Here is a 72,089-nt window from a genome sequence, read left to right as displayed (position 1 = left end):
ACACTGCGTTTAAATGATTGCAAAATACATGAGGATTGTGTTTGCTCTCAAGGGTGGGTGGTGAAGCTGGAGAGCTTTTGATGCTGGAAAGAATTGAATTGCTTTACATAAGCTATAAGACTCATTTACACGACATGAGCAATTGTGTTAGACATATTGTATAAGAATATTGGATTAATGTGTATTCATCTAAAGCTAATCAGAAGCCAGTACAAACCAGAATCTATCCTGCTAAGGTACTGTAACACAAACATCACCAGAGATACAGCTGAATTTGTGACTAAAATGCTCATAAATGCATCAAAAATTAAAAAAATTGGTGACAATAATTTAATATTTAACACCATTTTGTCAGATATCAAGTTGTTATACAGTCAATGTTTTTTGCACACAACATGAACACGGCACAGGCTACAGCATCAGATTCACACAATTATTTTCTTAAAGATTCACGGAACAGATTTGAACTTGTTTGAGTAAGCATTTTGAATCACTGACTCACTTGGTCCATGAACTGTTTATAAAGAGCTGAGGGAGTTTCCAATTGACTCCCTCACTGAACCATGAATCATTTGATTCTACATTAACTGGAAACTGTGTAATTTAGGTTCATGAGACTTACATCGGTCTAGAGTTTTGTTGTAAGAATTAATAATGGCATTCTAAATAAATAACACTATATTAATAAAACATTCAAGAATTTTACAAAAAAATATCACTGGTTGTTGTTTAGTATATAAGGTTCAGTTATAAAGTTGAATCGACTTTAGTTTTGTGGGTGACCATAATCAAAACTTTTGTTTACCAACCAAACAGACGTAAATATTCTTATAAAACGTGCATATTTATATGACACAAGTACAAGTAAAGGCATCAGACTGGAAGACTGCAAATTAATACTAAATAAAACTACATTTAAAATTTAATTTATTTGTTGGCAAAGCTGGATTTTCGGCAGCCATTGCTTAGAAATCATTCTAATATGCTGAGTTGGTGCTCAAGAAACAATTCTTATTATTGTCGTCGATGTTGAAAACAGTTGTGCTGCTTAACATTTTTGTTGAAACCATGATAATTTATTTTCAGGATTCTTTGATAGAAAAAAAGAGGAAAAAAAGAAATGAGAGAAAATCTTTTGTAACATTATAAATGTCTTCATAATGTTGATATATATCTTTTTAATTTACTAATACTGACACCAAACTTTTGAACAGCAGTGTATATATTAAAATATCCTTTCATCATGACAAGCAGCAGAAATATGCACTTAAACAACTAAAACACTTCAGAACAAACTTTATCAACCAAACAAATCGTTTGGTTCCAAACTGTATCATTTTAGGAGCCAATGGCACCCTCATAATGTTTTGCCTTGAGCCCTGTATAACTATAAAAGCATCACACCAAGTGATGTCATCTCAAGGCAGTTCAGTTACAATCAGATAAATAGTTTATTTTGTTATTATACAAAATTTTGAACACCAATGTGTGTGAGCAGTGTCTGTGTCAGCCTATAATGGTAAAAATCCACTATTTTTTTTAAATAATTCCCATAAATTCCCTTCAAACAAGCTGATTCAGATTTCTGATTCAGGAGAAGCCCCGCCCACAGCCAGTGACAATCTGCCCTATTAGCATAGACACAACCCTGAGCGAGAAGCAGAGAGTCCGCCATTTCTGTATCTTCGCTGTAACAGCTGGAGTTGTACAATGTCTTTTCACCTTTATTGCAATACAGTATGAAAAACAAATTCAATAGCATGTCATAAAAATAAGATGAAAACATAAGTTATAACCATAATTAAACTAAACTATACCTGTTCTTTCTCCATGCAGAATATATTCTCTGGCTCTGTAGGCATCTTACAACAGTTCCCACACGAGCACCTGTACAGTGATTTATAGATTATCATGACGGAACATGTTAATCAATTACTTGAAGATCGTTAACTCCACATCAACTACATAAATTCATCAAGTAATCATTCAGAAATTCTTCTTGAGTCTCTCCATCATTGTCCAACTCCAGTTCGAACAATGCTACTGAAAGTTTCTGACATTTTCAGTGCGTGAGATTGTCCTGTTTTGTTGTTGTCGGTATGCCAGAAAATTAGCTCTTGAAGCTCCGCCCTCTCCTTGAAAGGGGGCTGGGAGCACCAGCTCATTTGCATTTAAAGGGACACACAAAAACTGCATGTTTTTGCTCACCCCCAAAAAGTGGCAATTTTAAAGGGTTAGTTCACCCAAAAATGAAAATTCATTGTCATTAATTGTCATTAATGTCATTTATTATTCACCCTCATGCCGTTCCAAACCCGTAAGACCTTCATTCATCTTCGGAACACAAATTAAGATATTTTAGTTGAAATCCGATAGCTCAGTGAGGCCTGCTTAGGGAGCAATGACACTTCCTCTCTCAAGATCCATAAAGGTACTAAAAACATATTTAAATCGGTTCAGGTGAGTACAGTGGTTCAATATTAATATTATAAAGCGAATATTTTTGGTGCGCCAAAAACCCCCAAAATAACTTATTTAGTGATGGCCGATTTCAAAACAATGCTTCATGAAGCATCAGATCATAAATTAATCAGTGTATCGAATCTGCTGTTCGGAGCGCCAAAGTCACATGATTTCAGCCGTTGGCAGTTTGACACGCGACCTGAATCATGATTCGATACACTGATTCATTTGTGCTCCGATGTTTTGAAATCGGATATCACTAAATAAGTCATTATTTCATTTTTTTTGGCGCACCAAAAATATTCTCGTCGCTTTATAATATTAATATTGAACAACTGTGCTCACATGAACCGATTTAAATATGTTTTTAGTACCTTTATGGATCTTGAGAGAGGAAGTGTCATTGCTTCCTATGCAGGCCTCACGGAGCCATTGGATTTCAACTAAAATATCTTAATTTGTGTTCCGAAGATGAACGAAGGTCTTACGGGTGTGGAACGGCATGAGGGTGAGTAATAAATGACAGAATTATCATTTTTGGGTGAACTAACCCTTTAACATGCTATAAAAAAGATCTGTGGGTGATTTGAACTAAAACTTCACATACACACTCTGGGGACATCAGAGACTTATTTTACATCTTGTAAGAAGGGGTATAATAGGTCCCCTTTAATAGTGCTGCAAAGCACAGAACTGATTCTGAACAGCTCCAGTCTTTGTGAGCAGAGTGGATTTTACCAGGGCTGCAAAATCTCACGCATTCAGTCACACAATTGACACTGTTCTCATGCCACACGTCTACATTCTCATGCTGTGAAAAAACTTCAAGGAGCAAAGAGGACACGGACAATGCACTGACAGACAAGACAGAGCAGATTACGTCTGATATGAAACAAAGTCTCCGCTTTCAAATTTTGTAAGTTTTATTAAGAAATTCCAACAATAAATACCATTTGAGCGCTCATAACGTGGCGTGGCCTGCACCTCAGTTCAAGCAAAGCAGGAGTGCATGTGAACTGATCTTCACTTATCTTTATTCCTAGTTAGTTATCTATCAATGTATCTATCTAAATTAATTGATAGTGATCTCAAGATCGAAATCGAACCGCAAGCTTGTGAATCAAATCATGAAATCTGTGTCAATACACCCCCCTCCCTAATTCTCACTCCAAGCTGAACTCTAAGGTTGGCAACCCTGATTTTACTCACAGAAACAGTTGGACTGAAGGTCATTTGGCTTATAGTGTGTCTTAGTGTGGTGATCCTGAATACTTGAAAGCAAACCATCATGGAGAGCTCATATTTAGTCTGTGATTTCAGTCCCTGTGTTCCTGAGAGGACTGTATTAAATGAATGTGAATTGTGTAGACAGCCTACGTCTGCCTCCCAAATCTCTCTCACTGTGTAAGCTGTATCATTTAATCCGTATGTCTGTGTGTGACTGCACAGCTGTGACAGCTGGCTTTATGAGGTCATATGACAGAGCCATCTGTACTCAAATGTAGCAGCTCTTTCACTCACACACACACTTGACCTCATACGCTTGATCTGCCAGAAAGATGCTCTAAATGCACTCAAAGTGGACCACAAGTTGAAAAACATTCAACAAGACATGGTCTATATGGTCTCCATGGTGACTTTATGATAGTGGCGCTCAAATGGTAGGATGGAAAGAAATAGGCAGAGAAAGAGAGAAGTGCTCTGAAACCTGATAGCCAAAGGGAGAGGAACTCTAGGGTTCTTGAAATATGATAGGCCAAGGCAGAGAAGGACTTTCTGTAATGTGATGTGGTTGCTGCTGTCCGTCTCTAGCCACTGACAGGTGCACTGGGAGTGTTTCCTCATACAATTTCCGTACAGTGTCACGTGGCCCATCCAGGACACACCGATGAGCCCTATGAGAGGGCTCAAAACTCAAAACAAAGACTGCAGGACATACAATACTCTGACCGAAAACAATTCTAACATACACATAAGTGTCAGACCGATATATGGGCAGGTCAATTAATCTGTCGATTTTTTGCAAATTACTATAAATTACTTAAAAATAATAATAATAAACTATTATGGAAAACATTTAGCCACCAAATCAAAGTCATGTGGTGCAACCAACATACGGGGGAGGAGGAAATTATATCATTAAGAGGAACACACTGAAAACCCTCTTGACTGCTTGTCATTATTTTTTTTTATATATATAAATCTGATCTTTTGACCATTTTATGGCATGGCCAGATTAGCAGGTTGTGAACCATTTGAATTAATGGTCCCAATTTATATTAAGTGGCCTTAACCACTATGTACTTACATCAAAAAATAAGTACAATGTACTTATTGGGTTCATATTGATTTGCAAAACACTTTTGCTGCTATTGAGGTGGGATATGGGTAAGGTTAGGGAAAGCTTTGGTGGTATGGGTAGGTTTAAGGGTAGGGGTAAGGTGTAAGGGATGGGTCAACAGTGTAATTATAAATGTAATTACATATGTAATTACATGCAGGTGTATTTAAAATATAAGTACAAAGTAAAAACATGTATGTACACAATAAGTGCATTGTATCAAACTATTAATTTAAATGCAAGTACATAGTAGTTAAGTCCACTTAATATAAAGTGGGACCGAATTAATCATTCATGAATTGAAAAAATAATAATATTAATAAAACTTTCAGTTTGAAAAATATAATAATTTAATTCACTTTAATTAACATTTGAAATAAATAAATAATACTTTCAAAAAATATAATAATTCAATCCATTTTTATTACTTGTTATACCGGTTACACCGCATGACATTAGAGTTAAATTTAAAATTTTGGGGGTATAAAAGTTAAACAAAACCAAATGAAACCCACATGAATATAAAGATTACATTTTTCTAAGAACTTGGAAAATGCATTTTAAGCTTAAATGTTTAAATATTTGATTTATCTTGTTTCTTACTGATCATCAATGTTTTTGTGAATTTTGAGCAAATATTGTGCTTATAAAGTGTTTGCTTGATTTCAGCGAGTTTTGTATAATTATAATATTATATAATTATATATATATGTATATATTATATAATTATATTATGTAGCCTATAGGTCAATATTATATTGTCCATCAGCCAACATGCTTTCTAAATATTGACAGACCATCAAGAACCCAATCTCAGTTGACCAATAAATAGAGGCTCAATCTATGAATGTGCCTCAAGAGAGCTCCATGTCTGTATCTTTGTACTGCAGTCTGCTGTTCATGCTTCAGTCTGCCATATGCTTTGGTCTGTAATGTTCTAGCTCTTTCAATGACTCACTAAGGAAAAAGCATTTTTAGCAGGAGACAGAAGAAGCATGTCTCTCTCTGTGCCAATTCAGTTAAAACTATTTGCGAGCAGCAGGGTGCTAGGCTATTTCAGCCTGTCTATTTATACTGATCGTCCTAAAACCTGTGACTGACATAGGCCTACCAGTGAAACACATGAACAGAAAGACATACAGATAAATAGACACGTAGCAAAGCAAAGCAGAGAAAGTGTGAATGGATTATGGCATGACCACTTTTGGTGGGATTTCTGAAATGTAATCACATACACACCACACAAAAAACACGTAAATTCCATTATAATAATGAAATACTGATGGTCCCAATTTTTTAGCAAAAAAAAGGGGGGGGGGCAAGGAAGTGCAGAGAAAAAATGTAAAAATAAATATCTGATAAAAATAAGATTTCAATAAATAATAATAATAAATAAAATTAAGATTAAAATAAACAAATAATTTGAGTAAAAATGCAATAATGTAACTCAAAAGAAACTAAATATTTCCAAAATAATATATAAATATTAAAGTCAGTCTTTTTCCACAAATTTTGTATGCATGCAAATTGTATAATACCGAAGGTACACATTTCTAGTAATTGTGCAGTTAATTCTCAAATTGTACTTTCAGAAAGTTTTGGAATATTTTTCGTCTCCTCAAATTTGTCACTACTGAAAAACACAATAATAAATAATTTAATAAGAAGGGTTACATTGACATATTAAGATTTTGTTTAGATCTACCGTGTAAATATATTTTTTGCTATTTTTAAAAAAAAGTTCTCACAGGTAAATCTACTACACTTTTACAATTTTAACAATATTTCAAGTGTAATTTGAGATTTGTTGTATTTTGAATCCAATCTTTTTTTGTAAAAGGCATAAAGCTTATCATACTGATTTCAAAGTTAATGATTCATTAGTCTGAATATACATTGAACCAAACACTATAATAACATTTTAGTTGATAATTCAATAAACTTTATTTTTGAGAAAACATCCCATGTTTCGGTCGTGACAACACATTTTCAGTAGTGACAGTAATGTGTTGGTAGCGACAGAATTTTAGCTCATATACTAAAATACTAAAACATATTAAAATAGTAATGATTTGCATAACTGTAAACTGTAAAATTTTGTTTATTTCCCTTTTGTCACTACCAAAACAATGATGACATGTTTCGGTCATGACTGTTTCGGTAGTGACAATTTTAGATACTTTTGAGTCTAGCTCAAAGATGCTAATCAGTTAGTTAGCAAGTCCTGATCAAAAATGTAGGGGTGTGGTTAAAATCAGTCTCAGCCAATGGACTAAAACATACACTGTTTCGGTAGTGACATGAAAATGCGGGACAATTTTTCTGTTTCAAAGTTTCATGATTTAAAGATAAAATATAAATATTTTTATGTCACTTTTTAAAAAAAAAAAAAAATCTAAAATATATATTTTTAAAAACAACAATGGAAAAAATTGCAAAAATTATTTTAATATAATTTTCACAAGTTAGGGTTCGGGACAGCCACCTCCCAATTGAAAGTATGCAATAAATGATGATTTATATATATTAAAGGATTAGTTCACTTTCAAATTAAATTTTCCTGATAATTTACTCACCCCCATGTCATTCAAGATGTTCATGTCTTTCTTTCTTCAGTCGAAAAGAAATGAAGGTTTTTGATGAAAACATTCCAGGATTATTCTCCATATAGTGGACTTCAATGGAGCCTAAACGGTTGAAGGTCAAAATGACAGTGTCAGTGCAGCTTTTCTACGCGATCCCAGATGAGAAACAAGGGTCTTTTCTAGAGAAACCTTCGCTCATTTTCTAAAAAAAAAAAATTTTTTTAATTGTATACGTTTTAACCATAAATGCTCATCTTGAACTAGCTCTCTTCCTCTTCTCTATTTGGATTCCAGCAGTGTAGATGCTGCTAAGTGTATTACTGCCCTCCACAGGTCAAATTTTTAACTAAATTGTCATATACAATATGCTAGTGCAAGTATATAACAATTAGTTCAAATTTTGACCTGTTGAGGGCAGTAATACACTTAGCAGTGGCTACACTGCCGGAATTCTAATAGAGAAGAAGAAGAGAGCTAGTTCAAGATGTGCATTTCTGGTTAAAACGTATATAATTTTTCTCTTTTTATTCCTCGCCTGGGATCACGTAGAATGCTTTGAAGCTGCAATGAAACTGTCATTTTGACCTTCAACCGTTTGGGGTCCATTAAAGTCCACTATATGGAGAAAAATCCTGGAATGTTTTCATCAAAAACCTTAATTTCTTTTCGACTGAAGAAAGAAGGACATGGACATCTTGGATGACATGGGGGTGAGTAAATTATCAGGAAATTTTAATTTGAAACTAAACTAATCCTTTAAGCTTACTTATATTTTAAATATTATTGTGGGATCCAATTGATAAAATAAGGATCTTAGTAAACATCTAAAATTTGAATACTTGAATGCTTTTTAAATGTGTTTTTTGTTGTTGTTGTTGTGGGACAGCAGTTTGCACAAAGACGGACTTTGGTTTGCACCAGTTCTGTAGAATGGCCCATATATTTCACAGTATAAACAGGGTCTTTATACAAGAAATTGTGAAGATTCCTTTTAAATTTCAGGATGATCATATTTGGGAGTCAATAGCATCTAAGAAGATTGAAAACCCCTGATCTAATGCACACGACTCAAACTCAAATCTAGATCAGTGACGCGAGGATGCTCCCTATCCAATCCACGACCCCTAAAATAGGTCATAATATTAATACCAAGACCTACATCTAAAACCTTTAACATCTCTGGGGATGAAGTGGTTCTGCATTCACATGTTTCACTTGACAGTGAATCAGGTCAAATAAAACGAAGGCCACATACATACTGTATGCCACAAATGCTCTGTAAACAAACCGATTGCGCCTGTGTGCTGCCTTGACGACTGCCCTCGCTTAGAAAAGGGGCGTGGTCGACAGAGGGCAAGGGGGCGTGTCTTTTGGCTTCCAAACAACTGGAATCGCTTAGCGAAAGGGGGCGTGTCCGCTCGCAGAATATGAGTGCATCCTTCTGTTTCTGCACATCTTTATGATGAATCTGTTTTGTTTGGAAAAGAGTCCACTGGATAGGCGACCTGCAGTGTAAAATCTGGCAACAAATTTAAACAGGCTGATGGCTGTCATGTGAGTGAAAAATTCGGTGAGCCATCAAAGCCTCGCTAGTCCGATTACAGCACCCGAATCCCGTGCACATGATCCCCGCGCTCTTGGGCTCCATTGCCCGCTGTTGTAACCAAACACGATACACACGCTCGCGCACTCACAACAGGTGACGGTGCAATATTTATAAGCTGTTCAGAGCGTAATGTAACCTCTTTATGTGAGTGTCGAAGCAAATATTAAAATAATGCTAAAGAAATGTTTACTTTTACTTCTGTGAGCATATATGTGCAGCAGACTCACCTCGATCCATTTCTGAGCTTCTTGAAACGCTGGTTCAGGGGTAGCATCTGCAGATTCACCCTGATCCAGCTGGGCATTTGAAGCCGAATCGTTTCCAGGACTGGCCATTTCCAAAAAAGCGTCTTAGCAAGAGGGCCACTGAAAGCCTAGATGAGATATCCAGCGCTCCGCAAACAGACCTGTGTGTTTACTTCAGATCATTCGCAGTATTAGCGGACACGTTCAATATGCTGAGCTCGAGCGTTCACAGCGCAACACACTGCGGTTCTCCAGCGCTCAGCAGCACTGCAGATGAACTGCACTTTTTACCACGCGCGATGCAATACGAGTCCGACCTCCGATGCTAAAAATATAAACTAAAAAAACACCAGAGGTCTACGTTCAACCAATGCGTAAGGGGCAGCAAGGCGAACGCATCAGCCTCCCTGTCTCTTCTCCTACAGAACGGGAGACTGGCATGCGCGAGAGCGCGGGGGAAAGGAATTTAACGAGAACAATAGAGCAGTTCCGTTACCGCTCCAGTTACGGCCAGATATCTCTCTCGCGCTCTCTCTAAATGTATAATATAATATAATATAATATAATATAATATATTTTAAACATAACTCTCTCTCTTGTCTGCCTGTCTCCCTCACAGTTTAGTATATTATAATAATTTATTAATATTGGGACATACAGTACTCTGACTGAAAACAATCCTAACATACACATAAGAAGTGTCAGACCGATAGGTCAATAAATCTGTCGATTTTTTGCAAAAGTAAATCTAGAGTTGCATTTCCTGTAGAAAATATCAGGGCATGGCTGCACAAGTTTTAGGTAAATTCATAATTGGAAAAGTTTCAAAATCAATGGATAGAGGGAGAGAGACAGAGACTGATAACGAATATGCAATTGTTATATGTGAACCTGGACCACAAAACCAGTCATAATGGTCAGGTTTTTTTTTAAATTAAGATTTATACAACATATGAACGCTGAGTAAATAAGCTTTCCATTGATGTATGGTTTGTTAGTGTTATGGTTATGGTTATGTGGCCGAGGTACAACTATTTGAAAATCTAAAATCTGAGGGTACAAAAAAATATTGAGAAAATCGCCTTTAAAGTTGTCCAAATGAAGTCCTTAGCAATGCATATCCACTCACAATTTTTTTTTTATATATATTTATGGTAGGAAATTTACTAAATATCTTCACGGAACATGATCTTTACTTAATATCCTAATGATTTTTGGCATAAAAGAAAAATAATTTATAATTTTGACCCATAGAATTGGCTATTGCTACAAATATATCCGTGCAACTTATGACTGGTTTTGTGGTCCAGGGTCACATTTGTCCCCTGGAATTGACTTTCAGAGTAATTTTTATCTTAAAGAGGATGTATATAACCACATAAATCTGTCAAATACTCGACCCTTAATCATGTGACGGAAATAAATACTCAATTATGGCCTACCTAAATGGTTACCTAAAAAAATCAAATCATCACACACCACAGTAGCCATAAATAATGTATGATGTATCATAAGACAATAAACAGTCTAGAATATGTAATACCTGCTATGTAATTAAGTATATTTCATAATACTTATAGGCCTAATTACATATACTAATGTATTAAATGTAGGCATACAAAATATTATGAAATATACTTAATTACATAGCAGGTTTAAAAAGAAAAAAAAAATCTACAAAATGCAGTGCACCAGCTAAATTTGGCATTTTTCCTCCCCCAAATTATGTCTGATGAATTTTTAGTCCCAGGCCTTGGTTCATTTCTGACCCTGCTCCAGTGTGCCACTTTTGGAAGGCAAAAAACGTCCATGTCTATTGTCAACAGTGTAGCGATGTAGAAGCACAGCTCACACTGAAGCCACTTTCAAACCAAGCAGCTTTCTGTTAGTTAACATGTCAAATCCACGTGACCACCCTGAACCCCGCTGCAATTCAGATGTTTAATACTTTACATTAGGGGTTTGTTCAGAATCAGTTGCAGCCTGATGACCAAATAAACTTATTCGAAAATTTAATGATTTTATTTTAGGCCAAGAAGTTCAAAGGTCAACTCATTTTCTTCAGCTTACGACCAGTCGTGGTGCTGTTCAGTCAACTCAGGATGGGGAAGCAGAAGAAATAATGCTAGACCACTGGGTTCAAGAGTTTTTATGCAGGATAAAAGTGGCCATTGGTGAATGAATGAAGAGTCTGGTAAGGTACTACATATAAATCCACCCCTAACTCTAACCATGCTGAGCTTGAATAGTAGATGAGCTTGTCAGGCACAAATCAGGGAAGAACAGTCAGTTTTTGTGCTAACGTTGGTCAAGAGGGATTTAAACCCTCTGCCATCAATTCTTATGATAAAAGAATTAGGCCTCTTGTTGAAAATCAGTTGGCCAGCACAGTTTTCTATCTAATGTTGACATAATTCTTGAATAAATCAGGACAAAAGATTTTTGAAAGTGCATCCTCTTTCAGCTAATGTTGCCCACAACCACTTCTGCAATAAAAGAGGAGTTTGTGGTGGTTTTCTTTCCACTTTTTCAAGAGTTTAAAATACCAACAAATGTGAGGTATTCTAAATATAAATGAGCCTAAATTGTATAGCTAATACAACTTAATAAGGTAAAGAAATAAGCTAGATGCTAAGTGTTACAATGGTACATTTAGCCTATATAAACAGTTTATTTAGCCTTTTCTAGTTAATTTTTGTTGCTGTTTTTTTTATTAGCATGAAACAAATTAAGCAACTGCCATTGAGCTGAATAAAACTGCTGACGGGTAGCTTACTTCAGGTATTAATAGATAGTCTAAGTGCTTTTCAGCTGTCTACCCACAGCGCACATTTTGTATGTCTCCCTTTTTTAACAACACACCTGATTCAGATAATGCTTCTCCATGAACTGAACTGAGTGTGTCAGATAGTAGAAGCATACAAAATGTGCATTGCTTTGTGTCCCCAGGACCAGGACTGAAATATGATGTTCTTATATTGCATGAGCAATAGGTGTTATTACACTCCAGCTTTATTGCCTGGTCTGAGTTTCTTTTTCTTTTCTTTTAGTAGCCATACGCCCCCTGCAGGAAGGACAATTTACTGTAGGCTATGTTATTCACAAAGTAGGCCGGATGAATGAATGAGTGATTGATTGTATGTTACCCTGATGTTACCCAGTTTTACAAATTAATTTGATTCAATATTTTATACGAACAAGCACAGTCACAGATGTTTTATGATAGAATTAATTGTATGAAACATATTTTAATGATAAGCAATCGTGTTTCTATCAAGCAGGTGTGTTATTCTTCCGGAGAAACCTGGTTAAGGTAGGTTTTGGAGCTGGTATGCTGGTTTGAGGTAGTTTATGCTGGTCCTATGCTGGTCCAGGACAGCTCAAAACAGCATACCAGCTCCAAAACCAGCATATGCTGTTTTTTCAGCTGTAAGCTACCCAGGCCAGCTAACGTTCTCAGAACTTTGGTTAACATTCTTGCAACGTTCTCTCAGATGAACAAACGTTCTTCCAGTAATGTTGACAGAATGTTTGTTCACAGTTCTCTGGTCTTTAATAAACTGTATCAAAATGTTAGCATAAAATGTTAATACATACTTAACGGAACGTTTTTCTGAAAAAAAATTTGTTCGACGTTCGTATGTTTCGGATTCAAAGAACATTCAAAAATAACGTTCCAATAATGTTATAAAAAGGATAAAGTTGAACTTTCCCTTAATGTTTTCCCTAATGTTCACACAACCAAGAAAAATGTTTTTACGTTAAATGTTTGAAGGTTCTGAGAGAACATTCAGAAATAAATTCGTTATCCAAACACGTAATTAGCTTGGTATAGTTATAGTATACGCAAACATTTCTTTATAAAATATTTTATATTATATTCCTATATATGTCATACATTTAAAGCCAAAGTTTACCTGCTAGTGCCTCAAAATTCCTTCCTTCCTTGCTCAGCATCCTGATGATAATATGATTCCAGGCTCAATGGGGTGTAATGAATGTAAAGATGAGATGCACAGGAGAGAACAAGGACAACACTTACATACAGAGACAAGCCCTGAGCACATTGCAAAAAGAAGAAACAATGTGGTAGGCTATTATAAACAGATGTTGGCTTCAGAACTGTTTCTCATTTTTTCTGCTGCCTGTAATTGTGCTGTAGAGCCTTCCTTACCTAACTGGACTTAAAATAGACTTCGACTCGGGGGCTTTGTTTTGGCATCACAAATTGCTACCACAGAGAATCAATCAATTGTTGCAAATCTCAAATTGTGGAGCAACTTCGTACATCCTTTTAGATGCACTCTTCCAAGCATAGAGCTTCATATCAATGAGATTATAAAACTTGTTTTACAATTTAGAGCATATTCAGTATGATTAAGTCATTCAGGTAACATACAATGCATGTGTGGATGACATGTTCTGTATTTATTTATATCTTTAGCTAAAGGCTAATACATGCAGAGAAGATGCAGTGGATTGGATTGCTGTCTAGACCTTGACCTGTCAAAGTTTGACCAACTGTTGAGACTTCTCTTGAAGTTTCAAGTAGCAACGTTGCAGACAAAACCCCAGATACTTTGGTTTGGTGTAAATGAAATGATTCTTTAACAAGAATCAATAAACTTTTTTCAATAGTCGCTTCTGCATAAATATATGTATGCAGGATTAAAATGTCTGTATAAAGCACAGTTTCAGCTTTTGTTGTCCAATCAAGCTAGTAAATTTTATCTACTATTGAGTGTGATATTTTAAAATATTATGGATGCATTTTGCATGTAAACATTACATCCCCTATGACAAGTTAAAGGGATAATTCACCCAAAATGCAATTCCTGTTATCATTTGCGCTCTACTTTTCTCTTCTGCGGAACATCAAAATTAGAATGTCTGCGCTGCTCTCTTTCATACAGGGAAAGTGGTCTGTAATCAGAAGGATAAAGAAAACAAAAAAGTCCTGTACCATATTCCAAGTCTTTAAATCCTGCTTTCATTCTTACTGTATGGAAAACAGCAGCTTGGACATACTGCTAGAAATGTTTCTTTTGTGTTCCTCAGTAGAAATTCATACAGGATGTGAAAAACATGAGGGTGAGTAAATGATTATTTTCATTCTGAGGGGGGTGAAATATTCATTTAACCCAGCCGTAAGACTTGAAAATGAGAATGAAGACAACAGAGATAAAGAGATGAGATAAGGATGGAAAAAAAACAAAAGAACAGAAAAGTTCAAGGAAGAGAACATTATACATTTATTACTGAGCCACCCTTTGAAATCCAAAAGACTGGGAATAGGGGTCAGAGACAAAGAAAAAAAATATTTGCACTACTAAGTAAAGCATTACTAGTAATATCTCATAAAAAAAAAAAAAAAAAAAAAAAAAAAAATGTACAAATGTTTGTTAAAAATTTTTATATCAAGCCTTCAAATGATTTTGGTTACAGATATTATACATATGAAACTACAACATGTTAAATGATACAATTGTATTTTTAATGGTAAGAATTAAAACAACCAATAAACAAACGCAAGAGAATTCATAAGCTCTCTTATTGGTTTTGCAAAAGAATAAGGGGGGGAAAAAAACATAAATAGTAAAACTGAGGTAACTGCTATTGTACCAAGCAGGGAAAAAATAAAACTCCTATAACACAGAATGACAATGGTTAAGTAAGGTAATGCACATTTGTTGTTTGAAAAGAAAAAGAATTCATAATTTTCTGGTCGCCATGAATTTGACTTATGACACTAAAGCAGACAACACTGGAGAATGGTTTAAAGGCATCTCTCATTAAGACACTGCAGGCTCTGAGACTACATCACAGAATTCATATGACACTTTCTACACCAGTCATAGAGCCTACATAATGCACGACAGAGGCAGTTATATCCATTCATATTGATAATGATAACAATGCATGACATAAAATGATCATACACACACAAAACACCCCTCTAGGTCATACCGCATCTCAGGCATTCATTATAAAGTAACGCACATGGCTATGAATGGCTATAACAGCCTTATGGAGGCTGTATGAGTGGATGCACTGGAAGGCTGTATTAAAAAAAACAAACAAACAAACAGCTAACTGTATAGAGAGGGCAGTGAGAGAGCAAAACGACAAATGAAAAGACGTTAACCGTTTTCTAAGACCAGAAACCTTTTGGGGATGAAGGGAAGATAATACGCCACAATTCAACGGTCTGTGTGCGTTTCCCTCCCTTTTGTCCTGCAGAATCTGTGCATTTCCTTTTTTTTTCCTTTTTTTTTTTAAAAGAAGCGCAAATGCTATGAAATAACCTTGAACAGGCATGTACACGCACATACCCATGAGTCCCCGATTACTGAATTAAGGCATATGAAACCAAATAATGACCCAAATTCAAAATTAGAGCTAATTTTGGTAAACCCGAGAGTATTGTGGGTAACACTGCTACAGGATTAACTGGCATACAACTAATTTCCTAGGCAAAAAAAATAAACTTAAGATGGAGAATCATCATTTTAAGAGATGCTAGACTTAAGGCGAATACCGGGATTTAATCGGTGTTTACGCAGCCGCCAAACGATAATAAACGACACTATGGTGCCTTAAGTGCTAAATGAGAAAAGTGGTGATTTGTCTACACAATCAATCTGCAGGACTGGCTATGGATTAGGAATACATATTTAATGGTTTAAAACGGTTATTTTTGTTTTGCAGATGGCAATAATATTGAAAAATGTGGCGGGCGGCAAAAAAAAAAAAAAAAAAAAGAAAAAAAAATTGCAGCAGGATACATCTATTAAGAACTTTGAGAATATTCCACTGCCCCTCCAAACCAATCACGTCATGTCAGTGCGCATCCTCAGCCAATCCGAGACGAGAATAAAAGTGAGAGTGACAAGCCAGTGTTCTGTACCACACATTTGGGATAAATAACAAACAATTGATTCTCTAATACACACACACACACACACACACACACACTCTTTCACACAAAAGCACACACACCTCACAGTTTTCCAATTCTATAAAGACTGCTAAATCATAATTGAGCAAGACCCACCCAAAAGCCCCTTTTTATGTATAGATATAATTTGAATCTTACGCAATCTTTTGTTCCATTTTTTGAAGACAATTTTTTTCCTATTAAAAAAAATGAATTTTGTAATTTGTCCCTCTATATTGATACATACATATTTATATATAGCTATATTTGTTGGTAAAATATAAAAGCCCATGCTCACAACATTAACCTTCGTAAAGACCACCACACCACGGTGTGCTCACATAGCCGGGAATGTTAGTGCACATACACACACACTCATTCACACGAGACTGCAACATACCAACACCCACCCCCAAAGGGGAGAACTAAACTATATATATTTATATATTAAAAAAAAAAAAAAAACAATATCAGAACCAGAACATAACCAGAATGATAATATGAACCATAATCTTTGGACTTCCACTCAAAGAATTAGTGATCAAACAACCAAAGGGACGTGTGTGTGTGTGTTTGTGTGAGTGTGTCTCAGTTAGTTGGATATTCATAGATGAATATCAAACAATGATTTTGTTTTCACAAATCGTTTGCAGCAGTCATCTGTGTGTGAGGAGTAATTTTGCATGTGGAAGTTAATTGAATGTAACAGGGTAGGAGAATGACAGAAGTGTTTAGTGGTGTGCATGTATGTGTGTGTTCGGTGAGCAGCATCACTCGGAATCCCGCTGGACTTCAGAGGCATCTGCTCGGCAAATAGGACAGGTTCTGTTAGCCTAGAAGACAGAAGAGGACAGACTGTCAAATTGGTCCAAAATAACATATGGTTAATAACTGGGGGAAAGATGTAGTTAGGCAAATCACACTAGCAAAATCCCACGGGCAAAAAAAAGGTTCATTGACAATAGTGTCGTGATATATGAAGTTGCTTTCAAACCAAGCAGCTTTTTGTTGGTTAACGCAGCAAATTCGGGTGACCAACTTGAATCAGTTGTGAAATCAGCATGGGGAAATCTTTTGCCCTCACTTGAAATTCTAGATTGTGTGGATTTCTATTGAAATGACTGAAATGAATTAAAAAGTGACTGCACCTTAAAGTGATAGTTGACCCAAAAAATGAAAAGTCATCATTTACAAACCCTCACATTGTTCCAAACCTGTACAAGTTTCTACACAAAAGAAGGTATTTTGAAGAATGTTGGTAACCAAACAGTTGACAGTAGCCATTGACTTGGGGAAAAAACAAAAACAAAAACAAAAACGATTAAAGTAAATTAAATGGCTACCGTCAACTGTTTGGTTACCAACATTCTTCAAAATATCTTCTTTTGTGTTCAACAGAAGGAAGAAACTTGTACAGGTTTGGAACAACATTGGGGGGCTGCCAGGTTCACACAACAAAACCCGCCCAATTGCTACTCAAAACTTGCCCAATTGCATTTCAGGGGGGTCCCCCGGTAAAAAAAACGCGTTCCGGGGGATAAAATCCGTGTTTTTGGTGGGGTTCTCCCGGTAAAATTCGCATTCCAGGGGCCAAATATCATGTTATTTGGGGTCGCTTCAACCCGCGGACATGAAAAACAACCAGTGGCAACAGTGTTAAAGTAGCCCAATTCAACAGGAAAGCCACAGACTTGGCAACACTGGGGGGCTTGGAGATGACAATTTTCATTTTTGAATCACTCTTTAAAGAGAGTGTTCTCAACCAGGAAGCCTCAGCAAACCCCCAATGAGGCTTAGAGATGACTAAAAAGTATTTAAATTATTATTCATATATTAAAATAATCTAATCTAAATTACAATGCTAAAATTGTGTTTTTAAAATGTGTTTTTAAATTAAAGTTCTTGAAACTTTTAAAATCACAAAATGCATCTTGGTTAAATTACTTAATATATCAATACTCCTAGTTTCCATTAATAGAAAGATTGTCATAATTACAGAAGAAATACTAGAAATAGCCTATATCGGGGAGCCTTTGAATATTGTGCTGGACAATGCGGGCCTTTGAGTTAAAAAGGCTGAGATCCACTGAAATCCTTTACATAATTTATGGATATAACAACAATAACACCATTATTATATGAATAAATAAATACAATTAATTAATTAATTAATTAGCATGCTTACTTACCTTGAGCCATTTATCAACACACTTGGCATGGAATTCGTGATTACAGGGCAGTACTCTCAACAGCTGACGAGACTCGAAATCACACATGCACACTACACACCTGTAGGGAAAGAGGGAGGACATGATGTTATTAATTAACTTTATCCAACATCACGATTTTGGTAAATGCATTTTAAAATAATCAAAAGGAAAAGTGTCTACCGGTATTTTAGGTGTTGTAATTGGCTTTTTTTCCTTTTAGGAGTCCAAATATTACATGTAGGTCACAAAGTAGTTATAACTGTCAGTAATTTTTAAAGTTTGTTTATTGTACTCACAAAGTCTGCTCAGACTGATGGTTGCTGGGGTTGAATCTGTAGGAAGGCAGCTGTTCGATGTCGGCTTTCGTCAAACCTCTAGGCTTTGCTTCTCCGAGACGCTCAGCAAGGTTTAACAGAGCCTAGTCAAACATAATAAATACACATGTAAAATAGAATAACAAAGTATTCCTAAAATGTGATTGGTCTTTGAAAAGGATTATTAAAATGAAAGGATAAAAATAAATAAAAGGATTATTATGTTTCCCGAGATAATTATAGACTCTCACCTCATAATTCTCAACCTCTCCATCATCTACATCCAGCTCCAAGCTAATGGCGGGGCCCACTGCTGTCGGCTGGACTGGAAGAACAGATCTGTACCACCAAAAAAAACAAAGAAAAAAACCCAGATATTATTCTACAGCTCATTGGCTCTCCAACACAACACTTTGATGCATGTTTGCATCAAATGCATGTAACTCACAGGAAGTAGGGCAGCAGACTTGGGTGGTACGGAGGTGGAGGTACGGCCTGCTGAGAGCGGTAGCGTCTGCCTGTGATTCGCCGAGGCATGAAGTGGGGATACGGCTGGAGAGAACACGAAACCATTTTTAGATTGTTTAGATTGCATTAGCAGTGTTTCCACTGTCAGGCCAAAAGCGAGTATGCTAGTGCATGCCAGGGCCAGTCGAGTTTCCACTGTCACTTCTGGGGCTTCATCAGGCCTCTTCGGGGGCTTCCTCTGGGCCAACGGCCAGGGTTTTTTGGCCCGCCGAATACCTCGGACCAAAAGCGGGCCAACTAGGGCTTGAGGAGCGGTCATGAACAAAGGAGGAGTTTACCTGAATCAGCAGAGGGTCAACACTGCTGCTCATTTCCCATGCTCGACATTTAAAACAATTTTCAGCTCAAAACTCACTTTCAGACACCAGCGAGTGTGTGGGAATAAATGCAATTCTAAAGGCTACTTATGCAGACCATTGTCATAATAAATACATATAAGATCATGGAAAATACTGCTTGAAGAGTATATAAAGATTATAATCGTGTATTTATTTGGTTTCATCTGTCTCTTTGTTGATACCGGACTTCTGCATCCCCAAATTTCATATAATACATATACCCTGGTAAACCCATATTACTCATTAAAATTAATAGAAATGATAATTCTTTCTAAAGAAACGTATTTTTTTTCTAAATGTTTTAACCTTTGGACTTTAGTGGAGTTGTTTTATGCATTCCTTTGATCACAAATAAATGGAAAAAGGCACAACTGCATAAGTAGGCTATTACGTGTCTCTTTTAACATGCAATAATGAAACGCAGCTTGATTTTGGCCTCGCAGCTCAAGGTCCAAGGCCCCTCCCGGCACGTTGTTAGCCCTTGTTCGCACTGGCCCGACAGTGGAAAAGCAGCTATTAATCAGAGGTGATAAAGCTAGAAGATCACTCACCACTCCAAAGAGCTCCTGGGGCAGGGGTTCATGGGAGAGGAACTGCAGTGGGGTAGAAGGAGGCAGAGGACTAGGATGGCCAGAGTGAGGATAGTTAAACCCTCCACCTACTGACAGGTGATCCCCCAACAACTCCACCTCATTCTCTATCCTCTGCAGTGGCTAAAAAAAGGTTTTGATTGTCAGCATGTGTGCTGTAAACATTCAAATATTTTAAATGCTTTAATTTTAAATGTGTGTGTATATATATTTTAGAGTTTGGGGCCAGTCAATTTTTTGATACTTTTACTCAGCAAGTGTGCATTAAATTGATTGAAAATGACACTAAAAGACATTTATAATGTTACAAAATTTTCAGCAGTTATTTAAAATAAATGCTGTTCTTTTGAACTTTCTATATTGATCAAAGAATCCTGAAAAATAAATTATTATGGTTTCCACAAAATTATTAAGCAGCACAACTGTTTTCAACATTGATAATGATAATAATAATAATAATAATAAAAATGTTCTATTATACTAGAATGATTTCTGAAGGATCACGTGACACTGAAGACTGGAGTAATGGCTGCTGAAAATTCAGCTTTGCCATCACAAGAATATTAAAATAGAAAGCAGCTATTTTACATTGTAATAATAATTCACAATATTACTGGAATTTTGATTAAATAAATGCAGCCTTGGTAAGCATGAGACCTATTTCAAAAACTTTTTTTTTTATTTTTTTTTATGTACAAACCCCACACTTTTGAATGATAGCATAAAAACAAAATTATAAATATTGTGTGGGCATGTGATTGTATACTCACAGATCGAGACTGTTGCGTCTGGAAGGGTAAGAACTGTCCAGGAGTGGGGAGGTGGGGCGGATGATGTGACAGATGCGGAGGATGAAGCAGGAAGGGTGGATCACTGGAGAGAAGAGATGGAAATGCGTACGGCACTGGCAAATGCTGCACTGAACATGCCGGCAACATCTGCAGATCAAAACAAACAACAAATGATTTCAGACCATTACAAATGGATATTGCACCCTCAGAGCCAAGGTGAAAAAAAAGTACACTTCTATAATGTAGTTAAATATTTCATGGAGTCTCAAAATAGCACAGTTGAGTACACTTAGATGTTCTTAAGATAATCTTAAGAAGTACTAAAGAAGATTTTTTAGTATATTAAGTACAAAATTAGTGCGTGAATACAGAGCACTTTAAATAAGTATAGAATGTACTTTTTTTTTTTTCCACCTGGGAAATTAAAACATGAATGTAACAACTTCCTACCACTGGAGGGCAGCATATCCAAACAAATCAAATGAGCTCAAAAAATAAGTGATGCCATTCGGTTATGTACCCTGATATGTACTTACTGGAGGTGGTACGCTACAGATTGGATAGTGTTGCTGTCCGCTGAAGACCACAGAACAGGCAGGCACCTGCTGCTGAGAAGAGCATGCTGGGAGATGCTGTCCCGTACAGAGGGGAGCAGGTAGACCATGGGGCGGCACTGGAGAAACTGTATATGATACCGGCACCGTACCCTGAGGAAGCTAACACACATAAAAACAATATATTGTATATTAATAACAAAGTATATATATATATATATATATATATATATATATATATATATATAAGAAGTCAAAGTCATTACTTTTGTTAAATGTCCCAAATATGTTTGAATTATAAATCAACCATCATAAAAATGGCTTCTTCTATAATCGTAATGCTAGATGAAATCCAGTATCTGCTTGTTAAGTTGGGTCCGAGCCTCTACTTGTTTCAATTGAGAATCTGAACAGCTGTTTATGAACACTATTTATACATATCACACATTTAAGCTTTTAAAAACTCAGTGTACACTACAGTCTCTGGGCTCACAGTATCCCAGCCACCAATATTTTAACGATTCATAAAACATGAATCACTGTCTGGCCACCTAAAATGTCAGTATAGAGATAAAGGTTAGGATCATAATTTTTCGGTAGTACTACATCATACCGTGAGTGTATATTAGCATCATTAGTTGTTTGCTTTTGACATCTGATAGAGCGTTTGGAACCGGAAACAGAGACAAGTGACGTCAGACTTAAACGGATAAGATTAAAAAAAAACAACACCACATTTCTACAAGAGATGTGGGGATACACGTCACACCAAAAAAGTTATGATATAGGACATCACAGTCTGCTTAATATTCTCAGATGGAAACCACATTAGGGCACCTCTGGGCCCTGTTATGATCTCACCGAGACACTGAGCTCCTGCCCCAACCCTCTAACCTGCTCATGGAGGTCCATCACCATGGCACCCTGCTGTGGCGGGTGCAATAACCGTGGCGAGAGCGTGGGGGGGTGAAAGGCCCGAGGCTCATCAAGGCCGGGTGGAGGGTGGGATGGTGGCTGGCCATAGGGATGAAGAGAATGTGGGTGAGGAGGGTGGCGGTAGTTTTCATCCTGCCCCCCACCGGGGGAACCATGAGGGGGATGGTGCCGTGACAGACGCTCTCGTCGGCCACGCTGACGCCGCACTGGAGGACTGCGCAGAAAGAGTCACATTTATTTATAACGTCTGCACCGAATGCTTATATAAAAGACCTAAAATTATGTAAAGTAAAAAAAAAAACAAAAAAAAAAAACAAAGCCTTTATTAACAACATAACGTAATTTGTTTATATTATAATATATCCATTGGCTGCAATGAATGTTTATTTAATGTTTATTAGTAAACAACTGTTTACAAACAACAGCCTTCATTAGCATTCACTATTGTTTATTATATTATATCAATTAGCTGTATTATTTAATATTATTTAAAATTGTGCATATATATATATATATATATATATATATATATATATATATATATATATATATATATATATATATATATATATATATATATATATATATATAGGCTATTTTTTTTTATTTATTTTTTTTTATTATTAAATCTATAAATAAACATTAAATACAGCCAATGGAATGGTCAATATAATATAATATAACTAAAAATTTGTTTAAAAACAGCCCTCATTAACATTCACTAAATTTATATTATATTATATTATATTAATTAAAAATTTGTTTAAAAACAGCCCTCATTAACATTCACTAAATTTATATTATATTATATTATATTATATTATATTATATTGACCATTCCATTGGCTATTTAATGTGTATTTATAGATTTAATAAAAAAATTATAAATAAATAAATAAATAATAGCCTTATTTAACATTCACTAAATGTAAAAAAAAAAAAAAAAAAAAAAAATATTTTATTATTACTATTGTTGTTGTTGTTAATAATAATAATAATAATAATAATAATAATTATTATTATTATTATTATTATTATTATTATTATTATAAATATTATTTAGTTCTATTAATCAGCTTTATTAATATTGCTCAATGAGGGTCTAAAGAACTAAAGAGACCAGAATTATGGGCTTTCACCCCAAAATTACTAATTTTCTATCAGTAATTTATACAATTCACAATACAGTAATCCAATTTGTTACAATGTACTATACAAACAAACCTGACAAATGTCATAACACAGCATGAGCTGACATCTAATCATGACAGCAATTAGTACTAGCAGTCAAAACTAACAGCATACCTGCGTCTGTGCCGTGCAGGTGTGTGGCAGCGCTCGGGGTGGTAGTGTGGGTGGGGATAGGGGTGTGGCCTGCGACTGGGCGGAAGCTCCCATGGTCTGATTGGTGGCGAGGGTGTGGAAGGAGGGGCCGAGGTAAACTCCAATACAGACTGCTGGGAAAGACGCTGTCTCTTCGGACTAGGAGAATCCTCCGTCTAAGGGACAAAAAAAAACAAAACACATAAATCACTCATTAACTCATCTACAATTACAAACCACACATAATCAAACTGCATCATTGCATTTGGTGCACTTAAAGGAACAGTTCACCCAAAAATTTGTTAAAATGTCATGCTAAGTTTGAATATTTGGAAGTGCAAATGAGCTTTGAAAGCTAAGCTACAGTGGATTTTGTGTGAATTTCAGACTGTTATTCACATAAAGCTATCATCTGAAGATAAATTATTGTTCAGAAGACTTTAAATATGAGTTGTGCACTACTTTTATGGTGTTTTTGGATTGCAAGCAGCTTGAACATTCTGCTAAATATTTCTTTTTGTGCTTCACAGAAGTCAATCAGTCACACAGGTTTTTTTTTTTTTTAAATGAATTCCTTTCCCACAATATGATAAGCCTTTTTTGTTTTATTTTGTACTAAATAAAACAAAATATAATAATAATAATGTTATAATAAATATTGCTCACTGCTCCACTTAAGGACAAAATAAATTACACCACACAAGTAATTTTGTACCACAGAAATTTCCCACTAAACGATAATTCAGGATTGCGAACATTTAGTGCAAAAAGCAAAAAAAAAAAAAGTTTTGTACAGTTGATTTTGCCTATTGAGAGCACAAGCAGCTATTGTGACTGGCGGCATTAGTGGCATTTCCTGTCAATGACATCACTGCCTCTGTTGCCTAAGGCAGTGTGAGGTCACTTCCCGAAAGTTTGAGGAAACCCATGGCTTGTTGCTCAACACACGCACACTTGCTCAGCCGGTGTTACTCAAACACATTCATCTCTCCAAGTCAGCTGTCTCCTCTAAGACATGGAGAAACATGCAGCGACACATGAGTCAGTATGTGTAACAAAGGCTTGAACATGCAGGAATATCTGAATACAGCATATCAGCTTCATCGAACACTCACCTTTTACTGGAAGTCAACACATACACGTGATTACTCATGACTGAACACACACACATACACACTTTATTGCCTGATGTGTTTGTCAAAACCTGGGCCTACTCAGTTTGGAAGAGTCATAGTTTAACAAGGGGCGAGATCAGAAAAGGGATGACTGACTTTCTAAAGAACTTTCGGGTGACTAACAAGTTACTCAGACAAACTTTCAAACACAAACCCTCTCTGTAAGGCTTTCAAGACGCAAACTAGAGGAAAGTCTTAAAAGATCACACGTGTGACTTCGGCGAGAACCACATGGGACATGCAAACAAACGGACAGTACACACACACACACACACACACACACACACACACACACACACACACACACACACACACACACACACACACACACACACACACACACGTTGTGGGTGGTAAAGTGAGCTCACAAAACTGGGTTAAGCCAAGTGTGGAGATAGATACACAGAGCAGCCGCTGATACTGGGGAAGTCTTGGGTGTGTGTGTGTGTGTGTGTGTGTGTGTGTGTGTGTGTGTGTGTGTGTGTGTGTGTGTGCGCGTGTGCGTGTGCGTGCCGTGTGAGACAGAGAGAGAGAGAAATCAGTAACAGGAAACAGCTGGGGAGTAGGCTAGTCTTATCTGCATATGGGTTTGAGTCAGGTTTATTTGAATGTCTCCTGAAACCGATACACCATATATTCCCCCATCTCATTTTCCATGAGGTAAAATTGTCACTTCGATCTGTGTAGTCCTCCGGCAGATACTCCTTTACATCTCTCCGTGTGAGAGGTGAGACCTTGTAAAGCAACGTCTTTGTCAGCTGCCTGATCCCGTTCAAAACAATGACATCAACCTACAGTGTGCAGCGTACACACACTCTCACACACAAAATGTGACTATATACATGTTTGAAATTAACACGGTCATTTGCAAGTTTATCATTTCTCAAATGAGGGATTTTTTTTTTATCATTGATCATGCTGCATCTGTGAAATTTTAATTGTGTTGAAATATGCCACAATTTATGAATATTTCCCCTCAATTAAAAATGCATTGCATTAGGTTGCGTAAAAAAAAAAAAAAAAAAAAAAAAAAAAAAATTATATTATATTATATTATATATAGTGGTATTTTGGTGGTATTGTTTTTTTTTAAGAATTTAACACTTTATTCAGCAAAGAGTTAAAGTCAAATGTGACAGTAAAGACATTTATAATGTTACAAAAATTTATATTTCAAATAAATGCTGTACTTTTGAAATATATATAAAAGGATCACAGTTCCCACCGAAATATTAAGCAGATGTTTCAACATTGATAATAATAAGAAATGTTGCCTGAGCACCACATTTTGGAAATGGCTGTTGAAAATTCACTGAAAATTTACTGTATTTTTGATCAAATAAACGCATCCTCTAAAATCTTACTGACCACACATTTTTGAATGGTAGAATATAAATCAAGTTTTTATAAAAAAATAAAATAAAATAAAATAAAATAAAATAATAATAAAAAATAATGTTTGATTTATAAATAAATTAGATGTCAAACAGAACTTTATTCTTCACTGACTGATAAACAAGAGTCTGGGTGTTTTAATAGTGTTGATGATATTTAATCTTACAAGTTATACTTTAACTTTGTTAGCTTAATTATTTTAAATTATCAATTAAAATTGAATAACCATTAAATAATGGAAAACAAACATAAAATGTAAATATTCTCACCACATTAATACTACAAACAGAAATTATCAAAACTGCATTCCAAAAACTTCCAAAAAGATTCCAATGGTACAACACAATACACTCAGAACGATCAAATCACTGAAACCAAAAAAAAAAAAAGACAACCATCCCACTGTTCTGAATTCTTCATGGGAAATTCATTTTATATACGGACACAGTGATTTACTAGACCAGGGCCTTGGAAAGTTGAAGATGTCATTTTCAGCACAGCTATGGAAGTTTTAACAGCCTTGTTCTAAAATTGGATATTAAAACTACAAGCGTGTTGAAACGCCTCTCCTGTTCTGACGGCCATATGGTCACACTGTCGGCCTGTATGACAACTTTATAATGAACATTCTGGTTCTTTCCACTGTGGTCTGACTACACTTAAAAAGACTTCATAAGAAACAGTCGCAACAATTACACAGCTGGCCTTTACTTTTATGAAAGTGCGATTTTTGTACTTGAAATATGGTTCTTCAAAAGACAATGGAAAAAAAAAGGTACCATGTTATGCATTTATGTCAGGGCTGTCAATTAACTTTTTTCATAGTTACTAACTAATGCATTCAGTTCATTTCACACATATGAGTTCAGACAAAACTCCTACTAGTCTTCCCTCAGACCTTTGGTTTCTTCAGAGCCATGAGAGGAGGTCAGGGGAGAGGAAGGTGAAGGGAAGGATGAGAAACTGGGGCTGGAGGGGGGAGTGGATGGATGGAAAGCAGAAATGGGGGGAGGACAGGAGTGATGCCTCAGGGGGCAGCAGGGTGAGGCTGAGAGGGGGAGAGTGCAGGACTGAAAATGATGAACTATGAACAGCGCCTGGAACACAGCCTCAGGACATTTAAACAACCATCCGAAAACACTAACCGTCAACATACACGGATGGACACTATACTCAAACTATCCTAACCAGTCATTTAAATGTTAAATATTCAATGTATAATATGTTAAATATTATTACTGTATAATATATTATATATTATCACTACTACTACTACCACCACTACCACTACCACTACTACTACTACGATCAGGGAACATTTTAACATATAGGGAACAGGGATCATAAATAAATACAATAAAATAAAATAAAATAAATGCATAAAATAAACCAAATTTTATTTTGATATGTAAGTGAGACATCTACAGTACGGTTTTAATAATAATAATAATAATAATAATAATAATAATAATAATAATAATAATAATAATTATAATAATATTATTAAGATTAACCCTAATATAACTATTACATATTATGTTAATTATTACATTGTAGTTACAATTAAACATTATTATTATTATTATTATTATTATATATGATATTAAATGTTTATTATATATTATATCCCTATTATTATATGAACTTCTAATTAGTCAATTACTATAGACTAACCCTAATATTATAATGATTATAAATGATTTTTAATATATAATAATTACTATAGACTAGCCTTAATATTATAAATTATTATATATAGCATTACATTTATTGTTATAATTATAACTAGTCATACACATACACACATATGTGTGTGTGTGTTTATTTTTTGATGACAATGTAGATTTATTTTTAAAAAATATATATTTTCCAAATAAGGACATTTGTCAAATATCCCTAAAGGCTGGTTTTGTCAAATTTGTCCTCAACTTACAGCTAAGTAAACACACCTACATAGAAACGCAAATGACCAGGCATTTAAGGGAAAAACAAAAACGTACAAATGCACGTAAAGGCAAAGGATCACACCAGTACTTCAGGACAAAGCCACACCGCAACCAAGATGCATGACACAAACACACACAGACACACACATCTGTCCAAAACCCAGTCAGACAGGTCCATTAGTATGAAACATTAATGGAGTCGTACATCCGTGTTTGGGTGAGACGGGTGGGTGAGGGGTACAGAGAACAAAATCTGAACATGCATGTGGACTTAACATGTTAGGAGAAGATTAGCAAAAACTTTTAACATACTCGGTGGTCTCACATTTTGACCTTTATTCATTGTAGCAGAGCATAAAATAGTCCCTAGTGTCACACGAGTATGAGGGAGCTCAACATCCTGCTTAAAAATTACAGCTCCAGGACCCGCCATCACATGCTCAACAAATACCAAGCCCTCTCTGCCTGGGGCCGCACTATCTAAAGGGAATAACCACTGCTATTGTGAGGGAGCTTGGTAAAGTGCTGAACACCCAGCCACTATATCCGTGTGATCTGAGAACAGCCAGCAATGCAGTGGATAACTAGGGCTGGGAATCATAAGGGATTTAAAGATTCTGGTTCTGATACCAATTCAACTTAACAATTCTATGTTCGAGGAGCATTTATGTAAAAGCAGATTAACTCAACTATGCCACTAAAATGATCATGTATGATTGCACAATAGCTTATACTAGCACTGAACGATGTATTAAAAAAAAAAAAAAACTTAAAAAAAAAAAATAAATAAAAATCCATAACATGCTCAATTTCAAATTGGAGAAAATTTGGCTTGGGAATATTAATTATGATCTGTGAGTCTGTGACAGGATACATAAGGAAGGCTACCAAGAAGTGTGACTGAAATAATATTCATTAGCCGAGCCTTTATCATAGTAGGGTTTGTACATTTACATACAGAATTCCACAGAAATCTTCTGGAGGACAGAATACAAGTGATGGGGGACAAATTTTCTGTGGACTCATGTGAACAAGAATAAAGCAAGCTAACAGTTTGTGTGTTGCAGAGCATAGGGAACTCCCTCTCTCGGATGACAGCATTAAAGGTCCCATGACATGCTACTTTTTGGATGCTTTTATATAGGCCTAAGTGGTCCCTAGTACTGTATCTGAAGTCTTTTTCCCGAAATTCAGCCTTGGTGCAGAATTTCAGCCACTACAAGCCAGTCCCACAATGAGCTTTCCTCAGGACGTGCCGTTTCTGGGTCTGTAGCTTTAAATGCTAATGAGAAGGAGAGAGGCGGGGCAAGGTGGAGGGTGGGTGTGGCCTTAACCAGCTTGCGGCTACAGTACCACGCGCTAATGTTGACAGTGGATGTATCGCAATGGCTCGTAGACACGCAGTCGTTCAAGCTTTTCAGTTTAACCTAGAATCTGATCCAGATGGAGAAGCACCGGATGAAGAAGTTGCAACTCAGCGGCTACAGCAGGATGTCTCCGAATGGTTAGTTTAAAACATTGTGTCTGGATACGGTACTTTAGTTGGTTTATGTATGCTGTTACAGTTATCACGTAGCTAATGCTAGCCTACATTGTTGGCTCTGCATGTTGCTCTGATTTTCTATCGTATATTATATACTATATATTACATCTCAGCTATAAACATTAACCAGCGCAACTAAATTAGTCAGACCTCTGCCATTATTACAAATACCTTTTCGGATAGGTGCCATTGTGGAAAATGTGCTACCATGCCAACATTTATTTGTTTACATATTTTATATTTCATAAATCTTAAAAGTTTTTACGATCTTATTACAATTACATCAAGCTCTGCAATCTGGAAATGTGGATATCGCGTGCGCCATAACACCAACAGCAGAACGGTTTCAAACAACAAAGAAATGTACAACACTCGCTTACAGTGTGTATTCACACACACACTTGATGATGTCTACCTTTCCATTAGCGACAGTAACTGGGCTGTATTGGCCTACGTTGAGGAAACAGTCGTCGGTGAAATGTGTGTCGCAGACATACAAAACTTTGGGAAGTTGTATCGGTGCATTACCAGAGAAAATAAAATTAACCCACTGTTTCTTCATTGGCTCGGATGAAGGAACTGAAAAAAATACTAAAGGTGTTCATTTGTACATCCAAACACTGAGCAACTGCCATGCTTCGCTCGTTTACAAGCCATGATGTCTCTTGAGGACAAAAAATAAAAAATAATAATAATATTGTGCTCAAATCTCACAGTAGTAGCTAATTTTCTCATGGGCGGGCAAAGCAGAGAAAGGGGAGGAAACCTTTCCCCTTATGACGACATATAGGGAAGATTCCAGATTGGGTCGTCTGAGCTTTCATTTTCTCAATTTACCCAGGGCTCGGTTTACACCCATCGCCTTTTCTAGCCACTCCGGGACCATATGCAGGCTGGGGGGAACTCATTTTAATGTTAAAAAAACTCATAAAGTGAAATTTTCATGCCATGGGACCTTTAACTATGGCATCAACTAAGTATCACAATTCATAAAGTTGCAATAAAAGCAAGACGACCACCAAGTGCAAGTGCAAGAAAAAAAACAACATGTTGGTACTTCTCAGTCTTCTCAGGTACTGATGTGTCCCTAGTGATTTTACCCATACACTTAGAAATCTGGGGTTAAATGCCTTGCAGAAGGGTACAATGGTGGTTATTCAGGGATTGGTCTTATGCGAAACTTCTCTTTTGCCAGCTCAGATCTTTAACCACTAGACTAAACTCATCTGAATGCAATGTTTTAGTCACAAAACTGCTACAATAAAAAAATGCAACTGCTAAAAGATTTCCTTTCGCACATATACCTGTACCAGCATTACGCTTAACTGGTAAATACCGGTTTTAACTAAAAATTCCCAAGTTTTGATCAAATAAAAAATTGTTAGTCAATGTCCGGTAAAAATATTAACACGTACATGTTTGCAATTGGGTAGGGGTGGGTCACAATGGTTGACTAGTCATCAACAGCTGACTAAAATAAATAATTTTTTTTTTTATTGTTATTATTGTTGTTGTTATTAAGGTTAAGCCATTATGACCTATCCCAACCCATTAAAAGCTCTCAAATAACAGACGCATCTGGAGGGAAAATATGAAAGTACTGAACTGCACTTACTGCATTCTTAAATTGTGATGTTGACATGCATTCTCTGTAAAGCTGCTTTGAAATGATATGTATCGTGAAAAGCGCTATAAAAATAAATGTGAATTGAATTGAATTGAATTGAAATACTTTGCTAGGCATCACGAGATGCCGCGTTTTCCAACCTCCCAAAACAACAATCAGCAGGAGATTCCACATCCTCACATGCCTAACCGAAGCACTGCTTTGATGTGAGAATCCACAATGTGCTTCTGTTTCAGTGTAATACTTTAATATTTAATAGGCTGAGTCTATAGAGTCCTTGCGCTGGGTGACTGCTCTTCAAACGCCGGGACTTTATGAAAGTGCTCCGAATAAGCGGGTCCCCCTCATCTCCTCCTCAGTCTCATTATTTTCCAGCCTTTCATTTCTCCTCCCTCTTTTCCTCCCTCTGACAGGCAAACCCATTTGAGGCCGTCTCTACATTCTACACCATAGAGAGCTTGTTTCTGCCTGTGCGGAGGCCTAGGAATGGACACACACACTCTCACACACGTCTCAGTTTCAGCACTCTATATTCAGGACCTCCCAAGAGCCAACACGTCCCGTTCTGCTGTTCATATAGACGGCCAGCAGCGAGCACAAAGCTTTCAAAACGGCTCCATACAACCCAAATATGCTTTGTTTAGTTCTGAACAGTCAGCACACACAGGATGAGACGCAGTTACCCACGGGCCCAAACACTCTCTTCTGTTCTGTTCTGTTCTGTTCTGTGTGTGTCTGTGGTTGTGCTCTCTCTCTCTCTCTCTCTCTCATACACACACACACACACACACCCACACCCACACATTTGTCAAAAAACAGGAAACAGTAAGGGCTGTTGGCCTGGTTTCTTTTCTGCCAGTAAGAGCTAAAGCAGCAAAAGCATTAAAGTTTTTTTTATGGGGCAAAATCCTCTCAGAAAAAACAGACTACATTCCCTTAGTTTCATTCGGCCATAACTCGCACCAACACAGCCCCATCAGTCTTTTTCCACTCCCTTCATTTCGACAGACATCCATTTCGACAGCCACTGTTCCCCTCTCTCCATGTCCCACAGCTGGAGGTGAAATCATTAGTGCCCCCGCTCCCCCTTTCCAAGCTTTCCTCTTCCTCCCTCTCTCTCACATCATCCCTTCTTCCTCTCCTGCCGACCGCTCGCATTCCTCCCCCTCCCCCTTTCCCTCCCTCACAGGGCCAGGTCCTCCCCCAGAGGCCTAATCGGCCAATCACAGAGCTGCAGTCAGCTAGCCCTCCTCCTCCCTTTGACTGTAAACACCATGGAGTAAAACTGGGCAGGAACTGCCTTTTGTTTTTTGTATCATCTACCCTCCCTCTCGCTCTTGATTTTAAAAGGCCAGCAATGACAGACCACCACATTTCCCATGTGAATGTGTATGTTGGTTACAGATTTATAATATTGAGTTTCTGAAGATGAAAGACCAGCAATAGTCTTGGTACAAAATAAGCCACATACAGTGACCCCAATAAGTATTTGGACATTTACAGCAAGTGTGCAATGGCAAAAATATTTAGTCTATAAGCAATCCATTTTTAAGTTGATTTCCCCTTAAAAAGTGGTTCTGTGCCATCAAAACAACACTGTTTTTTGGTGTGTAGTTTATAAAATTGTTCACTATTCATATTCATTCATAATATATCAATAATTCTTTATATAACACCACCATTTAAAAGTCCGGGGTCAGTAAGCTCAAAAATACAGCTCATATTCCATTTCAAAATACTCTAAAATGCAAATTACTCCTGTGATGGAAAGGTTAAATTATCAGCAGCCATTACTCCAGTCAGAAATCATTCTAACATGCTGATTTGATCCTCAAACATTTCTTATCAATGCTAAAAACAGATGTGCTGCTAAATATTTTTGTAGAAACCATGATACATTTTTTCAGGATTCTTTGTTGAACAGAACAACAGCATTTACAACCTTTTGTATTATAAACTTGTATTATTTATTGCCACTTTTTATCGATTTTAAAGATTTATGCTGAGTAAAAGTAATAATTTAAGAAAAAATATATATATACACTGACCCCAAACATTTGTATGGTATATATAGAAATTAATGCAAGCCAATAACTGGCCATAAAGGGATAAATGAAAAAATTAAAAAATTGTGTCACTGTTTACTCACCATTATGTTGTTCCAAACCTGTACGAGTTTCTTTCTTTTGCTGAACACAAAAGAAGATATTTTAAAGAATTTTGGTAATCAATCAGTTGATGGTAGCCATTGACTTCCATAATAGAAAAAAAAAAAGTCAATGTCTACCGTTGACTGTCTGGTTACCAACATTCTTCAAAATATCTTCTTTTGAAATTCATACAGGTTTGGAACAACATAAGGGTGACTAAGTGATGACAAAATTTTCATTTTTGGGTAAACTATCCCTTTAAAGGTCCCGTTTTTCGTGGTTTTTTGAAGCTTTGATTGTGTTTATAGTGTGCAATATAACATGTGTTCATGTTTCGCGTGTAAAAAAAACACAGTATTTTTCACATAATTTACTTATCTGTATACCGCTGTTTCCACTGTCATAAAAACGGGGTGACTTCCTTGCTCTATGAAGTCCCTCCTTCAGAAATACTTAACGAGTTCTGATTGTGCCAGCGGTTCCTATGTTGTGATTCGACAGCAGCTTAGCGCTCCTTGCCCGGAAAGGTCACGCCTCTTACCATAACGTGGAGATGCACGCGCTCAGTGTTATTGTAAACATGTCTTTAATTTTACCCTATCAATTTGAGCCGGAATCAGACCCGGTGATTGGACTGCGGGATGAAAATAACAGCGTTTCGACGACATGGCGACAAAACACACTCTACAAGTGGGCGGAGGTTAGTCAAAAAACTGTTTTAGTGACGTCATTAAAGAAGGAAGTAGAGGGATGTAGTCCAAACTGGCCGTTCGATGTAGGCGACTTCTGTTAAATAAAATATCTCGCTTGGCATTGAACTTTGAGCTTTAAAATTTTACAGATTTTATTTACAACAACACTCTAACAACAACATTACAACAACACTCTTGTACTCTAACAACAACATTACACACTAACTAAAGTTTGAAACATGGGATCACGAAGAACGGGACCTTTAAGGCTATTTAAAATAAACCAATTCTTAAGAAACATTTCTTTCATTTTTTATAAAATACTACAGACAAAAGTTTAACTACACATTGTTGTATGAAAAGTTACCAGTAAGGAACTATACTGATTTAAATCTCATGAGCAATAAACAATAAGCTAGTCACTAGTTAGAAAATCAGAGTACACCAGTTGTGTACAGCTTGCATTTGTCTCTCACATTAGTTAAGGTAGGAGAAAGTATTTTAACATTGGAAAAAAAAAAAAAAGCTTTAAATAGTGTTTTACCAGATAAAACTTCACAAAACCACATACTGATAAGCAAAGTCCATTTTGGAGACTAGATTTTAAAATTGATACATTGCAGTCATGGGCATTTCATTTGTAGCCTTGAGTACTACTGCTAAATCCTCTGCAAAAAAGTCAATTTGGCTGATTGTTAGTCTACATTAGTAACCGGCTATAAGTAGTGATGTCTTACCTTGTCAGTGGCGTCTGCACATGCATGCTCTGAATGATAGTGGTATACTCCTCCCATTGCACCTAGAGACAGCACAAGAACAGTTAACTCAACAGCCAAGTGCATTGAAGCAGCTAAAATACAATAATCATGTGATGCAGCAAAATTATTTACAGCTTGTACGCCATGTTTGGCAGTCAACATTTTCAACAGGTCCAAAAACAGACTCTTGATCCAGCAGCTTTACAGGATATCGGCAGCATGTTGAGACATCTGGGCACTACTTTAATCTTGCCTGGTGTGTTATTATAATAAATGTAATCACAATCACCACCATCATATAATCACATTCACACACCCCAAATGATCTCTATACCATTTAATGCTGTAGTATAAGCTCCTGTAATACTGTATTAGAATTGTTGTTTAAAAGGATAAACCATATTTACTCGGGTCAATCTTGCTAATTAACGATAAAGGTGCTCTAGATGTTTCTACAGTAAATGTTTGTCCATTGATGATGACAACATGTTATTGTTGTGATGGAATGAGAGAGAAAGAGAGAGACGATAAATACATTAATCCTAGATTATAGTATGGTGCATTCATGACAACACATCCAAAGCCTTTTGTTTTCTTTGGTCTTTGTTTTTGGGTTTCGAATTTTTTTTTTTCCCTGTCTGTGTTTGTTTGCGTGTTTCCAGTGTCTCTGTGAACGTTTCATCAGACGAGCACAGGATTACCCTTGAACACGCCAAAAAAAAAAAAAAAAAACTCTCCAAGGACAAGGACGCTCGTGTGTATGAGCGAGGAGTGTGTGAAGTGCCCACAAAAAAGCTTTTTATTTGAACTCATGCTTCTATTTTTTTCTGTCACCATAAGTTCTTTTTAGTCTCTTTTCTCTCAATGACAGTGCGAGTGAGTGAAGCAAGGAGTGACTGACGACTCTGAGATAACAGGGAGAGAGAGGGAGCGAGAGAGAGATGAACCTGGGTATGAGGAGGATATTGACAGCACACAAGCAAATACAAACCATATCATGCACAACCAACTACTCGACAACCATCTCAAACAACAGATTCATCCATCCAAATTGAAACTGACTTTTAGTAATGGTGTATTAAAGGGAATGAATTAACTACTGAAAGGGCTAGTATCACACAGCATGATGCACACTTTAATGTGATACAAGTCTTAAAGTAACTGGAGGCATGCTTAAAAGTTGTGTCTCTCCAACCCATCCCCTTTAAAACACTACAGCAATCATAGCTGTGTTTTTGTGAGATTCACCACCTAAAAAATAAGATTAAAAAAAAAAAAAAAAAAAAAAAAAAAAAAAAACTTAATAAATTTTAAGTTAATCATATTTCATACATGTCTTTTTTCTATAAAACGATCATTTGTTTTTAAATAAATATCTAAAATATTAAAGCGGAACTCCCCCTACAGGTTCCTTCAGTGAATCACACTGTCGTAAATACTCCAAGCGCAGCTCTGGACTACAATGACTACAACGGTCACCAGCACAGTAGTTATGCAAATACAGTACAAGAAATCTCGATGGAGGTGGGTAATTTTCAAAATTGTCTTATAAAGTCATAATATATACATTGTTTTTGAATTACCTTAAAGCATTTTGTCACTCTCGCGTGAACGTGAACATGAGGCGAGATTGTGTCGGGTCGGTGCAGCTCAACTTGCAAGTGCTGTATTCTGGCGTAGACGTGCCAGAGGGGGTTAGTGCTCGCCTCAAACACACCACTACAAGTCAATTAACCATCGTAAGGACTTGGAAAACCATTTATGAAGGTAAAAAAAGTTACTTAGTTCTGCTTTAATATAAAATATAATTTTTTTTTTAGCAAAAAAACATTGCTACAGTACAGAGCCCCTAAAGAGACATGGTGATGGAAAAAATATGAGACGGGGTGAAAACATTTGCGTACGCCGGCAAAAACGTTTGCGTTCGCTCACAAAGAACTCAAAAGGTTTGCGATCGAACGCAAAGTTTCTCGGAGGAAAGCAAACATTTTGAGATGAATGGAAATGAATGGAAAGTTACTCAGGAACATGCAAACATTTTGCGAGTGAACGCAAAGTTTCTCAGGGGAACGCAAACATTTTAAGAACGAGCGCAAACATTTTGAGAAAGGCTGCAAAGTTTCTCGGGGAACGCAAACATTTTGAGAACGAACACAAACATTGAGAAAGGCTGCAAAGTTTCTCAGAGGAACGCAATCATCTTGCGAGTGAACGCAAAGTTTCTTGGGGGAACGCCAACATTTTGAGAATGAACGCATACATTTTGAGAATGAATTCAAAGTTTCTCAGGGAACGCAAACATCTTGCGAGCGAACGCAAAGTTTCTCGGGGGAACGCCAACATTTTGAGAATGAACGCATACATTTTGAGAATGAATTCAAAGTTTCTCAGGGAACGCAAACATCTTGCGAGCGAACGCAAAGTTTCTCGGGGGAACGCCAACATTTTGAGAATGAACGCATACATTTTGAGAATGAATTCAAAGTTTCTCAGAGAACGCAAACATCTTGCGAGGGAACGCAAAGTTTCTCGGGGGAACGCCAACATTTTGAGAACGAACGCATACATTTTGACAATGAATTCAAAGTTTCTCGGGGGAACGCAAACATTTTTAAAACAAACGCAAAGTTTCTCGGGGGAACAAACATTTTGAGAATGAATGCAACGTTTCTCAGGGGAACGCAAACATCTTGCGAGCGAATGCAAAGGTTTCTCAAGGAAGCACAAACAACTTGCAAGAGAACGCAAAGTTTTTAGGGTGCTTCTGCGTTCTCTCGGCACGGACACATTTTTCCTCCCATCTCATATTTTTTCCATTACCATGTTCCTTTAGGGACTTGTACACTGCAGAATAATAATAATAATAATAATAATAATAATAATAATAAAGAATCAGCAAAATAAAAAAAAAATATTAAGAAAATCTGAAAACACATTCTTAATATGGAAATTAGGTGCATTTTGAAATAATGCAAAGGATATAATGTAAATCTGGTTGTCACTTCCATAATCAAACTTTGTGTACAAAAAAAAAAAATTGCACTCAGAAGAGACTCATATTTAGCCTCAGTGTGTATGTGGCCCGTCTCTGTGCCTGACAGTTACTAATTAAACCATCGTTAGTCTACCAGACAGAAAGGTCTCATCAACTAGAGATGTCTTTGCACTAAAAGGTACATTTTCATGCTGACAGAATCATGTTTCGAGTGACAGAAACGTAATAAAATATCTGACAGACTAACAAATTTCTTGCAGAATAATGATGATTTCAGTTTCTCAATATTTAAAGCCCTCTGTAGTCATGCCAGCCGTTACCATGAGCAACTAAATAACTGAAAAAAAAAAAAAGTGTTTTATTTCAATTCAAAACAATTAACTGTGAGGCATTTAAAAAGTTTATAGCACAGCATCTCACTGCTCCAGCTTGACAGATTTTGTAAATAAATCAGAACATCTAATAATTTTATTTTCTTTGCATATACAGCGCTAAAATAAATCTCAATATTTTCTGCTGGCCAGTCAAAATGTTAAGCCCAAATATAAAAGGTCGCTAAATAAAACTGGACAGATAAGGACAGTTTCAGTCAGAATCATTCATAACCTTCCTTCTGAAGTCTGGCTGCGCCGGTTGTGTGTGTAAGTTTTCCTGTGGTTGTTCTGTTCAACTGTGGCAACACTGACGCATTTTCAGTCCACAGTAACAGGACAAACTCATCGATGACATGTTGTGAAGGATACAAGTGGTACATGATGTAAGAGACACCAAATGACCAGTACACACACATTTGCGATGATAATGAAGGGAAAGGCTAGAAGGGGGAAGGAGGGAGAGAGGAAGAGAAAGAGGCCCACAGAGGGAAAGAACAAGAATAAACCTTGAATTGAACTGCAAGCAAAACACACTCTGCAGAAGACAGAGGGACACTGACTGGGACAGAGAGTCATCTATTCGTTTTTAAAAGAATAGTCAAAGGAGGGAACAACAAACATTATACACCTCTGACTAATATACAGTACAATCACAGGTGTCTATTGTGCATTTCACAATCACTATTCTGATGCATCCTGATGCACATGAATCATATACAACTATTATGGAGGTATGTGAATTGATGATACCCATAAATATTTCTTATTGATTACTAAATTGTAAATTAAATTAAATTAAATTGAAAATTACTACATTATATTTATTTACATAAATATATTGTTGATATGCTCATTACGCTGATTTGGTGCTCAAGAAACATTTCTTATTATTAGCAATGTTGAAATTGTTTGTGCTACTTGATATTTGTGTGAAAACCATGCAATATTTTCAGGATTCTCATAGTTCAAAAGAATAGCAGAAAAAGAAATATAAACTTTTTATCAATTTAACGTATCCTTGCCAAACAAAAGTATTTTTTTAATTACTGACAAATTACTAAATTAATGGCGAACTTTTGAACAGTGGTGTAAATTACATTAAAATACAGTTTACAGTTATTGTGAAACTGCACCTGTCACAACAATTAAGAAAACGTGTCACGAGACATTACGCCATTATGCCTCCACTGTCGTTTTGCTTTGTATTTAAATAGAAAACATTTAATTAAGTTGGATGACGTTTCGGCGCCGCTCCATATTTAGCGATCCCTAAAGTAAACGCGAGCGTGCATTCAAACGTGATTTCAATACTCCGCATTTTGAAAGCGGCTCCCTGATGAATGCAAATATCTCCCAATATGCAAGCTATTTTAGGCTGGGCAGTGTAATTGTAACCATCTCTTAGCTCTGTATCAAAGAAAAATTTGGTCTTATTTGCACTTTGAATATTGAAAGAGTGCGATTATGGTTGCACTTAATGTAAAATGTTACCATAAAAATGAATAACAGTTTTCTCTTAATCTTATTAAGCACAAACAATAAGGTTTCATTTGTTAACATTATATCATGAACCAACAATGAATGACTATTTTTATTAATTAACATAAACAAAGATTAATAAATACTGCAGCAAATATATTGCTCATTTTTAGTTGATGTTGGTTAATACATTAATGTTAATAAATGAGACCTTATTGTAAAGTGTTACCATTTTTATTTATACGGTTTTATTTCTATGATCAGTTTGTGGAAAGGAGTTCAGTTAGGAGGTCAAAAGTTGTAGAAGCTCATAAATCATGTACAGTAAGGTCTGAAGAGACTGAAATCATATAGAAGAGAAGTCAGTCAGTTGAGTTTGTGGCAAAACGTTTTACAGTGCTTGAATATTGTTGTCATTTACTGCATATGATAATTCATACTGAAATGACATTCATTACAAGATGATTAGTTAAAACATTTCAAATACACCTGCAGAATATTGAGGATTTCTTAAAAATAGTGTGTAAAAATCTCGTCTCGTCTTGTGAGATACCCGTCCCGTCACATCCCTAGAAAACAGTGATTTTGTAATCACATAAAATAGAATATTCTCACAGCGAGTGTCATGACAAACAAGCAAACCCACCATATATTTTTTTATAGATACTACTGTTATTTTCTGATGGAATGTAGTTTTTAAGAGTTTCTTAGGCGAGAATGTGCTTGTTTAGACCTCAGATATGCGATTTATATGTAATCATAGCACCTAGCATCTAAAAATTTGTTTAGACGCTATGTTTTGTATACGCTTTCGGAAATGTGAGCTCCAGGCCGTCAGCGACCATTCAGCGCTCAAGTACCCACAGAGAACAGCTTCATTCATTCACTATATATATATATATATATATATATATGTGTTTTTTTTGTTTTTTTGTTTTTCCCCCTCTCTTCTCCATTCATTCAACAGCTACAATGCATGCTAGATGATGGTACCACTGAAGGCATGATAAACATCTTCTTTATTTTGATGGTTTCAATTTGGATTGTGCATGTCACTGCCATCTGCGAGGGTCAGATGATCATGCAGTTCAACTTAATCAGCAGATGGCCAGTAACTTGATGCAATTGCAACATGGTTTATTTATTTGTCAGAGCCAATTTTTACCTTCATCTGGTGCACAAAGATCATTCATTCTGGACCTTATTTCTCCACAAACCATCGAGAGGAGAGAAGAGGAGAACCTTGTGTCATTATGGGGGAAGGGGCCAACGAGAGGTGCCCTGAGTAATGTTATGGGAAGAATAGAGATCCAGGAAAAATGAAGAGAGAGAGAGAGAGAGGGGACCAAGGCTTCCCCTCTTGGCTATATTGATTTTTCTCTGAGCTTCAGAGTGCATCAGCTTTATCTGTCCATTCCTGCTCCTTTCCCTCCTGAGCCCATCTATCCATCGTTGGCTTCTACTGTCACATGATTCCAGGGTCCTCTCACACTCTCCCCCCACACAATACAAAAACAAGCATATCTCCTCTTCTATATTATGGAGAATATTATGGAGAGAACAACAACAAAAAAGGCAGTGACATTACTCTCCGGAAAACATTGACATTCATGAAGTTCTTCAGCCGTAGCACTTTGCATAAGAAATTTAAAAAAGGGGCACAAACAGACCAAGGAAAATAAAGCAAAAGAGAGAGGGTGACAGCACTAATGTTGCCTTATTAATTTTAATATCTGCTATCATCAATTTAAAATTATGAAAATTCTTACATTGCAATGGTGTGAATAAGTTATTTCAGTAATATTTATGCACTATATAGTTATCTTTTAAAATATATAAAGTATCCTAACTGAATAAGTTTAAGTTTTTTTTTCCATCTAATACTGATATTTTATTTTGTTTTATTTCAACTTTCAATTTCAAAAAATGTTTTATTATTTAATTGTTATTTAATTATTTGTAATTATTATTTTTAATTATAATTATTTATTTTTTAAACTTATTGGGAGGAAAAGGACAGATGGAGAGCTACAGTCTGTCTTTCAAAACAGCCAGAAGAAAAAAAAAAAAAAAGAAAAAAAAAGAGGAAGGAAGGTCAGAGTTGGAAAAGTTGAGCCAACAGAGCAAGAGAGAGAGAGAAAGGAAGTAAGTAAGAAGAGTTTAAATGAGCGAGTTCAAGAGTGTGACAGAACATGAGCGAGAGAGAGAAAGATTTGGCTAATGTTTCTCAGCTTGGTTCAGCTTTCCCTCTCACCCCTCTCAGTTCTCCAACACACAAAGAAAGGGACGCCAGAAAGACGCACACATCTACTCCCTCTCTTTCTCTCACCCTCTCTTAATATGTAGTCTACCTCTCCCATCCTCTCAACAAATCTCCACAGGCCACTCAAACACGCTTTGCTTTGGTCTGTCTTTTCCCAGTCTTTCTCGTCTTCAGACATGCATACAGAGATAGCTAAAACTTGCCCAACAGTGACAAAACTGGTATTATAAGCCCCAATCTGTTCCCCTGCACTGAGCCTCTCGGTTAACCTGGGAAAAGATAGCATCTAGCAAATTTAACTCTTTGGCTGGCTCAAGTCCCATTTGTAGTAATAGGCTCTATAGAGTGACGCTGGGCTGGGACTAAAGTTGAATCTTGGTAAAGACTGACGTCAGATGTGAGATTTACACATAGACGAGAGGTCAATGCGGTTTGAGGGAAGCCACACTTATGCTTTGGTCTCCAACAAACACAAAGACCCAAGCACAGGATGGAGCTCCTATAAAGAGAGAACTGGAATGGCGTGTACCACAATGCCGTTTGCTCCCAAGTGGATTCTACTTTGATGAACACTGGGCAAATCAAGTATGGAGTCAAGTCCTGATTTGCACCTATTCAGTAATGACAATGGATCAAGACTTGGGATTGACTTTATGTACAGACAACCGACACAGAAACTATGCAGCACAAGGACTTCTTGTGTTACTTTCAATTTAAAGAGAAAAAAATAAAGTCTCAGTTTTAATGAAACCATCACAACCAAAGGAAAAAAAAAAAAATTATACACCAATCAGGCATAACATTATGTCCACTGACAGGTGAAGCGAATAACACTGATTATCTCTTCATCACGGCAACTGTTAGCGGGTGGGATATATTAAGCAGCAAGTGAATATTTTGTCCTCCAAGTTGATGTGTTAGAAGCAGGAATAATGAGCAAGCGTAAGGATTTGAGTGAGTTTGACAAGGGCCAAATTGTGATGGCTAGATGACTGGGTCAGAGCATCTCCAAAACTGCAGCTCTTGTGGGGTGTTTCCGTTCTGCAGTGGTCAGTATCTATCAAAAGTGGCCCAAGAAGGAATAGTGGTGAACTGGCGACATTGTCATGGGCGGGCAAGGCTCACTGATGCACGTGGGGAGTGAAGACTGGCCCGTGTGGTCTGATCCAACAGACGAGCTACTGTAGCTCAAGTTGCTCAAGAAGTTAACGCTGGTTCTGATAGAAATGCGTCAGAATACACAGTGCATCACAGTTTGTTGCGTATGGGACTGCATAGCCGCAGACCAGTCAAGGTGCCCATGCTGACCCCTGTCCACCTACGAAAGCGCCAACAGTGGACATGTGAGCATCAGAACTGGACCATGGAGCAATGGAAGAAGGTTGTCTGGTCTGATGAATCACGTTTTATTTTACATCACGTGGATGACCAGGTGCGTGTGCATCGCTTACCTGGCAAACACATGGCACCAGGATGCACTATGGGAAGAAGGTAAGCCGGAGGAGGCAGTATCATGCTTTGGACAATGTTCTGCTGGGAAACCTTGGGTCCTGCCATCCATGTGGATGTTACTTTGACATGTAATTTGTAATTTGTTGACTCTTAGAATTAAACAAGCCATTGTTGCTACTGTACCTTTAACATCCGCAACATGCGAATAGGTCTATTATGATTAGGTAACCTGTGCATACTGCTGTAATTCATGCTGAACTTGCTCAATATTAATTGCTAAATGTGCCTTGATGCTAATTTGCTTATGGTTGCGACTGATGACTTTTCAATGACCCATTTCTGCAGTTTATGTTCAGAAACCATCTGGGTGGAATAGAGCGGGATCTTATGCATAGTTCATCAAACTTATTTCAAAAGAGCAAGGGAAATGCTGTTCTTATTCACAAACAATTTGACAATTTGACATCTCTAGCATTACTGACTATAGGTTTGCTGACTGGTCAGTTAACACAGGCCTGCCTGTCGATACTCAAGTCCAGATACAAAGTGGCGAGTAGTGTACTCAAAATGGAACTGTTGGAGAGGTTGCCTGGAGACAGACAAAAGCAGCCAAAACAAACAGACTCTTTTGTTATGAAAATGGAGTGTGAGAGTAAGTTTTTCAGAGAGTAACACAATAAGAATGTGTATGAGAGCTTTATGGCCCTGACCAGGTTCAATCATTCATCTTTCCCTACCCCATGGGTTCCCTCATATCCATCTGACTACACATGTGATAAAAGAAAACACAACTCCTGTCCATCTATAGCTCAAAGCTTGAAAAACTACTGATTGCATGAACGGACAATAGTACCATTCATTCAAGCAAGAGACTATCATTTTACTTCTGACTATAATATGCAAAATTACAAAAACATCAAACTGTAAAAAAACATCAAACTGAGCAAATCTTAAACCAATTAATTAAAGTAGTGCTGTCAAAAGGAAATTTGAAAAATCTGAGCGCTGTTGAGTGGATTCGTAAACACCTCTAATTGGCAATTGTGTTCACGCGCTCAACATAAATGTCTGTGATTGGCTACAATGATCAATGCATGGGAGCATTTGATTTTGGAAGCATTTTGAAAGCGGGACCGGTCCGTTGATAGATGCCTGCTTTCAAAAGCTCCCGTGTGTATCTATGCAAGCGCTCGGTAAAGAGCATCACTGATGTCCATTTACAACATGCTTTTGAAGCGTTGATCATTGTAGCCAATCACATACATATCTGATGAGCGTGTGAACACAATGGCCAATCAGAGGTGTTTACGAATGCGCTCAACAGCACTTAAAGCATCACATTTTTAAAATTTCAGTACCGACATGGTAACAAAGTCGGTAATTTTGACAATACTTAAAAAAAAAAAAAAAAAAAAAAAAAAAAAAAAAACTTTACCTTTTACAGGATTTTTAACAAACTTTTCTTGTACTAAAAGCATTAATCAATTGTTAATGTCTAGTATGTTACTTTTTTCTCATCTTATCACAAAAATGGTTTATTACTTTGCTTTCTATAAAAGTTACCACACAAAAGTTAAAAGTTTTATTAAAACATTATTTTATTGCGCAAATACAATAAGTGCCATATTTCTGTAAAAAATAAAAAAAATAAAAATATCTGTATACACACATCCTTGTGTTTTTTGTGTTCAATATTCATTGTCCTTGTCATGGTGGTACACTAATGTATTTTCACTGGAACCCCGTCTTGACTAATAACCATTTAGAACCAGTTTTATAACATCTAGCTGAGTTTTGACTTCTAGAAAATAATTGAATTCTCTCACATACAAAATGCTTGGCTTTCTGACAGCTGGCTGTCTGTACAGCCTAAATCCAGCCAAATTCCAGCTGAATTCACACCCATATTTCATAGGAGTGATGAAACAAGCTTCTTACTGCTGTGGTGAGGACAGTATGTGTGTGTGTGTGTGTGTGTAGTCACACACATCATCATATAAAGGCTAATATCATAAATTACAGTCTAAAGGGGGCTTATAATATTCAATCATGTGATTTATTTCAACCACAAACCCATCCTCGCCCTCTCTCCACCTTCATCCTTTTCTCTTTCAACACACCTGGCACCTGTAAGCACTTCTGAGCGTCTGTTCTGCTTTTTTGTCCGCTCTCACTTCTCTCTGAAGATGGTGCCAGGTCAGTGCAGTAGAGGAGAAGAGAAAACCTCCAGCCTTCCTTTTAACACTCGTCCCCGTTCCTCTGTTGCTGGGCTGAAAGGAAACGGCCGTGCTTTCTGAATGGTTTATTGAGAGGTAGGGATGAGGGCTTGTGCTAATGCTCAAACTGCACTACTGGTTTAAATAATGATCAGGAGCATAGTCCAATTAAAACAGCTTACTGACACTACAAAGCCCAGCGCTCATCTCCCGTGCTGCACCTTGCCTGCTGAACAGCCCGTCTTGCGTATGTGTGTGTGCGCGAGAGACGCGGATCTACTCGAGGTGAAAACTGAAGAGTCCTTCAGGGACACCAGCTTGATTTTGAGCACGCAGCAACAGTTGTCTTCATGTTAAGTGGAGTTCTGCAATGTTCTGATTTGAGCCCAAGTGTCTCATAGAGCTGAGTGCGCTAAAATAGAGCTGTTGTTCTACTACAGATCGGACCACAAGCCTAAAACCTGAGAATGGACTCACAAAACAAACCACACTAGCCCTGGGGACCAGCTGGGCCCTCATAATACAAGCTTGGTCGTCTTTAAATGATAGTCATGAAGCCTGATAAACAAGGCACGACCATCTTAAGTGTATCCATTGTATTCACAGAAGTTGAGACACTATAAGATTATGTCTAGCTCTAAAACACTGACACTCTCCAACTTCAACTTGGCAGATTTCCACCAACAATAGTAACATCAACAGTTCAACCACTGCCACTATAAGATAGCAAGTCTAAAAAGTAAAAAACAACTAAAAATAAATTAAAAAGCAACTTACAGTCTATATTCACACCCGTTAAACATGTTGGGAAGTCTGATTCATTGTAAAACTCCTTAAATTCACTTTAAAAAATTTTATTAATTTGAATTCTGCCACCTATAAGCAAAGACTTTTTGTTTAATCAGTTTTCAACTCAAGTTACATAAATTACAGTGCTTTTGGTATTTTGCTAGTTTTTTTTATGGGGTGGGGGTGGAAATGTGTGTTCATATTAAGAGTAAGTTCAACTTATGGGTTTATTTTTTTCACACAAGTTAATTTGGAGCATTTGATTCAAAAGCTGGTCCAGTATCTTTTTACGTTTGTCATGTTCATATGTTTAAATTAACCAACTGCACTTGGATCTGCACTGAAACAATCAGAACGAGACCGCCTTGAAGGTTGAAATGTGTCTGAGGTATATGTTGATAAGAGATAGGCACGTTAATAAGCTGATGGACATTTGGAGACTAAATTTGTGGGGGCAGCACAGTTTCACCATGAGTTAGGCCCCGTTTTAAAACAAACAAAGCAAACAAACTATAGAACTGAAAACGCCCCAATACACCAATTATGCCAGTTTAAATTTCCTACCCGTTTAAAAAGATTGAGTCAAATGCTGTGTTATGACTCCAATGTCACCTCACATCACACTTTCATACCCAAGTTCTCCCTCCGTTTGAACAATTTACAAGACTTTGCACATAAATTCACTATGCTGACCAACAGAAGGCTGCTTGATTTGAAAGTGACTTGTGTGCTTCATACATCTGTATGCTACTGACAATAGCTTTTTTCCTCCTCACAAAATTTTGCTGAAATCTTGCTATTGTGAGAGCGATTTAAGAAAACTGTTTAAGAACTGTTCACTCAAAGGCTATTTTGGGGGAACCCAAAATGACGGTTCTATGGCATTGCTGCAAACACTAATTTGAATGAATGACAGACACTCCAATTCTGTGGAAACCAAATTGTGTGTCTGTTCTTCAACATTAGAAAATAGGAAACATTAATCTTCAATTGGAAGAGGTAGAAAGAACAGCTTTAGGGCATGTTTCCACAACAACGATGTACTAAAAACAAGGGTTTTTTTTGGTTGTTGTTGCATTTTTCGCATACAGATGACAACTTTGTCAAATAGGTCCCCGTTCACACAGATCCTCAAAAACGATTAAAAACTATATTATGCATGCCAGGCCAGTAGTTGGCGAGGTCACTTTGTAAAGAAACACTACGCGCCTACAGACTGAACACGTAATGCTCGTGACGTCACCATTTTCACAATTTGCCAAATTTTGTAGTTTACACAGAGTCGATAACAGTGTCGTTTTGAAAAACTTGCGTTTTCAAAAATTTGCATTTTCAGGCCGCCAAAATGCCTTTGTCGTTTAAATGAACGGCTAAAACGCAGTTTTTAGTGTCGTGTAAACGATCCCTTATAATCCATTTGATCACCTCTAACACATTCTCTGCATTTCTGTTAAGAGTCAGCAGAACTGAGCTTGGTCTGGACCAGCCCCAGGGGGGATTCTACACCCTTCAAATGATCTTGAACTGTCCACATGTACACACACACACACGAGTGCATTCTCAAACACAGACACTCACGAGCACACAAGCCCACCAGAAATCTGTTTCTCTATTGATTTTATGGGACCTGATAGCCCTTTTTCTCCCTCTCCGCACAGTGCTGAGGATAATACCAAACACCTAGAGCAGAAAAAGCCTCAGGAGGTCTAACATGGTTCCTCCTCCTATGCATACATGTGCATTTACAAGCAAATATGAGTTCGATGAGAGGATGAAATATGCAGGAGGGTAAATGGACAGGGAAAGTCAGTGTGAGAAAATGAAAGGGGGATCGGGTGGACAAAAGAGATAAAGGGATGAGGAATGAGAGCGGGAGAGGCAGAGAGAGAGAGGGCGCTTCTGTATTGAGAGCAGATGGTGTTGAACTCAGGGGATTTCAGTGTGCCGAGCTTCTCTCATTATCAAAGCGGCCTATCTGATCTCAGTCAATATCACACACACACACACACACACACACACACACACACACACACACACACACACACAGCTACTGTATATCCTACTAGTCAATATCACATATATACTCTCAGGTAAAGCACCTCTGATTATTCATCCAGTCAATATCACATGCTCACCCCGAGATGCATTTAAATATCAGGATAAATCATAGGACAGAAAAAGAGCAAAGTCTTGCTTAATGACAAACGGCCCCAAACAAAGCTCAGACACACACACGCTGGTCTAGTTGGTGCAGTGGCGGCAGCAGGCAGGCAAAGCAGGTTGCTTGACGCTCACTCCATCAGACAGGTATTTCCAGTCTGGGCTTTTTAGTAAAGTGTGTGTGTAGCGCAGCTCAGCCACAAAAAGCAACTGCCAATAGGCAAACACACCTGAGCTTAAAGCGCAACACCTGAGATACTAAATCCCCCACCCTCCGCACATGCATGCATGGCCATAGAGGCCATGTGTTCAATTTTTAATACATTTATTTGTGGGATGCACAATATATCGGCCACCATATCAGTATCAGCCGATATATTTGAATTTTTAATGTTAACGTTATCGGCCCAATTAGAAAATTTGGCTGATATATTAAAGCTGATGAATAATGGATTATTTCCCTCAGCTGAGACATTTCAGATGCGCACTGTCCGGAATTATGGAATTGCTTGAAATATGATTGATATCACTTAAAAAAGGAAAATATAGTTAAGTACAGTGCAAGTCTGTCATTTAAGCTACATAATATTATAATGAGAACATTATAATTGTGTTCTTGGGACATGGCTTTTAATGGAGAACTTTTGTTTTTGTAATCAGGCTCTCAAAAATTATAAAAAATTTGATTTAGATTTATCAGCCAATATAACGGTTATCGGCTTTCAAATATAAAGAATTATCGGTTATCGGTATCAGCCAAAATTTTCATATCGGTGCTTCCTTAAGTTATTTTTTACATGTATGTCATCAAAGCCCCGCTCCTGTCTCGTAACACTACACGAGCGGTGGCTACATTAACTCTAGGTGCATGAACACATGGGCGTGTGTGAATTTGCTCCCACCAGCTTGTTGTCCATGTCAAAAAGGAAGTGCTGTGGCGGATTAAGCCCATCATGCAGCAGGAAATAAGGATGTCAGAGGCTTGAACACTTTATATTTTGGAATTTCCATTCGGCTAAACAGGAATCATAAAGCACCGTGATGCCGTTGGACAGACGTGGCGATCGGGTCAATTATTAACTTAAACCCTAAAGTCGGTGGGAACAATTGTCCCATACTGTGGAGGAAAGCGCTGTGCTATTTTGGACCAGAGAATAACAACATTAGGCATCTAAAACAGAAGAGAATAGTCACAGCTTGGGTAATTGAATGAATGCATGTCTTGCACATATTTGTTACGCCCTAGTATCAAATCTGCCGCTTAAGATGAACCATGAAGTGCTAAAAGTCAACAGAAATGTTTAGATCGGTGTGTTGCTCATCAGAACTTGTGCAAACATTAACGAGGAAATAAGGAGCGCAATTTGCAATTTGGTCTGTCTTTAGGAAAGACACCCAATCGTGACCCTTAAAAGCACAAAGTCTGTCGAGTTCTTCACATACCTGCTGACAAAGCTTTAACTCCATTTATGAAGAGATCAGAGCTCACATTAAGCCTGCATGCAACTTTCCATTTTTAAAAAAGAAACTGTGGCATAACACCTCTAGTTTTAGACTGAAATGCCCTGCCTTACTGCATTACAGTATTCAAAAGTAAAAGAGATCCATTTCATATTCAACCCATTGACTTACAGCCATTTAAAAAAAATAATTTTATAATTAATTTTATTTAAAAAAATGTTGATCATCACAACAAATATTGGAATAAATGAATAATTGAAATGAAATGTTTATAAAGGTTTGCTGCATCCTGGATAAAATTATACTAGTAATTTTGTGAGGTAGTATTGAGTGGGTGTCATACAAGTGTGCATTTGTGTGCACATATACTGTATATTCATAGAAAATGCAATTTTGAAAACTCCATAAACAAGTGTTAAACCAGTCCAACAGAATCCCATACAACACTACACTAATTGAATGTAGTAGAGACTATAGCTTCATATCTTCACCCCCATATCCTGTCAGATGTGGTCAAATACAACTACAGTTGGATAGTCACAACCACATATGGGATAACATGATAGTGTTAGAAGAAAACTCATGTTTATTGTGCACCTCCAAGATAAAAATGAGATCCATAACCCAAATTTAGACTGGTGGTTTAAGAACGACTTACCTGCTCCGGAGTTTCTGTGCATTCCAGGCCCTGCGTGTCTGTGGGCGCCTGGGGAAAGCATGCTCCCGGGTGGGCGCAGGTTTTCCGTGTGTCCATGAGCAGCGCCGAACTGCTGCTGCTGCTGCTGTTGGTGGTGGTGTTGGTGGTGGCTTATTCCTCCAGCTGGACTTAGCGCACCACCGCCACTCCCAGCATTACCATTCGAGTTAGATAATCCACCGTGGTAAAATCCAGACCGCGAGCGAGATCGAGTCCTGGGGGGCTCCATAGTCACTGGATGGGGGTGATGATGATGATGATGGTGGTGGTGGTGGAAAGGGGAAGTGGGAGGGGAATGAGATACCGCAGAGGAGCTCTCAAGAGCTCCAGAAAGTCTAGTGCTGCCCAGGCTGTGGCCCCCCTCCGAACCCCTGTATTCCGCTGGCTGGGCCCCTGCGTCCTCGCATAAATCAGCACGCTTGGGAACGGGGTCCGGGGAACAGACGCGGGGCTCTCGAGACGTTGAATGACCAGTAGTGGCGATTGGCATTTCCTTCCGGCTTATATGATTCCCCCTCTCTCACTTCCTCCTCTTCGATTCCACGCCAGAAAACACTTACAGATTAAAACACTGTTTAAAAAACACATTTCAGTCATTAAAATGCTTACAAACATTAAGTTAAAAAATACTGTTTAAATATACAACATGAGTCATTAAAACGTTTTAAAAACTAAAAAAAGTTGTTAAAACACTCTAAAGCACCAGAGTTGACATTTGAATGAACCAAAAACTGTTTAAAAACATATTAGACTCATGAAACTATAAAAAACATTTATAGTAAAAATTAAAACACAGGTATTAAAAAAGGAATTAAAAAGAATTAAGTTATGAATAACAAATAAAAATGAATTAGTTAATTTTTTTTTTTTTTTTTAAACTTTAAACCCTTAATACATTACAGTAAAATTACATATATTAGTCTTTTAAAACAATATTTTTCACCGTTTATAATAAGGTAATGGGACAATGACGATCCAAATCTGCAGATTAATAAAACTGGTTTACTAACAAGATGATGAGGTTTAAAGCCTCTTTTTTGTTTTAGTAACTTCATTCCTTCTAGGCGTGTCCTAGGTACTAAATGCAAAAATATTATAAAAATATCAACAAAATTCTTCGTTGTCCCTTTAGTGATATTTAAAACATTTTGAACGGCAAACTTCCGAACCCAAACCAAGTCATATCAAAGGAGAAATAAGAAACAAAAACAACACAAAAACTAGCTGCGACGCGCTACACAACACAGCACGCACGTGCGTTATGTTTATAATTAATAAAGTAAATAAATAAAAGTACATAAGACAGTAAGAGGGAGCAGCTGGTTATCAGACACTTCCGTGAAGCGCTAGCGTTAGCTCCCAGCTACACAAAAACACACAAATAAACATAATATTGCCTGTCTGCCGCTCTTTTAACACACCTAACACACAACTATACTCTATCACAACCCGCCTTACTCATCCACACAGTGTTTAACTGATTTAAATCACATTTAGAGTGAAACCATGTAGATGTATTAGCTTATGTTAGCAGTGAATGTCGCGCTGGCTTTAGTCCACCATCTGCCTTTAGTCTCACAAAACTACCACAAAAAAGCCCTGGTCGTCCTTTAAAACCTCAGGGCCACATGTCCTGTCCTGTACATCAGCTCATCGCTAATGAATCTGCCTGGGTTATGAAAAACATTGATATTTATAAACTGTTTTGTGGCGATCAGTGAGAGGCGAAGCGCTCTAAAGTCCCTAATTATATTTACATCAGTGGAAAAACGATGAAGAAAAGCTCTTTTTTCCACTCCTCCCACTCAAACAAACGCATGTATATATTAGCTATTAAATAAAAAGCGGAACTCACCCGGAGCTGAGTGGAGCTGTGTGTTATGAAGTGTTTTTGAGCTGATCTTTTGGCGTGGTGCTCCTGCGCTCAGACGGTGTCAGTGAGAAATAATGTGACAGACCATCAGCGCGATTTCACAGCTCCAGTACAGCAGCCCAGAGAAGCCGAGCACCGAGCGACTTAGAAGAGTCCACGCACAAAATGAAGTGGAAACAAGCATTAACTGCTCTCAAAGCTAAATCATTCACAATTGAGGCCTATTTAACAATCCACCATTTTCAACTGAAATCAAAGACAAACTTCCATACCTATTGAGTGAAACCCTTCTGAAAACAATGAAAATGTCGAATGGTAAGTGATCTGTCCTTTCTACAGAACTTGTAACAAAGCTTATAAACACGCGTTTCTATGACAAAACTTAAAACGTGTGTGTGAATGGATTATTAGAGCTTTATAAGGACAGAGTATAACTGCACACTAGGCTAACTTAGGCTAAGTATTATTATATCCGACGTTTCGGCAGACGAGCAGCCTTCAGCGCTATTTATGAATCATTGGAGCTAACATATTTTAGCAATGTGTCTCTAAGACTTGGATAATATATTCCCATATGATATGTATATGCAAATTAAAGTAGTTTAGAAATATATTATTTATTTAGGCTATCCTTAAAGTGTTTAAGGAGAACTGTCGTCACAACATTTTATTTGAAACCAATAATAGTGGTTTCTAATGAGGTAAATTAATGTATTAATGGCATAAAGTTCAAATGAAAATAAAGTTCTGAAATAATACATTGATTTTAATATTATTATTAATAATAATAATAATTATTAAAGGGTCAGTTCACCCAAAAATGAAAATAATGTCATTAATTACTCACCCTCATGTCGTTCCACACCTTCGTTCATCTTCCGAACACAAATTAAGATATTGTTGATGAAATCCGATGGATCAGTGAGGCCTCTATTGAGAGCAAAGCCATTCAAACTCTCAAGGTCCATAAAAGTACTAAAAAGATATTTAAATCAGTTCATGTGAGTTCAGTGGTTCTATCTTAATATTATAAAGCAACAAGAATACTTTTTGTTCACCAAAAAAAAAAAAAAATAAAGACTTTTCAACAATATCTATATGGGCCGATTTCAAAACACTGCTTCTGAGCTTTACAAATCGAATCAGTGAATCGGAAAGTCACGTGATTTCAGCAGTTTAGCCGTTTGATAGGAGTAAAAAATAGGAATAAAGTCGTTATTTTGTTTTGTTTTTTGGTGCACAAAAAGTATTCTTGTCGCTTTATAATATTAAGGTAGAACCACTGAATTCACATTAACTGTTTTTAGTACTTTTATGGACCTTGAGAGTTTGAAAGGCCTCATCGGATTTCATCAACAATATCTTAATTTGTGTTCCAAAGATGAATGGTCTTACGGGTGTAAAACGACATGAGGGTGAGTAATAAATGACATTATTTTCATTTTTGGTTGAACTAACCCTTTAAATATGTGGTGCCTATATAGTCGATCGTGTTTCTATTGCTCTGGTCTAGTTGGAGCACTGAAGGGAATGCAAACTAGAGAGATGCGCCGCTGAAGGGGAAACGCGTGAATAATTTACAAATGTTAGATGCTTCTCCAATTTATCTTGACAACACGTATAAACTGCCTCCATTTACTTAAATATCCCCTGCACTTTTTCGATTTATGCAAACGTTTGATTTGCTTCGTCTGTAGTTGTTAACATGGGCCATTCTCTAGGGCTTGTTGGACATTTAAACCTGATCACGCCTCTTTTTGGCCAGTAGCAATAGTGTGGACATCGATGGAAGTCGACCAAGGCAAAACAAAGATTTAATGAAACTGACAAAAATATGTTGTTTACTTTTAAGTGACATGATTCTAGATTCACTTCCCTCAGTCTTGGATTAATGTATTTTAGTCTTAAGTATCAAATTTATGTGAACATAGTAGTAGGCTAATTTATGTCCTGAGATAGTAGCCTGTAAAGGGGGGCTGGTTTTTAATCTTGCTCTTTCTTTCTCTTTTTTTTTCCATTTAACTGATTTAACCCAGAAATAAATGTGTTCTGGGTTAAATAAAATGTTTAGTGAGTTAACAGATCTGCATTTTTCTTCAAGAAGTCTTCAGTGAGTCACATAGGAGCTGTGATGTGTGGGTGTGCAGTCCCATTTTATAATCCCACCTTGACACACTGTTTTTATCTCACTTTCTTTTGAAAGTCACATGCACGTCATTTGCTTCCCAGAATGCGTTTACGATATACTGTTTATTCATGTCCTGTTATCTCTTTATGTGTAAGCTCCGAGCCCAAAGTAAGATCTTTCCTGGTAACACTGAAACGCATAGGATAGATACTACACTTATAGTAGGCGTGTTCTGTAGTGATAATTTAAAGATTGGGCGAGAGATGGCAGCAAGAGGGGCTGCTTTGAAAGGAAATATGGGGGAGTGATAGAGAGAGGGATAGGGGGATGGGGAGAGAGAGGATGGGGGTAGGGAGGTGTGTGAGAGTGTGTGTAAGGGGGGGCTCGGCTGATATGTCCTCTTATTGGTTTGTTCAAATGGTGGGGGAGGGGCACCCAGCATACACCAGCTGTATGAGGAGAGAGAGGAGAAACAAAGGGTGAGATGGCGAGGGGGGGGGGGGGGTAGCGTACATTTCCTCACTAATATTCCGGGATAATTAAAAATCAGGCAGGGCAGATGATTTAAAATGCTGATACGCTCAAATTAAAAATGAACATGCACCCAGATTCTGATCTGTTTCAATATTAAACAAAAAAAAACTAGTGGAAAAACTTGCTTTTAAGTATATAACTCTTTTATTAATACTTAATGAATATTTTACAGTAGTTTCATGTTTTCAATTGTTACATTGTTTTTTATCCAGTGCCCATTCTCAGCACTCTTTGACCAGGCAGATTTTATTCATCAAGAGATCTTTGTAATGTAGTGAAATGCGTATACGTACATAAGCCCGAGGAAGCTGTGCTTTGCATTATTTATTTAAAGGACAAAGGAATTACTGGAACCCTCTAAAACCAGTGTGACTAGTCTCAAAAAAGAGAGAGCGCGCAAGACCGAGAGAGAGGAAGAGAGCAGACTGGGTGAGAATGAGCGAGAGAAAGAAGGGGAAAAAAACAGGAAATGAGAGAGGGAGAAGGGAGGAGAGCGCCCGGCCTCCTTGTGTTTAAGCCAAACCAAATCTGAGGGAATTGGCATTGGCCGCTAAGCATGAGAACCGAGAGGAAAAAACTATAAGACAGAAAAAGGTTGAAGAGAAATGCCAAGAATGCAAAGGCAAGAATCAACACATTTAAGAGTCTTTCGTTCTGCTGGCTGACTCGCTCTCTTTTCTGAATGCAATTATAAACTACCACATTTTCACACTGTAAGCTGAAAGCCGGTTTTGATTAAGACGCGTCGACTTGGGTGTTGGTAGTCGGCGTTAATTAGTGGAAGACCTGGGTTTAATCACCTCTGCGAGCCTGTAAACATAAAAACATGTCTACTAAACCTAAAAGTTCTTCAAAATGGTGCATTCTGGTAGGCAGCTGGGACGTCTTAAGCTGTCTTTGAATAGTTAGACATCACCATTTGGCTGGGACAGATGAGTTTACTGATTCGGGATCGCTGTGATGTCTTTTGGAGTTGAAATTGTGGGATTCTGGTCTAGGCATCCCGTGTAGCGTCTTCCCTGTTAACATCAGAGGTTGAGTGTTTTTGCCAAGTTTTCTATAGTGGGTCAGGCATAGATTCGCTGTCTGCTTTTAAGTCACATGGCCCATGGATGTCATGCCAAAACCTACTGAGACTTACAACACACACACACAATCATATATACATCACACACATGCCAGCTTGTCTCAGGCCTGCGGCTTTGTATGTTAACGTGCCACATACTGTTCACATAAACATGTTTTATGACATGTTACTAATGCCAAACCTAGATAATCACGAATCAATTTGCTAACAAGAAACTCTTATGAGTTGTTTCCTTTTAATGAAATTTTTAAAGAGATTCAGAAACTCAGGAGTTGGCATGTTTAATCAGTCTGACGAATTCTTCAATGAATGAATTCACCAAATCAGTTAGAGCGGCTATAATCAACTGTACAAGTTCCATCTTAAAAGAGTGCTGTAGGGAAGATGTATTTTTGTAGGTTAAAACCCAGAAATGAGTTAACATTTTAGCACTTCTGGTTCCGTCGTCTTGAAGTCAATGGGTTTATTTGAATAGGATTTTGGTTAAATGCCTGAAGTAAGGTCTGTGTTTAACAGAATCTTAAGATATTTTCTTATTTTAATGTATGACAAAATAAATTCACCTTCCCCATTCATGATTGTTTAAAGGTGCCCTAGAATCAAAAATTGAATTTACCTTGGCATAGCTGAATAACAAGAGTTCAGTACATGGAAAAGACATACATTGAGTTTCAAACTCCATTGCTTCCTCCTTCTTATGTAAATCTTATTTGTTTAAAAGACCTCCGAAAGACAGGCAAATCTCAACATAACACCGACTGTTACGTAACAGTCGGGATCATTAATATTTACGCCCCCAATATTTGCATATGCCAGCCCATGTTCAAGGCATTAGACAAGGGCAGGCAGTATTAACGTTTGGATCTGTGCACAGCTGAATCATCAGACTAGGTAAGCAAGCAAAGACAATAGCGATAAATGGCAGATGGAGCGATAATAACTGACATGATCCATGATTACATGATATTTTTAGTGATATTTGTAAATTGTCTTTCTAAATGTTTGTTAGCACGTTGCTAATGTACTGTTAAATGTGGTTAAAGTTACCATCGTTTATTACTGTATTCACGGAGACAAGAGAGCCGTCGCTATTTTCATTTTTAAACACTTGCAGTCTGTATAATTCATAAACACAACTTCATTCTTTATAAATCTCTCCAACAGTGTGTAATGTTAACTTTAGCCACGGAGCACTATCAAACTCATTCAGAATCAAATGTAAACATCCAAATAAATACTATACTCGCATGATCTGAAGCATGCATGCAGTATGCATGACGAACATCTTGTAAAGATCCATTTGAGGGTTATATTAGCTGTAATTTTGAGCTGAAACTTCACAGACACATTCAGGGGACACCTTAGACTTATATTACATCTTGTAAAAACTGGTTCTTGGGCACCTTTAAGCTTTTACATATCTTGACAAAGGGTAACAAGTGGCTAAATGGGACTACAGCATTTTCGAACAGAAGGGGTTACACCGACAACTGCTGTAGTCCCATTTAGCCACTTGTTACCCTTTGTCAAGATACGCCCGCTCTAAGTGGGACTCGAACCCGGGTCTGCCGGCATGGGAGTCGGGTGCTTTAACAAGGAGGCTAAAGACTGAAATCTCTAGAGTGAGGTTTACACGCACCTCCCTAAACCTCACCCCCATCCGGGTCACGGCACCAATGTAACCCCTCCTGTTCGAACCGCCCGCTCTAAGCGGGACTCAAGCCCGGGTCCTCTGACATGAGAGTGGGGTGCTCTAACAAGGAGGCTAAAGACCGAAGTCTCTAGCGTCAGTCAGGTTTACATGCATAGCTCTTATTAGCCTTAGCCTACGTCTGTTACATCGGGAACCATAAGGCCTGTACACACCGGGACGAATATCGCGCGCGATTATTGCCGACGTTTAACGCCTCATGACTGAACAGGCTAAAACGCCTTCATTTTTAAGAAAAATGCCACAGGTTTGTTTTTTTGGTTTGACTCGCCACGTTAAAAACTGACAGACCAATGAGGTTGGCGCTTTTTTTCACGTGCCTGAAGCTGCTGAAGTTACAGTAAAACACGACTTGTTGGCGCTCAAGCACAAAAGGGGCTTGCTGAGCACACATTGATACCAAGACGACGAAGAGGAAGTAAGTAGACGAGGAAGACCCCTACAAACTATCCCTGCATCTCAAACAGCTCTCTAGCTTCCTAGGTCGTGTATCAGTATACCGTGTAAATGAATGTGGCCGACTCCCTGATCAGTGCCCTGACTAGTGAACTAGGGAGCTGATTGAGATGCACGCTATGGGTGCTCTGCCAGTTCTTGGCCACATCAATAGATGTGTATTATTTCTGTATTTTTACTGTTTTTTTTTTCTTTTACATTCAAGAAATATAGTGGAGAATGTCTGTTTCATAAATATGTTTATTTGCACTACTGTTCACTTGCACTTGTACTACTTATTTGTAGTACCATTTCTGACTACCATCTCTTATATGATATGTATGCCATTTTATTTCTGCATTTTTATCATCTTTAACTTTATTAATATCATAAATATGTTTATTTGCACTACCGTTAAGCACAAGCGCCATATACTGTCAGGGAGTGAATTTGCATGTTCACTCTGCGTGTCGGCAGTGAAAATCGCTTGGGTATGAACACAAAAAAGAAAAACGCTGAAAAACGCTGGCGATTAACGCGTGCGATATTCGCCCCGGTGTGTACAGGCCTTTAAACGTCATGACTCTGAATGGGAAAACTCACTAGTCCACTTTTATACTCAAACTTTCAGAGGAAATATATATTAAATAAAGATTGTCAAGATGGTTAAAGATGGTGATGTTGAAGTAAATTGACCGTGGTATAGTTTTTTTATAGACTACGTTTAGCTTTTTATTTCTGTCGATTGTATTTAGGTTTCTAAGTTCATAAAAGTTGTTAATTTGTCATGATGAACAAAACGTGTAAGAATTATAAACTTTTGTTGGTCAGAGCTTATTTTCTGCAATAATCCAAAAGCCAGTGGAAAAATCCTGTTGGGTTTTTGTTGAGGAAACCAGGGTGATGCTAACTTCTGGGTTGCCCTACAAAAATATGTTATTACTGCAGTGCTCTATACATCATTACTTCAATGTAACCATTAGGCTGCTCTGACTTGCACTGAATAAAAGCAAAAATATATACTCTATTTATCTGTAAACCTCAGTTTTTGTTCATGTTCATCCTAACTTTTATAGCTACTTTAAGCATTATGGTAATGCAATTAATTAATACGCATCTTCACCTAGAGAGCTTAATTTTAGCTCTTTAGATTGGTCCAAGTATGAAAAAAGTTTGGAAACCCCTGTACTAATGTACACTCCCAAAGTCTTATTTTGCTGCATATTACCATTTTCATAAACCAACCAGGTCTAATACAAAAAAAAGGTGTATTATTCAGAATATTTGAATGTATAGTGAAACTGTTTTTAATATTTTGTAATCATATTTCCTACATTTGAAACAAAGCTTTCACTAGACACTGACACAACTTACCCCAAAGCATCTGACTCACTTTGTCCCACAGCTACCATTCAGGATGCTTCATTTAATAATTCATGGCTAATCTTTAGCAAAATAATTTACATGTTCATTGGCAATTCACCAACATGTATAATGTATATTTTCAGACCTGAATAAATTTGCTTTGACCTCAAATTAATTTTATGTGCCATGTGGAAAATATACTTTGAAATGCAAACAACAGTTCTGAATAAAAAATGATTGTCACTTTTCTTGTGTTCATCTCCCAGACACCGGCAGCTGTAAATGGTGAGTACTTTCTAAATATGTATTCACAATCACATGGCAAAAATTGTGCACAGTTTGCTTGATTAAGAGGGCGACACAGCTTACCCCACTCTCCCCACTCTTATTCTATCCCCTCTCCTCCATTTCTTAGCCAGAAAGAAGAGGATTTAGGCTGGTTTTTCAGAGCCAAACCAAACCAGCATGAAAAAAGGACAGAAAGAGAAGCCCTCCCTTCCTCTAACCCTGTTTTGCTCTTCTCTGTGTAGTTTGGCAGTAGACGGTAGTGTTGGTGTGTGTGTGTGTGTGCGGTCTGTGTGAACAAGCGCTCATGTGGACAGGGCTCTGACTCTGCTGTTTGGTGAAGTTCCCAGTTAGGCTTGATGGGAAATGCTTTTTTATCCCTCACTGAATGAAGTTGGTTCAGCATACACATAACTGTAGAGTAACCATTGGACCAAATGCTGAGAAGAAACTCATGCCTGATGCTTACCTGCCCAACAGAAATCCACTATTTAACCCTCTATGGTACGTCTCATGTTATTAATATGAAATAAACTACCATTCAACAGTTTGGGGCAGTACAATTTTTTTATGATTTTGAAAAAAGTTTCTTTTGTCTCATTTGTTTGATCAGAAATACAGTAAAAAACAGTCATATTGTGAAATATTATTACAACTTAAAGGAACTGTTTTCTGTTTTAATATGTAATTTATTCTTGTAATGGCAAAGATGAATTTTCAGCATCATTACTCCAGTCTTCAGTGTCACATGATCATTCAGAAATCATTCTAATATGCTGATTTGGTGCTCAAGAAACATTTCTTATTATTATCAATGTTCAAAACAGCTGTGCTGCTTAATATCTTATGGAAACCATGATGCATATTTTTCAGGTTTTAGTTTTTTTGTAACAACGTACAATGCTTTGTAATTTTTTCCTGTCGGTCTTCTTCAGTTTAATGCATTCTTGCTGAATAAAAGTATTAATTTCTTCTGAAAAACAAAATCTGATCCTATACTTTTGAACGGTATTGTACAGAAGTTTGGAAACATTACAATTTTTTTAATGTTTTTGAAAGAAGTCTTTTATGCTCCCCAAGGCTGCATTTATTTAATTAAAAAATACAATAAAGAAAAGAAAACAATTTTAATTTGTAATAATATTTTTCAATATGAAGGTTTTTACTGTATTTTTATTAAATAAATGCAGCCTCGGTGTACATAAGAGACTTTTTTCAAAAACATAAAAAATTGCAATGTTTCCAAACTTTTGACAGGTACTGTATGTTTACAAAAATAAAAACATAAACAGATATAAAAAAAAAAAAAATAAATAAAAAAGCGAACTTTTTGGGAAATAGCAACACTGGCCTAGTAGCATGGATGCAGCATCATGCAAATGCAAATATTTTCAGTTGCTGAAGACATTTTAGAAATATGCTTCAGCCATGATGAATTTATTCCATAAACAAAAGTATCTGTCAACATGCCACCTCCAATGAGGCAAGCCGCTCCAAGTAGAATAAAACAGCTTTTATAAGACTACTTATTTAACTGAAGTCTTCATCCATGTAAATGCACATGATTTTAAAAAATATTTTTAATGAGTGAGTGCACCTCTAAAGGCTGCCCTTTTATTGCCTTTTTTAGAAAACTCCAACAATGCAAATGCTGTAGTTGTTTAAAACGGCAAGAAAGTGATGGCACACACATATTTTACAGACAACAAAAAAACATTATAGTTAGAATGTGAATTTATAAAATCAGGTGCAGCTAAACACCCAGGTGAGCATTTACCACTTATCAGCTATATAGAAGAAATCATGAATTCCAGATTGAGCTGCTCAAACCATAACAAAGCTTGTCCTATTCAAATAAATTCTCTGTGTTTTCCCTGCCAGTTCACGCATTGTGGAGGAGTTGTGTGTATGTGTATAAATCATGCTAAACTGAGGGCAATAGTGCATTGCAACTCGAGCCAGACTCTTATTCATCCTTTATATCTCAACACACACATACACAAAACACACTCTCAGTCTCGGCTTCAATGATTCTCCTTCTCACGGCTTTCTGTGCTCATCCAATCAAGCTCCTTTTGGTGATGTCATTGCTCTGTGTGTGCGTGTGTGTGTGTGTGTGTGTGTGTGTGTGTGCACGGCAGCAGTTTTGGGTTTCTCCTAAACTCCCATCGTTCTCCCACACTGGAGCTTTTCAATCTCTCGGATGGAGAGAAAGAGGATGAAAAAGCGCGAGCGGACAGATCGAGGGGTTGAGAAGCGGCGACCATGACAACACATGAAATCTGAGCGGCTGACATCTGTGTCTCTCTCGTTCCCTCTGTCCCTCTCAATCTCCCTCTCTGTTGTTTCTTTGACTCGCATCCAGCAAACAACCCACAAGCTTTCATTTCATAACAGTCTCCGACAAGTCTGATGACCTCACACGGCCCTCGACATCATCTTTGATTTCAAACCGCAACGACTGACCACAGCAGAAGTGTGAATAAAGTCTCTTTAAAACAGCAAGACTGACTTAAGTCCAACCCTGCTATGATAGACTCATCATATCACAGCACCCACACACACTTCTGACCAACATTTTCCTCCTCTCTTTCTTCTGACTGTTCGAATTGAGCGTATTTGTTTTTGAAATCATGTCTTGCTTCCTGTCACTGCACCTCTTGCCACATCCTGAGAGGCTGTCACAGTTGACAAGCTCACATGCATTTCCTGCATCTCAACATCTTGTGCATAAAACTATTAGAGGTCGGCTACAACCATGGTGAGCTTCTGTCCTATATGTGGGAAACCTGTTTATTTTGGTGAGTGACATCTGGGGTCGGAGGGATCCATCTTTAACATGCTTAAAACATACTGATTAAGATTATATTGAGGTATTATGTAGTTATCAGCAGTGAAAAACATCAATATAAGGCGCTGAGATGCTGCATTTAATGTATTTAGCAGCAAACATTTCACATCAGGTTCTGTTTTGACTTAAAAGTGCTCGTTTTGACTTGCTGTTGAGGTATTTCAATACTATATCGATTATATTGTGCCCAAGTTGTGTGTTCTCATGTTAAGTGGTGTGGTAATATTTTATATTAACAGTAGAGGGTTGTAAAAAGGGCATCTCGGAGCATGCTAAATGCTAATTTCAGAGTAGCTTTATAGGTTCCCTGATAGCACACGTACATCACTGAGACATCTATCTGATGTCTGCATTTACATCTGCAAGATACAGAGTTGTAAAGAGTACCTAAAACCATACTTGAGTGAAAGTACAGATACCTTGCATCGAAAATAACTCCGCTACAAGTTACAAGTAACCAATTTCAATACGAATTGAGTAAAAGTCTGAAAATATCTGATTTTTAACATACTTAAGTATTTTACTCATGCTGAATGTAGGCTCAGAGATGCTCTAGTCCTGAGAGACTGCCAGTGAAAATAGGAAACAATTGATTTGTAAGATGAGAAATCAAATTTATTTTCTAAAATCAAAATAAAACGGAACACCTCAATATTACAATAAATCAAGGTCGACACAACAACCGTCTACAAACTCTCAAGTCTCAGTTAAGCTCAAGTGGCCATAAGTAAACCAATATCCGTCAAAACGGTCTTGTCAATATTGCGGATAAATAAAACAGTGATAAGTAATATTAAATAGTCAAAGTCTACCGTAAGTGCTGGTTTGAGCCTCATCACCAACTGCAGTCAATTCCTCATCTAATAAATCAAACAACTGCGATCAGCAACTACCTGCTAATGCACTCTCATTCATGTAAAGTGGCCTTGTTGACAAGTTTGAGTGAGTAAGGGCAAAACGCACAAGATATAGTACCTTCAATTCACTTAGATGGCGATATCACTTCTTTATATCAGAAACAATCTGCTGCAGAAAAAGTTAGATGCCGTGCAATATGTAATTTGTAATTGCATTACTCATCACAAGTAAAAAGTAGAGAGTTAAAGTTGCCAATATCTTTGATATTCAGTACAACTACAAAGTAGCCAAAAACATACTTAAGTACAGTAACTAATTATATTTACTCAAGTACTTTACACCTCTGGCAAGATGTATTTTTTAGTCTTTGCTCATCTGCAATATGTCTCTAAAACGTTTCCTGTCAGATGTTAAATAGACATTTAGAAAATATCTTTAAGATGTTGATGATTTATGTAAAACTGCTCTTTCCTAGACGTTTATCAGATGTTTGTGCACAACAGATGTTTTCCAGATTAAACGCACTTTAGCAGACATCTTAGAGACGTACCTGTGCTATATGAGTTCTGCCATTACTCTAGATGAAACAAACTAGTTGTGTAACTAAGAGGGTGTAGGCCTTTATCTGTATGCATTTGTGTAGAGTTAATCAGTCTGCAGTCTCCTAACCGCCATCAGCGTCTCACGACATGAGTCACATGAGCACAGGAAGTGTCTGCCTGTGGCAGGAAGTGGAATAGGGCAGAGCAAGAGAGGCTTGACTGTTTAAATTGGCAGATAGCAATGCAGAAACCTATGGACACTTGAAGAAAGAGGAGAATTTGGACAGAAAAATCTTGTAGCTGCCAGTCAGCTTTCAGCATCAAGACTGAAGAAAAAAAAAACTCCTTCAGTTATTGAGGTGGACTGCAGGCTGTTGTTGATTCTGCCAGGAAGAGAAAAGCTGAGCAAGATGTTTGTAGCTGAGGTTCAGTTTCAGTATGATCCTGGTTCAATCTAGAGGTTTCATGTCCTATGGTTAAGGTCAGGGTTTCAGTAGGAGGGCTCGTGCGAGGCCCACATGAAAGAGTAATGAAAGGGTAATATATCTACATAGAACTGTGAATGCAATCCAAAATGAATGTGAAATCGATCCAAGATGGAAGAATTCGACGAGTGGAATCCAAGTTCAGATTCACAGTCTCCTTATTAATTGGAGTGTGAGGTTAAAACTAATATAATTATTTTTTTACAACATAGAATAATTTTGATTCATCATTTGGTATGTAAAAAAAGAAAGAAAGAAAGATGAATTTATACACTCTAAAAAATGCTGGGTTTAAAATAACCCAATTTGGGTTGAAAATGGACAAACCCAGCGATTGGGTTGTTTTAACCCAGCGTTTGGTTTAAATGTTTGCCCAACCTGCTGGGCAGTTTTATTTAACTCAACCATTGTTTAAAAATTACTATACTATATACTATTGGCTTGCTTAAAAAGTCAATGCAGGCAGATCAAAGCACTGTTGAATATCAAATGTCAAGTCAAATGTCAAGTGTCCCCAACTAAGCAAGCCAAAGGCGAAAGGTGAACATTTATTAATAAGCAATTAATTAATAAAGGTTCATTCCGTAAACATATTGATAAATGTTATTTTCCAACATATTTTGAGTTCATTTTAAGCAAGCAATACATTAATTTTTAAACAATAGTTGAGTTAAATAAAACTACCCAGCAGGTTGGGCAAACATTTAACCCAAGCGCTGGGTTTGTCCATTTTCAACCCAACTTGGGTTGTTTTTAACCTAGCATTTTTTAGAGTGTAATATTGCACTTTTCAATAGATATCTATGGGGCAAGTCTGTACCACTACAAATAAACTTTACAAACTATAGGACAGGTCCAAATTATTCTTCTTTTAGTCGTTTCAGAGGATGAGCAAGAATAATCTGGTTCAAAATTACAAACACAAACCATTTTTTTTTTCTTTGGAACAACATGTACCAACAATGATCCATGTATAAGACCAGAATAATGCATTAAGGAAGTAAATAGGATAAACTTTGATGTCATGTTGACTTACAGTTATGAAAAGAGATTTAAAAAAAAAAAGGAAACGATTATTGTGTTCATATGTTGGCATGAAAAATGTCAAAAAGTCAGTGTTGTTATTGTTAACTAAAACTATTAAAAACCCTTTTCTGTAAGGGGCTGAAAAAATATATAAATATTAGATGAAAATATTAATATTAGATGAATGTAAAGTTTAAGTACTAAAACTAAAATAAATATAAAGTTTAATTACGGAAGAGGATTGGGGCCAAGCAATAATAGAAAAATAAAACCATCTCGAGATTAAAGTTGTTAAATTTCGAGAAAAAACTTGTTAAATTTCAAGAAAAAAGTCGAGATAAAATGTTTAGAATAAACTCATTCAATTATGAGAAAAAGTCGTAATTTAACGAATTTGTTCTCGTAATTTAACGACTTTTTCTCATAATTTAATGAGTTTATTCTCAACATTTTATCTCGACTTTTTTCTTGAAATTTAACAAATTTGTTCTCGTAATTTAACGACTTTTTTCTCGTAATTTAATGACTTTATTCTCAACATTTTATCTCAACTTTTTTCTCGAAATTTAACGAGTTTTTTTCTCGAAATTTAATGAGTTTATTCTCAACATTTTATTTAGACTTTTTTCTCGAAATTTAACAACTTTAATCTCGAGATGGTTTTATTTTTTTATTATTGCTTGGCCCTAATCCTCTTCCATATTTAATAGATTAAAAAACTAATATAAATCAAGAAAGCACATAATATTACTAAAACCAAAGTATAAAAATAGAAACTAATTGAAAATATTAATCAATACTATAATAACACTGATTCTACACTTTTAAAAAATCTGTTAAATAGGGCAAAATAACAGAATTTTCCGTATTTATTTTTTACTGGTGTTTTTATCCCTCGATTTTAAACAGCTTCCTTTGACTCTTACCAAACTAACTCTATAGCTTCAGTAAACTCACCTGGCTGATTGCTTAACCTTTGATTCATGCAGGTGAGAAGAAGAGGTCATTGGGACGGGATTATCACCCATTATGCTTGAAGTGTCACAAGTGTAAAAGACAGCTAACACCTGGTCAGCATGCAGAGGTATACATATATTCACTTTATCATATGTTGTCTTTTTATGCATAAACAATAACAAGCTCTGTAAACTGATGATAACATGGATGCATTGAAGTGTTACACTGATAATATGCAAAATGCAGAAAAGTGGAAGATGAGTACTAGATCCAGATTGTCATTTTTACATTTCTATGCAGCACGATGAGAAGCCATACTGCACTAACTGCTACATGAGAGATTTTGGACCCAGAGGTGAGAGCAAATGACTGTATTTATTGTATTTTTAATATAATATAATATAATAAAAAAAAAATAATGTACATTTCTTTGTGCAGGTAGCCGAAATCCTGTTGCTCGGACCTTTAACACAGCTGCTTCTTAAGAGAGATCCTGCAATCTTGAGAAACACACAGCATCTAGATCTACAACACATCTACAGTGTCTTTACACTGCCACGCACAGTAAACCATTGGAAAATACAGCCAAGTTGATCTCTCCTAACCACAGAATAAAATATAACTCCGCCCTTATGTTTCCATTCATCATAATCTCATAAAAATAGCCAGAACTTACCAAACCAACAGCCATCCACGTTGGCATTCTCTCAGGGAACTGAACTACTTCCCATGTTTATTCTAGAAATCTCTTGCCATGCTTTCAAAGTTATGGCACTTCACTGAACATTATTCTAGAATTAAGTTGTGTCTTTCCTGTTTCATCATTTCCTGGCCTTTAGAATGGGAGATGCAGACAAACTAGTTATGAAAAGTATTGGCATGTATCTCGTATATAAACATCATGTGTTTTTGGTTTAAAAATACAAAGTCAACACTCTGTATACCATTAATTAATTGATTAACTTGAAACACAATGTAATTTTTTGTGCATTCTGTTATTGTTTGTTCTTTTTTCTGGGATTTTGAGGATCAGAGACAATAAAACAAAGGGTTTTTTTCATGAGCCAGCAAATGTACAAAGGAAAAATGACAATAATTAATCATTGTGTCTTTTTAATTAGAAGCAGAAGCTTGCGTCCCAAACCTCATGGCGCATATGTGATGGCTTTATCATTTTTGTTAGTTCAGGAAGAATACATATTTGATTTTATCTGTTTTTTTTTTTTCTCATTAGTTCATTGAACAGGAGTGTCACTCAGAGCTGCCAGCTATCATATTGTCAACTAATTAAATCAGAAGTATAATTTCATGTCTCTTATCCTCAAATCCATGAAATAAACTGTAAAAAATTAATAATTTAATAACTATGTTTTTATTGAACGCTTTTTAATGAAAATTGGATTTGAATAAAGATTTATACCTCAAAATGCAACTGTCTACAATTTAAGTTTCTTATTTTATATATAAATTATATAAATATAATTATACATATATAATTTTTATTAATTAATAAAAATTATGTTGATGATTATATCTATATAATTTATATATTATAATATATATATGACAATAAGTAATCATTGTCTTTTTAATTAGTTTAAATTATTTATTTATTTTTACTTAATATATAAATTTAATTATATAAATATATATTATAAAAATATTTATAATAAAAATTATATTATGTATAATTATATCTATAATATATAGCTGCCTGTTAACTTATTGTCAACTCATTGATTTTATTAATGAATTAATAATTATTGTTTTTATTGATTGTCTTTTTTCTGAAAATTGGATTTGAATAATTAAACATTTATACATCAAAATGTAACTGCCTATTGAAATATAGATAATTTGATAGAAAATTTAATCGAATGCCCATCCCTAATAGGGATAACCGCACCCTGGAGAGAATTGTGATAAAAAACCCATTCAAAAATGTGGGGGAGATTCACAGAGAGTGGACTGCAGCTGGAGTCAGTGCTTCAAGAACCACTACGCACAGACGTATGCAAGACATGAGTTTCAGCTGTCGCATTCCTTGTGTCAAGCCACTCTTGAACAACAGACAGCATCAGAAGCGTCTCGCCTGGCTAAAGACAAAAAGGACTGGACTGCTGCTGAGTGGTCCAAAGTTATGTTCTCTGATGAAAGTAAATTTTGCATTTCCTTTGGAAATCAGGGTCCCAGAGTCTGGAGGAAGAGAGGAGAGGCACACAATACACGTTGCTTGAGGTCCAGTGTAAAGTTTCCATAATCAGTGATGGTTTGGGGTGCCATGTCATCTGCTGGTGTTGGTCCACTGTGTTTTCTGAGATCCAAGGTCAACGCAGCCGTATACAAGGAAGTTGTAGAGCACTTCATGCTTCCTGCTGCTGACCAACTTTATGGAGATGCAGATTTCATTTTCCAACAGGACTTGGCACTAGGGATGTCCAGATCCGATCAGGTGATCGGAAATCGGGCCCGATCACGTGGTTTCAGACTCGATCGGAATCGGATATATATATATATATGTATGTGTATGTATGTATGACAATAATTAATCATAATTATATTAATTATATTTATAATATTATAATATATATTATTATTATATTAATTATAATTATAATAATTAATCATATATATATATATATATATATATATATATATATATATATATATATATATATATATATATATATATATATATATATTTCTTTTTTTTTTAATTGCCTGCTCATCTTCATAAGCATCCACATGCATTCACAGTAAGTATGATTTACAAAAACACCCATCATCTGGAGCCAGAGAGAGAGAGAGAAGCCTGGCAAAAGGCTGTTTTCACAAGGCCAGGGCAGTCTGCTGGAATGTGTCTGTGTGAGTGTGTGTGAGCTGGCAGCCTTTCTGTAGCAGACCTACTGCTGGATACCTGCTGTTGATCCTGTCAAACTCACATGCACACACACACACACACAGGGCCTGTTTGTGCAGGCATATGTGCATGTGTGAGCACGGCCTTCAAGTGCACATATGTGATTACCTTCATGCATGAGCAAACATTTGCACTGAGGAAGAACATAAATCAGGTGAAGATCCCAGACTTAGTTCGTTATCATTGCCACTTCTTTTTTTCTTTTCGATTAAGACAGAGAAAAAATGAAAGCACAAAAAAGGTGGCATGGAGGAGGTGGCGGGATTATTCCAGGGAGCGAGTGAGGGAGGGTGCGTGCATGTGTGTAAAGAGGGTTCCCTGCTGCAGCGTGTCTTTGAACCCACCCCCACCTTGACAGGTCACATGGTTTGTGTGATGCCAGCTGTCTCATTTGCATGTGTTTTAACTACACCGCAAATCCATCAATTGGGAGAGAAAGCGAGAGAGAAAGAGAGAAGGGGCGGAGATACAAAAAAGGGGCTGTAGACACAGTAGAAGAACTGATTGATGAAGAAAGAGAAAGATGCCTTCATTCCTATGGGCTTCAGAGATGTGGAGGTTGTTAGATGCCCACCACACCCTCTGAAGGCTCATTTGATATGTGCATGGCAAAGAGCAGGGATCGCCTATGTTACTGCATGCAACGGGTACAGTTACTGTGGCTAATATGCCTATGGCTCTTTCTATAATTGGGGTACATTTCACATCAAGACAAAATACAAAAAAAAAAAAAATGGCTATTGGTTTCAGTTTATATTTCATCAGTGTAACATCTGCAGTTGCTAAGCTTTATTACTATCCCTTTAAGAGAGGTTTTTCCTTTGTGAATTTGTCAACTATTACAGACACTGCACTTCAAGTAACACATACTTAACAGTTCTTTTATCTGTTTTGTATACAGTGATTGTTTTTAAGAATCATATTTTTTTGCAATATCCATGTGATTTATTATTATAAATCTGCCTTTTTGCATATCTCATCAAATTACCATAAGTATCTTTAAAGGGATAGTCCACCCAAAAATGAAAATTCTGTCATCATTTACTCGTGTTGTTCCAAACAGTTATAACTTTCTTTCTGACGTGGAATGTAAAAGAAGATATACTGAAGAATTTTGGTAACAGAACAGTCACGGTTCTCCCTTTACTTCCACTGTACGGAAAATAAATAAATAATGGAAGTCAATGGGATTGGGAACCTTAACTGTTATGTTATCAGCATTCTTCAAAATATCTTATTTTGTGTTCAGCAAAAGAAAAAGTCATTTTGAAGACCCACTCAATTGTGACACTGCAAAAACTGTAATTTTAAGAGACATCAAGGCAATTTCAAGCAAACTGAAACTTATGGTGATTTTTGTGAGATTATAATATACTTTCCCTTAATGGATAAAATAAACGTTTTTCTTAAGAAAATATTTTAGAAAAATATATATAATTATCATCAATGGACATTAAATATACCTTAAATTGTATAGTGACTCATATATACCATTTGCATTGTGGGAGTAGGGGCAGAGTAATGCATATGCATTCATAATATGCATAAATTGAAATTTTTTTATTCATTTTATTCCTCATAGTGAACACTATTCTTCATTGTTCTTGTTGGCTATTAATAGCAATATAGCATTGTGCTTAATTACTGTCTTAACCAACTTTTATTGTCTTGCATTGAAAAATGTGTTAATAAGCACCCTGAAGCACTTCATAAGACTCGGTTTGTGCTTCTGTGGTGGAGGTTTCACATTCACCCACTCATATCGGTGACAATGTGGATGTAGGAGGCTAATGTCATTGTACTAATCAAAGCCTGGGCTAATAGCTAATGCTATCAAAGAGTGATGAAGCAGTCCATTCATCTTTACAGAGACAGCAGCTCTGCATGAGAGAACTGTGCACTTCAAACAATGTATTGTGAGATCATCAAACACCAAGGCGTGTGGGTATTTTCAACCCTGCAATGTGAACATGTGGATGTTTTTGTTTGATATGAAAATCTCATTGATATGTAGGTACTGTGATAGGTCTATGTGTGAGGATGGTAACATAATGCAATGTGATATTAAAGGAAGTCTGTGACATTTTTTATGGTGCTGG

At 36.8% G+C, this 72,089-nt stretch overlaps 3 protein-coding genes and 1 long non-coding RNA gene across 7 annotated transcripts in view; 2 read left to right on the top strand and 2 right to left on the bottom strand.

The window, feature by feature from the left end:
- limch1a (LIM and calponin homology domains 1a) overlaps window positions 1-9,674 on the bottom strand; it is a 68,188-nt gene extending 58,514 nt beyond the window's left edge. The window contains 1 exon segment of the mRNA XM_048198422.1: window positions 9,223-9,674. Within this exon segment, the coding sequence (XP_048054379.1) occupies window positions 9,223-9,330 (108 nt within the window). The 5' untranslated portion in view covers window positions 9,331-9,674.
- Window positions 9,675-14,636: 4,962 nt separating this feature from the next.
- On the bottom strand, window positions 14,637-52,934 carry rnf38 (ring finger protein 38). 4 transcript variants are annotated; one of them, XM_048197508.1, is made up of 13 exons: window positions 52,355-52,750; window positions 50,895-51,504; window positions 35,027-35,088; window positions 23,744-23,937; window positions 22,397-22,652; window positions 21,485-21,664; window positions 20,928-21,095; window positions 20,119-20,280; window positions 19,150-19,253; window positions 18,953-19,049; window positions 18,684-18,805; window positions 18,367-18,466; window positions 14,637-17,010 (listed from the first exon to the last, which is right to left on the bottom strand). In XM_048197508.1, exons 2-13 carry the CDS (start codon window positions 51,421-51,423, stop codon window positions 16,948-16,950), a joined length of 2,037 nt encoding a protein of 678 aa, XP_048053465.1. In that variant the 5' UTR covers window positions 51,424-51,504; window positions 52,355-52,750; the 3' UTR covers window positions 14,637-16,947. The 4 variants fall into 4 exon arrangements, with proteins under 4 accessions (XP_048053465.1, XP_048053464.1, XP_048053462.1 ...); XM_048197507.1 differs by lacking the exon at window positions 52,355-52,750 and adding an exon at window positions 51,877-52,331; XM_048197505.1 differs by lacking the exon at window positions 52,355-52,750 and adding an exon at window positions 52,789-52,934 and having other exon boundaries at window positions 14,713-17,010.
- Window positions 52,795-60,901, top strand: LOC125272577. The gene is made up of 3 exons (XR_007185887.1): window positions 52,795-53,121; window positions 60,333-60,351; window positions 60,482-60,901. It is a non-coding gene; the product is annotated as an uncharacterized LOC125272577 (long non-coding RNA).
- Window positions 60,902-62,486: 1,585 nt separating this feature from the next.
- Window positions 62,487-68,499, top strand: zgc:195282 (uncharacterized protein LOC100192223 homolog). Its single transcript, XM_048197510.1, has 4 exons — window positions 62,487-63,152; window positions 67,103-67,197; window positions 67,371-67,425; window positions 67,509-68,499. Exons 1-4 carry the CDS (start codon window positions 63,110-63,112, stop codon window positions 67,553-67,555), a joined length of 240 nt encoding a protein of 79 aa, XP_048053467.1. The 5' UTR covers window positions 62,487-63,109; the 3' UTR covers window positions 67,556-68,499.
- The last annotated feature ends 3,590 nt before the right edge of the window (window positions 68,500-72,089 follow it).

Source organism: Megalobrama amblycephala, linkage group LG7 (assembly GCF_018812025.1).
Source record: "Megalobrama amblycephala isolate DHTTF-2021 linkage group LG7, ASM1881202v1, whole genome shotgun sequence".
Taxonomy (NCBI): Eukaryota; Metazoa; Chordata; class Actinopteri; order Cypriniformes; family Xenocyprididae; genus Megalobrama; species Megalobrama amblycephala.
The sequence above is the reverse complement of the archived record's forward strand: the minus strand, read 5'-3'. Positions and strand labels throughout refer to the sequence as shown.

Bases quoted from the DNA above. Each gene is read 5' to 3' on its own strand.
- rnf38 (XM_048197505.1), bottom strand. From the start codon at position 51,423: ATGCCAATCGCCACTACTGGTCATTCAACGTCTCGAGAGCCCCGCGTC. The intron at 35,089-50,894 runs GTAAGTCGTTCT...TGCTGTCTCTAG, and splicing joins GCACAGAAACTCCGGAGCAG to GTGCAATGGGAGGAGTATAC. The intron at 18,806-18,952 runs GTGAGAGTCTAT...ATGTTTGACTAG, and splicing joins GAGAGGTTGAGAATTATGAG to GCTCTGTTAAACCTTGCTGA.
- zgc:195282 (XM_048197510.1), top strand. From the start codon at position 63,110: ATGGTGAGCTTCTGTCCTATATGTGGGAAACCTGTTTATTTTG. The intron at 63,153-67,102 runs GTGAGTGACATC...TGATTCATGCAG, and splicing joins TGGGAAACCTGTTTATTTTG to GTGAGAAGAAGAGGTCATTG. The intron at 67,426-67,508 runs GTGAGAGCAAAT...TTCTTTGTGCAG, and splicing joins GAGAGATTTTGGACCCAGAG to GTAGCCGAAATCCTGTTGCT.